The sequence below is a fragment of the Tachyglossus aculeatus genome, unplaced genomic scaffold (assembly GCF_015852505.1).
Source record: "Tachyglossus aculeatus isolate mTacAcu1 unplaced genomic scaffold, mTacAcu1.pri scaffold_97_arrow_ctg1, whole genome shotgun sequence".
Classification (NCBI taxonomy): domain Eukaryota; kingdom Metazoa; phylum Chordata; class Mammalia; order Monotremata; family Tachyglossidae; genus Tachyglossus; species Tachyglossus aculeatus.
This window is the reverse complement of record NW_024045100.1, coordinates 384817-456905: the sequence shown is the minus strand read 5'-3', so window position 1 is coordinate 456905 and position 72089 is coordinate 384817. Positions and strand designations below refer to the sequence as shown.

Here is a 72089-nt window from a genome sequence, read left to right as displayed (position 1 = left end):
ACCAGCAGGTCCAGTACTGAGTGGGAATCTGAGGGTGGCTTCAAGTAAGCATTGAAATTAGTCATGACAGATTGATGACGATGAGGTGAGGCAGGCAGGTGGAAAAGGCTTTGGCCCGGCGCTGGGTGACTGGCATCCTCGGCACCGACCAGAAGATATGCATATACGAGACGATGATGAGAATGATGCAGCCGACGCCTAACGCTAACGCGGCAGTGATGCTTACTTCGATGACGACGTGGTCCTCGGAGCAGTTGATCTTCAGGGGGGGAGGGGACGTCACAAAAAAACTGCTGGACGACCTTGGACCCGCGGAAGGACAGGGAGAAGTTCGAAGCCGAAAACAATACTCCAAAGAGGCTCCCACTGAGCCACGAGACGGCTGACATCTTCCCACAGGCCACCCTGTTTATGACGACCTCGTAGCGCAGGGGGAGGCAGATGGCAGCGTAGCGGTCATAGGACATCACCGTGAGGACAAAATATTCTGCAGCTGCAAAGAAAACCACCAAGAAGACTTGTGTGAAACAGCCAAGGAAGGAAATGGATCTACTGTCCGTCAGGGAGTTGTTGGTGGATTGGGGAATGGTGACGGAGATGCAGCAGAGGTCGAGGACAGACAGGTTTCTGAGGAAGAAGTACATGGGGGTGTGGAGGTGCAGATCGAGGGCGGTGACGGCGACGATAAAGAGATTCCCCTTCAAGGCCGCCAGGTAGACCAGGAGGAACAGCGCAGCATGGACCAGCTGCAGCTCTCGGATCTCCGAGAATCCCAGCAGGAGGAATTCCCTCACCGTGGAGACGTTGGGCATGTCCTGTAAGATGTCCTTGGGCATCATGATATGACCTGATTTCAGACAGGGATTAAAAACAGTCAGCGAGAAACTCACACGGCAAGATAATGCCCTTGTCCTGGGATGAACAAGCCTCTCTTTCGAGAAGCAGGAGAAGCAGAAGATTTATAGAAGCAGAGTGGCTCAATGGAAAGACCACGGGCTTGGGAGTCAGAGGTCATGGGTTCAAATCTCAGCTCCGCTAATTGTCAGCTCTGTGACTTGGGGTAAGTCACTTAACTTTTCTGTGCCTCAGTTACCTCATCTATAAAATGGGGATTAAGACTGTGAGCCCCACGTGGGACAGCCTGATCACCTTGTATTCTCCCCAGAGTTTAGAACAGAGCTTTGCACATAATAAGCGCTTAACAAATACCATTATTATTATAATGAACCTCAATCAATCCTTTAATCAATCAATGGTGTTTATTGAGTGCTTACTATGTGCAGAGCCCTGTACTAAGTACTTTGGAGAGTCCACTACAACAGAGTTGGTAGATACATTCCCTGCCCATAACCAGCTTGCAGTCTAAAAGGGGAACCTCACCTGGTCAACTCGTCCTGCCTCCTGTCTGAATTCAGGACAAAACGGATAACTTTCCACATTGATGATGCCTATTTTATTCTGAAATATCAGCAGAGATTGTGTCGAGTGTTCTGCACACAGTAAGCACTCAATATGTTCCGTTGATTGATTTGGGCTTTGAAAATCTAGAACGCAGCGGTTGTGTGATCACAAAACGATGCATTTGAGGAAGGCTGGTGTTGTACAATTCACTTTGTCAGACACTACTCGCACAAGCCATTTCTTTCTGCAACACAGCGCACTGCATCCAAAAGGGCTCATAGTGCAGAATGGTAGGTTGCAAATTCTCAGATAGCTTCCTAGCCAAGATACATTCCAGCAAAAACAAGGATTATGGAAAAAATGAGCTTATCAACAAACTCTTACTTTCTGGAATTTTTATGGTATTTGTTAAGCGCTTACTACTCATTCCTTCATTAAATAGTAGGTATTGAACGCTTACTGTGTGCACAGCACTGTACTAAGCGCTCGAGAAGTACAAGTTGGCAACATATAGAGATGGTCCCTACTCAACAACGGGCTCACAGTCTAGAAAGGGGAGACAGACAACAAAACAAAACATGAGGATAGGTGTGAAGTCGTCAGAACAAATAGAATTAAAGCTATATACACATCTTTAACAAAATAAATAAAATAGTAAATATGTACAAGTAAAATAAATACAATAATAAATCTGTACTAGCATATATACAGGTGCTGTGTGGAGGAGAAGGAGGTAGGGTGGGGAGGGGATGGGGATGAGGAGAGAAAAAAGGGGGCTCAGTCTAGGAAGGCCTCTTGGAGGAGGTGAGCTATCAGTAGGGCTTTGAAGGGAGAAGGAGAGCTAGCTTGGTGGATGTGTGGAAGGAGGGCAATCCAGGCCAGGGGGAGGATGTAGGCCGGGGGTCTACGGGGGGACAGGCGAGAACGAGGTACAGTGAGGAGGTTAGCGGCAGAGGAGCAGAGAATGCGGGCTGGGCTGTAGAAGGAGAGAAGGGAGGTGAGGTAGGAGGGGGCGAGGTGATGGAGAGCCTTGAAGCCGAGAATGAGGAGATTTTGTTTGATGCGTAGGTTGACAGGCAGCTACTGGAGATTTTTGAGGAGTGGAGTAACATGCCCAGAGCGTTTCTGCACAAAGTTAACCCGGGAAGCAGCGTGAAGTATAGACTGAATTGGGGAGAGACAGGAGGATGGGAGATCAGAGAGGAGGCTGATATAGTAGTCCAGTAGGGATAGGATGAAAGATTGAATCCGCAAGGTGGCTGTTTGGATGGAGAGGAAAGGGCGGATCTTGGCGATGTTGAGGAGGTGAGACCAACAGGTTTTGGTGACAAACTGGAAGTGAGGGGTGAACGAGAGAGCGGAGTCAAGGTTGACACCGAGGTTGTAGGCTTGTGAGATGTGAAGGATGGTAGTGCCGTTTACAGTGACGGGAAAGTCAGGGAGAGGACAGTGTTTGGGAGGGAATATAAGGAGTTGAGTCTTGGACATATTGAGTTTTAGATGGCGTACAGACAACCAGATGGCCATGTCCTGAAGGCAGGAGGAGACAAGAGCCTGAAGGGAGGGAGAGAGAGCAGGGCAGAGCTGTAGATTTGGGTGTCATCAGAGTAGAGATGATAGCTGAAGCCGTGGGAGCGAATGAGTTCACCAAGGGAGTGAGTGTAGATAGACAACAGAAGGGGACCAAGGACTGACCCTTGAGGAACCCCTATCATAAGGGGATGGGAACGGGAGGAGGAGCCCGCAAAGGAGATTGAGAATAAACGGCCGGAGAGATAAGAAGAGAACCAGGAGAGGACAGAGTCTGTGAAGCCAAGGTTGGCTAACGTGTTGAGGCGAAGGGGGTGGTCCACAGTATCGAAGGCAGATGAGAGGTTGAGGAGGTTTAGGATACAGTAGAAGCCGTTGGACCTGGCAAGAAGAAGGTCATTGAAAGGGTAGTTTCGGTGGAGTGTAGGGGACGGAGGCCAGATTGGAGGGGGTCAAGGAGAGAGTTGGCGTTGAGGAATTCGAGGCAGCGGGTGTAGACGACTCGTTCTAGGAGTTTGGAGAGGAATGGTAGGAGGGAGATAGGGTGATAACTAGAAGGGGAGGTGGGGTCAAGAGAGGGTTTTTTAGGATGGGGGACACGTGGGCATATTTGATGGCAGAGAGGAAGGAACCAGTGGAAAGTGAGCAGTTGAAGATGGAAGTTAAGAAGGGGAGGAGGGAAGAGGTGAGAGATTTCATAAAATGAGAGGGAATTTGGTCTGAAACACAGGTGGATGCAGTAGCAGTTGAGAGGAGGGAGGAGATCTCATCTGAATATAGTGCTTGGAAGGATGGGAGAGTAGCGCAGAGGGTTGAGAGCAGGGGAGTTGGAGAAGCAGGAGGAGTGACTTTGGGGAGCTCAGACCTGATGAAGTTAATTTTACTAACGAAGTAGTTGGCCAGATCGTTGGAGATGAGGGATGGAAGAGGGGGAGGAACAGGAGGCCTGAGAAGTGAGTTAAATATACGGAAGAGCTGACAGGGATGATGGGCCGGGCACTGTAATAAGCACAGTGGAAATAATCCCTGTCCCACAATGGGCTCACAGTCTTAATCTCCATTTTACTTATGCGGTAAGTGAGGCACAAAGAAGTAAAGTGACTTGCTCAGTGTCACATACCAGATAAGTGTCAGAACTGAGATTAGAACCCGGGTCCTCTTGACCTTCGGGCCCATGCTCTTTCCACTAATCAACACTGCTTTTAATTCAGAGAAATTGTAACTCTGACCCTGGTCATCCCAGTTCCCAGTTCCCTACTGAAATTTCCCTCACATTTCCCCTGCTCCTCTGAGGAGTCACCGGGCCTGTCGTGGGCTGGGGAGCACCGACCTCTGCTGCGAAAGAGGCTCACTCCATCTCGTCAGTTTTGGATGCAGGTGGTGGCGACAGGAGGATCTGGGCGAGGGGTGAGAGATGCCAGGATCTTCTCTCCCCTTCTCGGCTCTCCGGATGGCTGTATGGTTCCAGATGAATGTCAGGTTATTTCCTGGGTGATTCCCCGTGTGAGGACCGTCCCAGGGCTCCGCTGAGACAGCAGACAGTCTGGGAATCTCGGAAGGCCGGGTTCGTGGGCTCCCTGTGGTCCCAGCCCCTACAAGTTAATTAACTGCCCATTCCCGTGGGTTCCCACTCTGGGACCCCTTCCTATGACATCAACAGTCTAATCACAATTCCCTTTTTATGATTAATAATAACGTTCTGGTTAAGCTCTGAGGTTTGGGGCTTCATCCCATGCCAGGGCTTGGAACCATCTGAAATCTGCAGCACTCCATCCTAGGCATTCCCTTCTAGACTACAAGCTCATCGTGGACAGGGAATGTGTCTAACTCTGTTATATTGTTATATCGTACTCTCTCAAGCGCTTAGTACCAAGGTCTGCACATAGTTAGCGCTCAATAAACGTAATCGATCGTTTGATGTGCATTATTTTCCCCTACTGAATTCCTATCTGCATTCTGCAATCCTCCCAAGCTCACCATCACATTGTGCTTTGTTCCCAACTCCACCACTCAGACCCCTACCTCACCTTTCCCCTACTTGGAATCTCCTCTACCTTCATATCCACCAGACCACAGGGCTTCCCATTGTCAAAACTCCTTCCGGAAACTCTGTTAAATCCGTGGCATCTTCCCTGATTTTTTTCCCAAGGTCATACAGCAAACAAGTGGCAGAGCAGGATTGGAACCTAGGTTCACTGACTACCAGGACCTGATCATCTTAATTGGGTAGGACACTTCAAAAAATGATCTATTAAGCAATGGAGAAGGATAAGAACAGAGGCAATTAATTTAATCGTATTACTTGAGCGTTTACTGTGCGCAAAGCATTTATTCATTCATTCAATCGTATTTATTGAGCGCTTACTGTGTGCAGAGCACTGGACTAAGCGCTGGGGAAGTACAAGTTGGCAACATATAGAGATGGCCCCTACCCGAAAACGGGCTCACAGTCTAAACGTACTGTACTAAGCGCTTGGGAGAGTACACTACAACAACAAAAGATACATTCCCTGCCCACAACAAACTCACAGTCTAGAGTGAATGTGGTGGAGGGCTGATAAAATAGTGTAGTGGCTATATAATGAGAGCCTGGATTAGGGTGGAAATTATTTGGGTGAAGAGAGATTCTGGAAATTGTTAAAGAGGAAGAATAGGCAATATTTATCAGGAAATTGTCTTTCAGTTTCCACCCTGAATGAGGGTGGAGGAGGACCACAGGTTTTTGGGACAGAGAGAACCGTGCCATTTTCAGAGAGGGGAAAGTGAGATATGGGGACGGGCTTATGGTGGAAGGTGAGTAGCTTGGTTTTAAACCAGAAACAGCGTAGCCAATGGAAAGAGCCCAGCCCTGGGTGTCAGAGGACCTGGGGTCTTATCCGGGCTCTTCCAATTGTTGACTGTGTGACCTTGGGCAAGTCACTTCACTTCTCTGTGCCTTAGGTCTCCTGTTGTTCCTCCTATTTAGACTGTGGTCCTCTTGTGGGACAAGGACTGTGTACAACCTAATTAATTCGTATATACCCCAGCGTTTAAAAGCGTCTGACACATACTAAACGCTTAACAAATTCCTCTTAAGAGTCATGTAGGAGGTAGCTGGATATCCAATGGGAGGAATTTGGAGCCAAGAGAGGCGGGACTGGGAACGTAAATGAGGAATTCTACTGTGAGCCCCATGTGGGACGGGGACTGCATCCAACGTGTTTAATTTGTATCTACCCCAGCGGTTAGAACACTGTGTGACACATTATTGCAATTGTTAAGTGCTTACTATGTGCCAGACCCTTTACTAAGCATTGAGGTCGACACAAGATAATCATGTTGGGCACAGTCCCTGTCCCACATAGGGCTCACAGTCTTAATCCTAATTTTACAGATGAGGGAACTGAGGCACAGAGAAATTAAGTGTCTTGCCCAAGGTCACACAGTAGACAAACAGTGGAGCCTGGATTAAAACACAGGTCTTCTGACTCCCCGGCCTGGGCTTTTTCAAACAGTCAGTTAGTCATACTTATTGAGTGCTTACTGTGTGCAGAGCACTGTACTAAGTGCTAGGGAGAGTACAATATTCTATTTGGGAGCAGCATGCCTTAGTGGAAAGAGCTCCGTCTTGGGAGTAACAAGTTGTGAGTTATAATGCCAGCTCCGCCACTTATCAACGGTGGAACTTTGGGCAAGTCACTTAACTTCTTTTCGCCTCAGTTACCATATCTGTAAAATGAGGATTAAGACTGTGAGCCCCAGGTGGGAAAACCTGATTACCTTGCATCTACCCCAGCGCTTAGAACAGTGCTTTCATTCATTCATGTTTGGCACATAGTAAGCTCTTAATGGATACCATCATTACTATTATTACAACAGTACAATAGGCGCATTCCCTGCCCACAAAGAGCTTACATTCTAGAGAGACAATAAAGCCATGCTGCTTTTCAAGTAAGCATACTAAGTACTTAACAAATACTATTATTAATAGTAGGCACATAGAAATGATGGGTCAGTCAGTCTTTTTTATTGAGCACTTTACTGGATACAAAACACTGTACTGAGCGCTTCGGAAAGTGCAATGTAGCAGAGTCGGTAGATGGGTTCCCTGTCTGTAAGGTGCTTAGCTCGGGCTGCGGACCCTTTGTCCTGACGATTCTCCATCTGTCCATAGGAAGCTCCCTGCCTCTCCCAGCTGTGGTCCTTGTCTCCGCGGTGACCGAATCCTACTCAGGGCAGGAGGTAGAGAGAGAAGGAATCTGAGGCGCTCCATCCAACCCAACAGTTTCATCTTTCTGACAGTGCCGTCCTCGGGGTGATGCTCAAGTTCTCAGTGTGGATTTAGAGCAGATGTCAGAAGATAGGGCCAACCACCCGGCGGTGACAGGATTCCTGCTGTTGGAATTCTCAGGGGTCCAGGAGCTGCAGCTGGTCCACGCCGCGATGTTCCTCCTGGTCTATCTGGTGGTTCTGGGGTGGGGGGAAACTTGGCATCGTCGCCATCACCGTCCTCGACCAGCGCTTCCACACCCCCATGTACTTCTTCCTGGGGAACCTGGCCTTCATCGACACCTGATACGTCTCTATCACCGTCCCCAAATCCACCTTCAACTCCCTTTTGAACGTGAACTCCATCTCCCTGACAGCTTGTGCTGCCCAGCTTTCTCATGATTTTCTTGGAGGGAACGGAAATGGCCCTGCTGACTGTCATGTCCTATGACCACTTTGTGGCTATCTGCCAACCCCTGCTCTATAACACCATCACGCACCGCAGGGCCTGTGCCTTCCTGCTGGCTGCCTTCTGGCTCAGCAGTGGTCTGAACGCCACCCTCTAAACTACCAGCATCTTCTCCCTGTCCTTCTGTGGCCCCACCGTTGTCCACCAGGTCTTCTACGATGGCCCCCAGTTGCTGAGACTCGCCTGCTCCTCTAGCTAAGGCGCCAAAAACCTGAGTTTAGCGATAACCATCGGCTTATCCTTCTTCTGCTTCGTGCTCATCATGTTCTCATACCCAGGCATCTTCTGGACCATGCTGATGGTGCTGGCCACCGAGGGCCAGGCCAAGGCCTTCTCCACCTGCCTGTCCCACCTCTCTGTGGTCACCCTTTTCAACACTTCCGGCTCCTCTGCCTACGTGAAGCCAAGATACTACTCGCCCTCGGCCCTGGAATTGATTCTGTCCATAGTCTAATCTGTGGTGCCCCCCCCCCCCCCCGAACCCCCTCATATACAGCCTGAGGAACCGGAACATGAAGGCCGCGATGGAAAACCTTTTAGAAGCCACCCCAGGGACGTTTCCTTTAGATTGTCAGCTCCTTGGGAGCAGGCGTGCTGTCAACGGCCTATGCCTTGAAATAAAAATAAAAATAATGAATAATTACGCTATTTGTTAAGCGCTTACTGTGTGCCAATCATTGTCCTAATCGCTGAGTTAGATACAAGGTAATCAAGTTGCCCTACGTGGGGCTCACAGTATTAATCCCCATTTTGCAGATGAGATAACTGAGACACAGAGAAGTTACGTTCCTTGCCGAAGGTCACACAACAGACAAGTAGCGAAGTAGAAATTAGAACCTACATCCTCTGACTCCCAAGCCCATACCCTTTCCGCTAAGCTACACTACATCTCATGAATTTCATTCATTCAGTCATATTTATTGAGCATTTACTGTTTGAAAAGCACGGTACTAAACACTTGGAAAGTACAATTCGGCAACAAATAGAGACAATCCCTGCCCAACAACTGGCTTACATCAAGAGATTGACAGGGAGCCTTGTTGAACTTTGGACAAGTCACTTCACTTCTCCGTGCTTCAATTACCTCATCTGTAATATGCTAATGAAAATGGTGAGCCCCACAAGGGACATGGACTGTGTCCAACTGAACCATCTTGTATTTATCACAGCACTTGGTACCATGCCTGGCACATAGTAAGCACTTATAGATACCGATAAAAATATATTGACTTTAAAACTAACTTTTGCACTCTAAACAAACAGGGCATTACTGATCAGGGAACAGACGCTGAGATGTCTTTGTTTTCTGGCTGCTTTGTAAATTCTGACGAAAGGTGCAAATTCCAATACTGTGAGAAGAAGCGCAGTCTTGCATGTCTGCAGGCTTCATAGGGAATCAGGAAGGGAGTGGATTTATTCATGGGCTGGAAAAGCAGCAATCCATCATTTAGTTAATCTATTGTATTTATTGAGAGCTTACTGCACTCAACTAAGCACTTGGAAGAGTTCAGTATGACAGAGTTGATGGACATGTTTCCTTCCCACAAACAGGAGCCTCGTAGAAAGAATATAGCCCTGGGAGTCAGAATCAGTCAGTCAGATTTATTGAGTGCTCACTGTATGCAGAGCACTGTACTAAGCGCTTGGGAGAGTACAATATAACAGCAGACAGTTTCCCTGCCAGACCTGGGTCCTAATTCTGGCTCTACCACTTGTCTGCTGAGTGGTCTCAGGGAAGTCACAACTTCTCTATGCCTTGGTTTTCTCACTTGTAGAAAAGGTATTCAATGCCTCTCTTCCCTCCCCCTTAGACTGTGAGCTTCCTGTAAGGGGAGAGGGATGGTGTTTGACCTGATTACCGTTTATTTACCCAAATGCTCAGCACAGTGCTTGGCTTAAAGTAAGTGCTTAGCAAACACATTTATTATCTTTTCTGAAATCAAAACCCTTGTTGTCCTAGTCTGTCGCTTACCCATCTTCATGACCCAGGTGTAGCATGGTGTAGTGGATAGATCTCATGCCTGAGAGTCAGAAGGTCATGGGTTCTAATCCTGTCTCTGCCACTTGTCTGCTATGTGACCTTGGGCAAATCACATCACTTCTCTGTGCCTCTGTTACCTCATCTGTAAAGTGTGGATTAAGATTGTGAGCCCCACATGGGACAGGGACTGTTTCTAACCTGATTTGCTTGGATCCACCCCAGAACTTAGTAGAGTGCCTGGCACATAGTAAGCTCTTAACAAAAACCATTATTATTATTGTTATTATGACTCATAATCATTAACCTTTTGTTGACCTCCCACATTCCACAGCTTGTTAATGGGTCACACACTCTTGTAGGACAGAGGCAGAGATTTTTAAATGTTATATATTAAGTGCGTACTATGTGTCTAACACTCTTCTAAGAGCTTGGATAGATCCGAATCAATTAGGTTGGACACAATCGCTATCCCACATGGGGCTCACAGTCTAAATAGGGAGGGAGAACGGGAGAAACGAAGCACAGAGAATTGAAGTGACTTACTTGCCCAAGGTCACACAGCAGACAAGTGGCAGAGCTGGGATAAGAACTCAGGTCCTCTGTCTCCGAGGTCTGGTCTTATTCTACTAGGCTATGCTGCTTCTCATGGTAAAACCTCTTGAAAGGCAATGAGTATCAAATCCCCATTCACACAGAGTCATTTGGGGCTATCTATTAGGAAACAATTCTAGCCACTCACAGATTTATTTCAAAAGAACGCACTGAGTTAGGGCTGAGATCAAAATTTCAATTGTTTTCAATTTTCAGGATTGAAAACAGATTAAGTGTGCAAATGAGCTGCTATCTCTCCGTCATTGATACTTTAGTCCATTAATCAAATCACCTGTAAATTAGGCACATGAAATAATGGAACAGGTTCGTCCTATGAACAATATTATTATCATCATCATTAATAATAAAAATAGTAATATTTATTATTTACCAGCGCTTAGGACAGTGCTTGACACATAGTTAATCCTTAACAAATACCATTAAAAAAGTTATCCATCTAAACTCTGGGGTAGATACAAGATTGGAAACAGTCCCTGGCTCACACAGCGTTCACAAAATCTATCTTAACTCCATTTTACAGATGAAAAAACTGAGGCCCAGGAAGGGAAATTGACTTTCCTAAGGTCACACAGTAGACCAGAGACTTGAGCAAAGGTCTCCTGAATCTCATAGCCACTAGGCAACACTATCAATCAATCAATGAATCAGTGGTATTTATTGAGCGCTTACTGTGTGCAAAGCACTGAACTAATTACTTGGGAAAGTCCAATGGAACAGAATTCCTACTATTCTCTGACTTGGGTTTTTCTGCCCTTTCATTGAATCTCACCCCTAGTGGGTATTTCCAGGATATTCACCTAGATAGCTACATTTTTACCAAATTATGGGTTTACTTACTGTAATCAATCATTCATTCATGCAATCGTATTTATTGAGCGCTTACTGTGTGCAGAGTACTGTACTAAGCGCTTGGGAAGTACACGTTAGTAACATATAGAGATGGTCCCTACCCAACAACGGGCTCACAGTCTAAAAGGGAGAGACAGACAATAAAACAACACATATTAACAAAATAAAATAAATGGAATAGTAAATATGTACGAGTAAAATAAATAGAGTAATAAATCTGTACAAACATATATACAGGTGTTGTGGGGAGGGGAAAGAGGTAGGGCGGGGGATGGGAGGGGGAGGAGGGGGAGAGTAAGGAGGGGGCTCAGTCTGGGATGGCCTCCTGGAGGAGGTGAGCTCTCAGTAGGGCTTTGAAGGGAGGAAGAGAGCTAGCTTGGTGGATGTGCGGAGGGAGTGCATTCCAGGCCAGGGGGAGGACGTGGGCCGGGAGTCGACGGCGGTACAGGCGAGAACGAGGCACAATGAGGAGGTTAGCGGCAGAGAAGCGGAGGGTGCGGGCTGGGCTGTAGAAGGAAAGAAGGGAGGTGAGGTAGGAGGGGGCGAGGTGACGGAGAGCCTTGGAGCCGAGAGTGAGGAGTTTTTGCCTGATGCGTAGGTTAACTGGTAGCCACTGAAGATTTTTGAGGAGGGGAGTAACATGCCCAGAGCTTTTTTGCACAACGATAATCCGGGCAGCAGCGTGAAGTATAGATTGAAGTGGGGAGAGACAGGAGGATGGGAGATTAGAGAGGAGGCTGATGCAGTGATCCAGTCGGGATAGGATGAGAGATTGAACCAGCAGGGTAGTGGTTTGGATGGAGAGGAAAGGGCGGATCTTGGCGATGCTTCGGAGCAGGTTTTTGTGACGGATAGGATGTGAGGGGTGAATCAGAGAGCGGAGTCGAGGATGACACCAAGGTTGCGGGTTTGTGAGATGGGAAGGATGCTAGTGCAGTCAACAGTGATGGGAAAGTCAGGGAGAGGGCAGGGTTTGGGAGAGAAGATGAAGAGTTCAGTCCTGGACATATTGAGTTTTAGATAGTCGGCAGACATCTAGATGGAGATGTCTTGAAGACAGGAGGAGACACGAGCCTGAGGGAGGGAGCGAGAGCAGGGGCAGAGATGTAGATTTGGTGTCATCAGCATAGAGATTATAGTTGAAGCCGTGGGAGCGAATGCGTTCACCAAGGGAGTGAGTGTACATAGAGAACAGAAGAGGACCAAGAACTGACCCTTGAGGAACCCCTACAACAACTATCAATGATATTTATTAAGCACTTATTGTACGCAGAGCACTGTACTAAGCACTTGGGAAAGTACAATACAACAGAGATGGTAGAAACGTTCCTTGACCACAATGAGCTAAGAATCTTCAATGGAAGACAGGTAAAAAAATAGACTGTGGAAAGGGGAAATGGTAGAGGATTAAGAATATTTACAGTAAGCAAAGAGGGGCTGATATCAGTATCAATCAATCACTTATTCGTATTATTGAGCACTTTCTGTATGCAGAGCACTGTACGAAGCACTTGAGAGAGTACAATAAAACAGATCTGACCTTGGCTTCACAGACTCCGTCCTCTCCTGGTTCTCCTCTTATCTCTCCGGTCGTTCTTTCTCAGTCTCTTTTGCAGGCTCCTCCTCCCCCTCCCATCCTCTTACTGTGGGGGTTCCCCAAGGTTCAGTGCTTGGTCCCCTTCTGTTCTCAATATACACTCACTCCCTTGGTGACCTCATTTGCTCCCACGGCTTCAACTATCATCTCTATGCTGATGACACCCAGATCTACATCTCTGCCCCTGCTCTCTCCCCCTCCCTCCAGGCTCGCATCTCCTCCTGCCTTCAGGACATCTCCATCTGGATGTCCGCCCGCCACCTAAAGCTCAACATGTCAAAGACTGAGCTCCTTGTCTTCCCTCCCAAACCTTGTCCTCTCCCTGACTTTCCCATCTCTGTTGACGGCACTACCATCCTTCCCGTCTCACAAGCCCGCAACCTTGGTGTCATCCTCGACTCCGCTCTCTCATTTACCCCTCACATCCAAGCCGTCACCAAAACCTGCCGGTCTCAGCTCCGCAACATTGCCAAGATCCGCCCTTTCCTCTCCATCCAAACCGCTACCCTGCTCATTCAAGCTCTCATCCTATCCCGTCTGGACTACTGCACCAGCCTTCTCTCTGATCTCCCATCCTCGTGTCTCTCTCCACTTCAATCCATAATTCATGCTGCTGCCCGGATTATCTTTGTCCAGAAACGCTCTGGACATATTACTCCCCTCCTCAAAAACCTCCAATGGCTACCGATCAATCTGCGCATCAAGCAGAAACTCCTCACCCTGGGCTTCAAGGCTCTCCATCACCTTGCCCCCTCCTACCTCACCTCCCTTCTCTCCTTCTACTGCCCAGCCCGCACCCTCCGCTCCTCCACCACAAATCTCCTCACTGTACCTCGCTCTCGCCTGTCCCGCCATCGACCCCCGGCCCACGTCATCCCCCGGGCCTGGAATGCCCTCCCTCTGCCCATCCGCCAAGCTAGCTCTCTTCCTCCCTTCAAGGCCCTGCTGAGAGCTCACCTCCTCCAGGAGGCCTTCCCAGACTGAGCCCCTTCTTTCCTCTCCCCCTCGTCCCCCTCTCCATCCCCCCGTCTTACCTCCTTCCCTTCCCCACAGCACCTGTATATATGTATATATGGTTGTACATATTTATTACTCTATTTATTTATTTATTTATTTATTTTACTTGTACATTTCTATCCTACTTATTTTATTTTGTTGATATGTTTGGTTCTGTTCTCTGTCTCCCCCTTTTAGACTGTGAGCCCACTGTTGGGTAGAGACTGTCTCTATGTGATGCCAATTTGTACTTCCCAAGCGCTTAGTACAGTGCTCTGCACATAGTAAGCGCTCAATAAATACGATTGATTGATTGATTGATTGATTGAACTGGTAGCCATGTCTACTGACTAAAAAGGAGCTCACAGCCTAGAGGGGGATACAGGCATCAATCAGTCGATCAGTGGTATTTATTGAGTGCTTAGTGTGTGCACAGCATTGTACTAAGCACTTGGGAGAGTACAATAAAACAGATTTGGTAGACATATTCCCTGCCCACACCGAGCTTACAGTCCAAAGGGGGAGACAGATATTAATCTATCCATCAGTGGTATTTATTGAATCATTACTGTGTGCAAGCCACTATATTAAACACTTGGGAGAATACAATTTAACAGACACGTTTTCTGCCCACAAAGAGCTTGGAGTCTAGACGAGGAAGCAGGCATTAATCATAATGAAGGTGGGAAAGTTGATTAACACACATTCTGCAGCATAGAGTGTCTCATCAATGGATACATACATCTCTGAGTGTAATTCAGGATATGAAGCTTAGTATTCCTTGGATGTTTGCCCCTGGGGGTATTTCAGAGATTCAGCTTGGCCTAGTGGAGAGAACATGGGCCTGAGTGTCAGAGGACCTGGGATTTAATCCTAGCTCTGCCACCTACTGGCAGTGTGACTTTGGGCAGCTCACTTAGCTTCTCTGTGGCTCAGTTCCCTCGATACCTGTTCTTCCTCTTACTTAGACTGAGTGGGCAATGTGGGACCTGCTAATCTTGTATCTAACCTAGCACTTAGTTCATGGCTAGGCACATGGTAAGTGCTTAACAAATACCACAATTATTCACATTACCTGATTTTTGTCCAGATATCTATTTTACTTCGGTGGAGAGTTGTCTATTTTAGCTGCTACCATTCCCTCCCATCTCAAGAACTCTAAAACAATTTGATTCAAGATGTTAGCCCTTTTCTGAACTCTGGTCATTTCCCAGAATCCTCCTCACCGCCCCCTTTACGGCCTTGTTCCTCAGGGTTTAGATGAGTGGGTTGAGGGTGGGGGTGACCACGGTGTAGAAGAGGGTCAGAAACCTGTCTAACGTTCCAGTGAAGGAGTTGTTGGGCCGGATATAGACCATCATGATGGAACCGCAGAAGAGAGTAACCACCAGGAGGTGGGCCCCGCAGGTGCCCAGGACCTTCCTCCAGACCCAGGGTGATTTTATCCTCAGCACGGCCCGGGCGATGGACCCATAGGAGACCGTGATCAGGCTCAAGGACAGGAGAATCGTGACCAAAATGCCCACGAAGACCTGAATCTCATTGGTCCGGACGTCCACACATGCCAGCTTCAGCATGGCGGGCATCTCACAGAAGAAGTGGAGAAGTCGCCAGTGTCCACAGCGGGGCAGGCAGAAGATGACGGTGGCCTGAATCGTGGTGTTTAGCCTCGTGGCGAGGCTAAACCCACCAGGGCCCGGCAGAGTCGCTGGTGCATGACGGTGGTGTAGTGAAAGGGTCAGCAGACGTTGGTGTGATTGTCCAAGATCATGACGGCCAGAAGGACGCAATCTGTCGACCCCAGGGCCAGGAAGACGTAGAGCTGGAACTCACATCCGGCCACAGTGATGGTCTTGGAGGGCCCCCGGAGCTTCCACCGAAGCTGAGGAATGATGCTGGTGGTGAAGCAGAAGTTCAAGAGGGAGAGGTCAGACAGGAAGAAGTACATGGGCATATAAAGATGGAGATCCAGTCAGTTCGCTGAAATGATGGCGGTATTGCCCACCAGGATTAGGAGGTAGAAGATCAAGACAACCATGAAAAGTATCTTCTCTAACTAGGGCTGAGCAGAGAAAACCATCAAGACAAAATCCTCTCCAGACGTGTCATTTGGCATCATCCTCGTCCTTGTAGGAAAAGCGAGGGAGGCAGGGAGAGAGAAAGGATGACAGAAAAAGGAAGAGGGGAAGAGAGGAAGAAGGAGAGAAGAAATGAGAGTGAGGGAGAGAAAAAAGAGTGAGGGAGGCAGGGAGAGAGAGGATGACAGAAATAGGGAGTGGGAAAGAGGAAAAGGAGGGGAAAATGAGAGCAAGGGAGTAAAGGAAAGAGGGAGGAAAAGAAACGTGTGAGAGAAAGAATGAGAGTGAAAGAGAGAGGAAAAGTGAGAGAGAAAGCTAGAGAGAGAAAAAAGGAGTGAGTGAGAGAAAATGTGAGGAGAGAAAAAGGAATAGAAACAGTGAGGGAAAGAGCACGAGGGAGAGAAAAGGTGAGAGAGAGGAGAGAGATCATGAGGGGGAGAAAAATCGAGAGATCAAGGGAGAGTGAAAGGGAGAGAAAAAGAAAGAGCAAGGAAACCGAGGAAGTGGGAGAGAAAGGAGCAAGAGTAGAGCTAGAGGAAGAGAAAAATTAGAGGGAGAGTGAGGGGAAAAGCATACAGGAGAGAAAAAGCAAGAGAGAGAATGAGGGAAAGCAAGTTAGAGGAAGAAAAAGTTGGAGAGAGTGGGTAGAGAAAAGCAAAAAGGAGAGAAAGAGAACATAAGGGAGAGAAAAAGTGAGAGAGAAAGGGTAGTGAGAGAGAAAAAAGCAGGACGGAGTGAGAATGAGAAAAAAGTGTGAGACAGCAAGAGAGAGAAAAACAAGAGAGGGAGAAAGCAAGGGAAAAGAGCGACAGGGAAAGAAAACGTGGGAGTGAGGGAAAGAGTGAGAGGGAGAAAAATGTTCAAGAAAGAATGAGAGGGAGAGAGTGATAGAAGAAAATAGCAAGATGACAAGCGAAAAAATGAGAGCGAGCATGAGGGAAAGAGAGGGAAAGAGAAAAACATACGAAGGAGTGAAAGGGAGAGGAAAACAGGAGAGAGCAAGTGAGAAACAGAACTAGAGAAAAAGGAAGTCAGTAGTAGTAGTAGTAATACTAACAATAATAATAATGGTATATGTTAAGCGCTTAGTATGTGCCAAGCACTTTTCTAAACGTTGGGGGTAGATACAAGTTAATCAGGTTGTCCCACGTGGGGCTCACAGTCTTAATACCCTTTTTACAGATGATGTAACTGAGGCACAGAGAAGTTAAATGGCTTGCCCAATGTCACCCAGCAGTAGCATTGATCAAGCACCCTGTGCAGACTGTGAGCCCCACATGGGACAACCTGATCACCTTGTATCCCCCCAGCGCTTAGAACAGTGCTTTGCACATAGTAAGCGCTTAACAAATACCGTCATTATTATTATTATTATTATTTGGACTCAGAGATCATGGGTTCAGATACCCACTCTGCCAACTGTCAGCTGTGTGACTTTGGGCAAGTCACTTCACTTCTCTGGGCCTCAGTTACCTCATCTGTAAAATGGAGATTGAAACTGTGAGCCCCCAGTGGAACAACTTTATCACCTTGTAACCTCCCCAGCGCTTAGAACAGTGCTTTGCACATAGTAAGCGCTTAACAAATACCATCATCATCATTATCATCATCATCATCATTCAGTGACATTCTGATGTAGAATGAATGGTATTTATTTCACTCCTACTATGTGCAACGCAGTGTATTAAGGCTTGGGAGTGAAATAGTTTGGGTCCTTGGTCCCCAAAGAGCTCCGATTCTAAGACAATAATAATAATGATACTAATAATAATGGTATTTGTTAAGCACTTATTATAGGCCAAGCATTGTTCTATAAGCTGGGGTAGATGCAAGGTAATCAGGATGTCCCATGTGGGGCTCATATTCTTAATCCCCATTTCACAGATGAGGTACCTGAGGCACAGAGAAGGTAAGTGAGTTGACCAATGTCACACAGCTGACAAATAGTGAAGCTGGGATTAGAATCCATGACCTCTGACTCCCAAGCCCTGGCTCTTTCCACTGAGCCACACTGCTGTCCTGGGTCCCCTTCTGGAGACCTCGGCTCCAGAGAAAGGTGGAGGGATTTGGAGAGGGGTGAAAAAAGGGGAGGAATATGATCCCCTGAAGAAACGTGAAGTTCTTGGAATAACCTACTCAAGGGTTCTTCTCATCTCAGAAAGGGAAGCGTTTTCATTCCGCCTCTTCTTGAGCCATGATAAGAGTCAGTAGCTGACCCTGAAGCAGGGGGGATTGAAGGTAGATTCCTGGAAGAAATTTCTGGTCGTGTAGCACTGAAAAGGGAGAAGTAGGATATGGACTCTGCATCCCAATAGGTTCTAACTGAAATACAGAGAATCTCGATTTTCTGTCTGTTTCTCTAGGGCATTCATTCCCTTTCTGTCCCGATTTCTCATCCTCCTCTGTTCCCTTCCACTTTATCTGGGGATCAATATGTGTATCGAGTCTGTTATATTGGACTGTCCCAAGCACTTAATACAATGCTCTCTACAAAGTAAGTGCTCAATAAATACCACAAATGGATTAGCTTTACCTCGTTCATTCATTCATTCAATCGTATTTATTGAGCGTTTCTTTGTGCACTGTACTAAGTGCTTGGAAAGTATGATTAGGTCCCAGATGGAGACAATCCCTACCCAACAACGGGCTCACAGTCTAGAGGTGGGGAGACTGAACTCCTTGTCTTCCCTCCCAAACCCTGCCCTTTCCCTGACTTTCCCATCTCTGTTGACGGCACTACTATCCTTCCCATCGCACAAGCCCGCAACCTTGGTGTCATCCTCGACTCCGCTCTCTCATTCACCCCTCACATCCAAGCCGTCACCAAAACCTGCCGGTCTCACCTCCGCAACATTGCCAAGATCCGCCCTTTCCTCTCCATCCAAAATGTTACCCTACTCGTTCAAGCTCTCATCCTATCCCTTCTGGACTACTGTATCAGCCTTCTCTCTGATCTCCCATCCTCATGTCTCTCCCCACTTCAATCCATACTTCATGCTGCTGCCCGGATTGTCTTTGTCCAGAAACGCTCTGGGCATGTTACTCCCCTCCTCAAAAATGTCCAGTGGCTACCAATCAATCTGCGCATCAGGCAGAAGCTCCTCACCCTGGGCTTCAAGGCTGTCCATCACCTCGCCCCCTCCTACCTCACCTCCCTTCTCTCCTTCTACAGCCCAGCCAGCACCCTCCGGTCCTCTGCCGCTAATCTCCTCACCGTGCCTCGTTCTCGCCTGTCCCGCCATCGACCCCCGGCCCACGTCATCCCCCGGGCCTGGAATGCTCTCCCTCTGCCCATCCGCCAAGCTAGCTCTCTCCCTCCCTTCAAGGCCCTACTGAGAGCTCATCTCCTCCAGAAGGCTTCCCAGACTGAGCCCCTTCCTTCCTCTCCCCCTTGTCCCCCTCTCCATCCCCCCATCTTACCTCCTTCCCTTCCCCACAGCACCTGTATATATGTATATATGTTTGTACATGTTTATTACTCTATTTATTTATTTATTTTACTTGTACATATCTATTCTATTTATTTTATTTTGTTAGTATGTTTGGTTTTGTTCTCTGTCTCCCCCTTTTAGACTGTGAGTCCACTGTTGGGTAGGGACTGTCCCTATATGTTGCCAACTTATACTTCCCAAGCGCTTAGTACAGTGCTCTGCACACAGTAAGCGCTCAAGAAATATGATTGATTGCTTGATTGATTGAGACAGTCAACAAAACAAAGCAAGCAGGCAGCATTGGTAAGTGCTTACTATATGCCAAGCACTGTACTAAACGCTGGGGTAGACAAAAGATAATCAGGCCCCACATGAGGCTCACAGTCGAAGTAGGATGGAGAACATGTATTGAATCCCCATTTTGCAGATGAGGAAACGGAGGCATAGGGAAGTGGAGTGATTTTCCCTAGATTTACACAGCAGATGGCAGACAAGTACCTGAGCTAGGATTAGTACTTAGGTCCTTCTGACTCCAAGGCCTTGGCTCTATCCGCAGGCCCATGCTACTTCTCACCCCTCAGCTCTTCCTTAGAGCTTTCCACTCCTCAGCTTCCCAAGGTCAATGAGAACCTCAGCTCACACTCTTGGCTCCATTGACTCTCTCCTAAGCCACTCTTGGACTCTCATTTAGGAGTGGACCATCTTTGGCTGAGACAGGACTAGTAATTGTGGGCTAGTGATGGCCAAGGCTTTCTCCGCGATTTCTTCAGCATCTGGGATTTTGCAGGAAGTATGGAGTTTTGAGGCAGAGCCAGAGGCAATCCACACAGAATAGACTAGATCGAAAGCTTCTTGAGGGCAGGGATCCTGCCCTATATTGCACTTTCCCCTGCTCTGTGCAGAAGGAGTGCTCAATAAATACTCTGGATTAGTAGCACATATACCCAATTTCCATTTTCCTAAATACTATAGAGGCTACAGACTGGCCGGAGGGAGTGGTGGTGGTGGTGGGGGGCGGTTGTTTCATCCCTAATCACCAGTTCTGGTGCAAGGAAAAGGCAAACAGATTCCCACTCTGGTCTGGAGAAATGATTCCACTGGATGGGCTAAGTAGGATTCAGTGTTGGAGATTCCATTCTCAGCCTCGTGAGCAAGGAGGTAAGAAGGAAGCTTAGCTGGAAACAGCTGAGCTGGGAGGCAGAGACAGGATTATCCCCCAGCCCCTTTTTCCAAATCTCTCCAGAAGCGGGTGGCCGGTGAGAAGATGGTGAGGGGTCGGCCGATGTCTGAGGAAATTTAATTCCTCCCGTTGCCTCTGCTCTACATCTCGTCTTCTTCTCAGGGTCCTACTGTCCTTTCTGTAGGATCTCGGGAATTGAGAGATGCAATCAGGAGATAAGGACCAGAATGTCTCTCCAGCTGCTCTTCATATTGGGGGTTGGGAAAACCAATATTTCTGGAGAACAGGATCGCCAAAGAGAGACATATGTTGGCACAGATGGGGAGGGCCCACCTGGGATTCTCACTCTCTCCAGCTGTAACAATTATTCTGGCACAGAGGCGGCCAGAGAAGGGATTAATGGGAGAGAGACTTTGGGAAAGAGATGCCTTAGCTATCAGCTTCCGAGCACTTAGAAGCATTCTCAAATTCATTAATTCCGGCTCTGCCCCTCGTCCGCTGTGTGACTTTGGGCAAGTCACTTAACTTTTCTATGCATCAGTTACCTCATCTGTAAAATAGGGATTAAGACTGTGAGCCACACCTGGGAAAACCTGATTACTTTGTATGTACCCTAGTGCTTAGAACAGTGCTTGGCACATTGTAAGTGCTTAATAAATACTATTATTATTAGTATTATTATATACGAATGAATGAATGGGCGGAGAGCTTGACAAGGGTCTTCATCCTTGATCTTCATCCTTCATTCATTCATTCATTCAATCGTATTTATTGACTGTTTACTGTGTGCAGTGCACTGTATTAAGCGTTTGGAAAGTGCAATTCAGCAATAAAGAGAAACAGTCCCTGCCCACACAGAGCTTATAGTCTAGAATGGGGAAGACAGTAATCAAAACAATGAACAGGCACTAACATAAATAAATAAAATTAAAGATACACATCAAAACAAATATACAGGCATCAATATCAATGAATACAATTACATATATTTATATATAAACATAAATGTTGTGGGGTGCGGAGAAGGAGGGAGGGAGGTGAGGTGATGCAATCAGGAGGGGGAGCTGAGGAAAAAGGGGGCTTAGTCTGAGAAGGCCTTCATCTAGATCTTCTTGCAAGGTCCAGTGAACAGCTGGACCACCATCTTCCTGAATTATCCCCAACCCTTGCTCCCATCCGATCCCAATTCTTGTGACTGCAGGATCTCTTTCCCTCCTTGTCTCTCGTTTCGCCTGGAATTGGCAGAACTGAGCTTGATGTGTGGCGTTCGAGGTGCAATGGGAAGAGTTCAGGGTCTCTCATTTTGATTTATGACTTTGGTTTCTGCTGAGACAAAGGCCAGTCTGTTTACAGAGGCACACCTGACTGCTTCTGATTCTTTCTCCTGCTTCTTGTTGTTATCCATAATAATGATAATACTCATGGCATTTATTGAGGGCTTACTATGTGCAAAGCACTGTTCTAAGTGCTGGGGAGGTAATAAGGTGATCAGGTTGTCCCACGGGGGGCTCACAATCTTAATTCTCATTTTACAGATGAGGTAACTTAGGCACAGAGAAGTTAAGTGACTTGCCCAAAGTCACACAACTCACAATTGGCAGGGCCTGAATTTGAACCCATGACCTCTGACTCCGAAGCTCGGGCTCTTGCCATTGAGCCACGCTGCTTCTATTAAGCACTTACTATGTGCCAGACACTCTTGAAAGGGCTTGGATCAATGCAAACTAATCAGGTAAGACACAGCCCCTGTCCCACGTTGGGTTCACAGTCTTAATCCCCATTTTTCAGATGAGGTAACTGAGGCACAGGGAAGTGAAATGACTTGCCCCAGGTCACACATCAGGCAAGTGGTGGAGTCAGGATTAGAACTGAGGACCTTCTGATGCCGTATCCTGTGCACTTTCCACTTTTCACACTGCTACTAAGGTTAGTGTGCTTTGCTCTAGAATTACAGGTTTGGGTGGTTTAGTTCAGGGGTTCCTGCTTACATGGTTTGTGAGCTCGATGTGGGCAGGGGATGTTTCTACCAAGAGTATTGTATTGTCCAAGTGCTTAGTACAGTGTTCTGCACAGTAAGTGCTCACTAAACTTAGTAAGTGCTCACTAGATACTAAAATCCGTTAAATGGATTTTGTTTCAAAGTTCCACCTCTGAAATGGGAGTATATACCGTGTGGAACAGGGACTGGGTCCAGCCTGTCGAGTCAGTATCTACCCGAATGCTTACTTCAGTGCCTGGCATATACATTTTGATAGTTTGAGTGTTCAATTGCATGAGCCTTCCCTTGAAGAAGGTGACATGTTTCCTACAGGATTTTTCCACAAAGGTACCCGTCCCCTGGACGAACTTCATGTGTCCCTGTTTCTCAGATCCACCCTCCCACTCCCAGAACCCTTCTCAGTGCTGCCTTCATGTCCCGGTTCCTCAGGCTGTAGATGAGGGGATTCAGGGTTGGGCCACCACGGTGTAGAACACAGACGACAGCAGGTCCAGGGTGGAGGAGGAATCTGAGGGAGGCTTGAGGTGGGAGACAGTTCTCCTGGAGATGAATAAAATCACCACGGCGAGGTGTGGCAGGCAGTTGGAGAAGGCTTTGGCCCGGCCCTCGGTGGCCGGCATCCTCAGCATGGCTCGAAAGATGCGCACATACAAGTCAACGATGAAGACGAGACATGAGATGTTCAGAATGGTGGAGAAACCGTGACTCCAATTTCCTGGAGGTTCCCACTGGGGCCTGAAAGTTCCATCATTTGGGGACTGTCACAGAAAAAATGGCCGATCACGTTGGACCCGCTGAAGCTCATGGAGAAAGTGGTGGCTGTGTGCGTGGTGGCGCTCACAGTACCACCGAGCCACGAGGCGACCACCGTCTTCCCACAGGCCCCTCGGTCCATGATGACCTCGTAGCACAGGGGGCGGCAGATGGCGGAGTAGCGGTCGTAGGACATCGCCGTGAGGAGGAACAGCTCAGAAAAGGTGAACAGCAGGAGGCAAAACAATTGAAAGTAGCAGCCCAGGAAGGAGATTTCTGTAGGGTCGGTCAGAGAGTTGTGGATGGAGGTGGGAACGGTGACAGAGATGTCGCAGAGGTCTATGATGGACAGGTTCCTGAGGAAGAAGTACTTAGGGGTGTGGAGGTGCCGGTCGAGGGCGGTGACGGCGACGATGAGGAGACTCCCCCTCAGGGCCGTCAGGTAGACCAGGAGGAACAGTGTGGCGTCTACCAACTGCAGCTCCCGGACCTCCGAGAATCCCAGGAGGAGGAATCCCGTCACCGCTGTGAGATTGGCCTTTTCCTTCCCAGAGATAAAATACCCTAGCTGTGTAGGAGAAGATCGTTTTAAACCATTAAAAACGTGTCAAATCATCACACAATAAGCTCTTTGTACATACTTTTACTACTATTCCTACTTTCTTCTGATGGGCAAGATCACGGTGTGCTTAGTACAGTTCTCTGCACGTGGTCAGCACTGATTACAAGTTATGGATTGATGGCTTGATTAATCAATGGCTGCTTCCCTTTCTAGATTATAAAGTCCTTTTGAACAAGGAACTTGTCAACCAGCTCTGTTGTACTATACTCTCCCTAGTGCTTAGTACAGTGCTCTGCACATAGTAAGGGTTCAATAAATGCGATTAAGTGATAGCACTCATTAAATACTATTGATTGATGGATCAATTCACTGATGACACACAGCCAGTTTGAGGTTACCCAATTTTTATTAGACTGTAAATACCATAATAATATGTTCGATTCACCAGATTTGAATACTACCTGTGGTATTTGTTGAGCACATACTATATTCCAAGCACTGGAGTGGATAAAGTCCAGTCAAATCCGACACAGTTTCTGTCTCACACGGGGTTCACAGTCTAAGACAAAGGAAAACAGATATTTTACTGCCCATTTTACAGATGAGGAAACCGAGTCATAGAGAATTCAAGTGATTTGTCCAAGATCACACAGCAGACAAGTGACTCCCAGCCCTCTGCTCTTTCCACAAGTGGGCACCCTTTATCTCCACATCAATATTGATCAACCAGTGGTATTTATTGAGCTCTCACTGTGTACTATACTAAGCACTTGGAAGAGTACAACAGAATTGTTAGACACATTCTCTGACCACACTGAGCTTGTCTTCCATCCTACTTAAACTATGAGCCCTATGTGTGACCAGAACTGTGTCCAAGCAGCTAACTTGTATCTACTCCAGTGCTTAGAATAGTGTTTGACACTTGGGGAGCGCTTAATAAATAAAAAAATAAATAAAACATAAATAGACGAGCACACAGTCTAGAGATGCATGGTGGCTGTCTGGATCCTTTCAGGAAAAATACATTTTTTATGGTATATGTTAGGCACTTACTATGTGCCAGGTGCTATATTAAGCGCTGGGGTAGAGTCAAGCTAATCAAGTTGGACACAGTCCCTGTCCCACATGCGGCTTACAGTCTTAATCCCCATTTTAGAGTTGAGGTAACTGAGGCACAGAGAAACCAAGTGACTTGTCCAAGGCACACAGCAGACATGTTTCAGAGCCGGGTTTAGAACCCAGGTCCTTCTGGCTTCCAGGACTGAGCTCTTTCCACTAGGCCACACTGCTTCTCTGCTTTGGCTGCTAAACCCCACACGCAATGCTTTTCCTGATAACCTAACAACTGATAGAACAGCACATAGAGTTCTCACGGACCGGTCACCAACTGAGATGGTAGGGATTGAGATGACCAATCTCATCAGCCTCCTCTTCTCCGAACATTGGAACACCAAGAGCCAATCTCTGTTTTCACCTCCTCTCTGTTCGACAAGAGGCAGAAACAAGCCGAGCCATAGAGAGGGTGCGTTGTTTGATCCCTCTTCGGTTGGGAGGTGTTGCAGGGCATTGTTGTATCACTGTACGCCCCCCCCCGCTGTTACTAGTTGGGGTGCTAGCCCAGGGAGAGCCAAGAGCTCAGGGACAATGAAATCGCTAGAGACACTGCATTTCCTGCCAGGCCTTTGCTAATCTCCTGGCACACCTGGAGGGTTTTTTTTTTTTGGTTTGTTTTTATGGTATTTCAGTGCTTTCTATGTGTCAAACGCTATCCTAAGCGCAGTTTGGACAATCCACTTAACCGGTGGTCCAGGAATTCACGCTCAGTTACATAGCAGAAGTCGTAATTTATTCACTGAGCGCTTACTGTGTGCAGATCACTGTATTACGCGCTTAGTGCAGTGCTCTGCACATAGTAAGAGCTTAATACGACTGAATGAATAATAAATGATAGAAGAAAGGACACGGATGTAACACAGTCCCTGTCGCTTAGGCAGATTACGGCCTGAAAGTGGACAGGAATCACATCTACCACCTCTGTTGTATCGAGTGCTCCCAAGTGCTTAGTACAGTCCTCTGCATCATCATCACCATCATCAATGGTATTCATTGAGTGCCTACCATGTGCAGAGCACTGTACTCTCGTAATTCCTTAGTAGATACCATTGATTGATTGATAGTTGTCCTTCATCCTCGAAGAAGATTCCACATTGATAAGAATATAGTAAGTGCTTAACAAATGCCATGATAATGATATAGTGAGTGCTTAACAAATATCATAATAATAACGGTGATATAATAATTGCTTAACAAATGCCATAATAATAATAATGATATAGTGAGTGTTGAACAAATTCCGTAATAGTAAAGTATTAAGTACTTAACAAATCCCATAATAATAACATAGTGAGTGCATAACAAATGCCATAATAATAATATAGTGAGTGAACAATTTCTCAGGGCTTAGAACATTGCCAAGTGGCACGTAGTAAGCACTTAACAAAGACTATTATTATCTTTATTACTACTGATAATAATAACAAATCCCATAATAATGAGATAGTGTTTAACAAATACCACAGTAATAATAATAAGTGCTTAACAAATGTCATAATAATAATATTGTGAGTGCTAAACAAATAGCATAATAAAATATAGTAAGTTCTTAACAAATACCGCAATAATAATAATATATTGAGTGCCTAACAAATCCCATAAGATAGTGAGTGCTTAACAAATCCCATAATAATAATATAGTAAGTGCTTAACAGATGCCATAATAATAATATAGTGAGTGCTTAACAAATACCATAATAATAATATAGTAAGTGCTTAACAAATACCATAATAATAATATAGTGAGTGTTAACAAATCCCATAATAATAATATAATGGGTGCTTAACAAGTGCCATAATAAGAATATAGTAAGTGTTTAACAAATATCATAATAATAACAATATAGTAAGTGCTTAAGAAACGTCATAATGATAATAATATAGTGAGTGCTTAACAAATACCATAATAATAATATGTAAGTGCATAACAAATATTGTAATAATAGTATAGTGAGTGCTTAAAAGATCCCAAAGTAATAATATAGTGAGTGCTTAACAAATCCCATAATAAGATAGTGAGTGCTTAACATATATCATAATTATCATTCATTCATTCATTCAATCGTATTTATTGAGTGCTTACTGGGCGCAGAGCACTGTACTAAGCGCTTGGGAATTACAAGTTGGCAACATATAGAGACGGTCCCTACCGAACAGTGGTCTCACAGTCTAGAAGGGGTAGACAGAGAACAAAACAAAACATATTAACAAAATAAAATAAATAGAATAGATATGTACAAGTAAAATAAATAAATAAATAAATATCATCATCATCATTAATCGTATTTATTGAGGGCTTACTGTGTGCAGAGCACTGTACTAAGCGCTTGGGAAGTACAAGTTGGCAACATATAGAGACAGTCCCTACCCGCCAGTGGGCTCACAGTCTAAAAGGGGGAGACAGAGAACAAAACCAAATATACTAATGAAATAAAATAAATAGAATAGATATGTACAAGTAAAATAAATAAATAGAGTAATAAATACGTATAAACATATATATATATATATATATATATATATATATATATATATATATATATATATATATATATATATATATATATATATATATACAGGTGTTGTGGGGAAGGGAAGGAGGTAAGGTGGGGGGGATGGGGAGGGGGAGGAGGAGGAGAGGAATGAGGGGGCTCAGTCTGGGAAGGCCTCTTAGTGGAGGTGAGCTCTCAGTAGGGCCTTGATGGGAGGAAGAGAACTAGCTTGGTGGATATGCACAGGGAGCACTGTTTAAGCGCTGGGGAGGTTATAAGGTGATCAGGTTGTCCCACGGGGGTCTCACAGTCTTCATTCCCATTTTACAGATGAGGTAACTGAGGCACAGAGAAGTTAAGTGACTTGCCCAAAGGCACACAGCTGACAATTGGCGGGGCTGGGATTTGAACCCATGACATCTGACTCCATAGCCCGTGCTCTTTTCCACTGAGACACACTGCTTCTCAGCGCACTATAGGTAGATTAAATACCTAATTCCTGACCAGAAAATACCAAATGCCATCCATTTCCAAGAAAATAGTGAAGACCTTCCTAAGGAAACAACCCTGTAACAAGTAATTATTTGTTTTAAAAAAGAACGACTGTCTGTCCCTGCTCAGATACAAAAGGGCTCTACATAGATGAAGAAAAATGCTCATTAATAAACAGTTCTTAACAAGTGTTGAATTTGAATTGGAGACTCTGACTTAAAGGTTGTGTCCAGGAGTGGCTTCTAGATTGGAATCTTGTTGTGGCTTACCACCTCCGTTATATTATACTCTCCAAAGGGCTTAGTACAGTGCTCTGCACACAGTGAGTGCAGAATAAATACAAATGATTGATTGATTAATTCCTAAATGGAGTTGACCAAACATCACAGAGTCATCTCTAGGTTTTTGAGTAATGTCCAACCGTATTGATTTAACTGTAGTTTATTTATATTTGTCATTATTATTAATAATAATAATGCCATTTATTAAGCACTTAGTATGTGCAAAGCACTGTTCCAAGTGCTGGGGAAAATACAAAGTGATCAGGTTGTCCCACGTGGGGCTCACAGTCTTAATCTCCATTTTTTACAGATGATGTAACTGAGGCCCAGAGAAGTTAAGTGACTTGCCCAAAGTCACACAGTTGACAATTTGTGGAGCCGGGATTTGAACCCCTGAACTCTGACTCCAAAGCACTGGCTATTTCCACTGAGCCACGCTGCTTCCCCAATGGTATAATGGTATTAATGGTATAATGGTATTTATGAAGTACTTACTGTGTGCCAGGCACTCTTCTAAGCACTGGGGAGGATGCAAGCACATCGGGCTGGATATAGTCCCTTGTCCCACATGGGGCTCACAGTCTCAAGTCACATTTTGCAGATGAGGTAACTGAAGCACACAGAAGTGAAGTGACTTGCTCTAGGTCACCTAGCAGACAAGCTTAATATTTATTTATATTAATGTCTCTCTCCCCCTCCAGACTGTAAGCTAACTGTAGGCAGAGAATGCATTGGTTTAGTTTTGATCATATAGTAAGTGCTGAACAAATGCCATAATAATAAAATAGTAAGTGCTTATAAAATCCCATAATAATAATATAGTGAGTGTTTAACAAATGCCATAATGGTAATATAGTAAGAGCTTAACAAATCCCACAGTAAGATAATGAGTGCTCAACAAATGCCATAGTAATAACAATATAGTGGTGTGCTTAACAGATGTCATAATAATAATATATAGTAAGTTCTTAATATATACCATAATCATAGCAGAGTGCTAAACAAATATCATAACAGTCTAGTGAGTGCTTAACAAATACAACAGCAATGATTATAATATTAATCATGATTATAAATCTAGGCAGATAAATCTAGGTGGACCAATCTCTCCCTTGCGTTTTGCAATTTTTCTGCTTGTAGAGGTTGAACATAACGGCCCACTGGGAATTTTAGCCTCTGCAAGCAACCGAGATCTCCAGGGAATGGGAGAAGAGGAGAGTTGTCCTTTTTACAGGAGTTCATAAAACCGGCTCCTCTGTTTGTTCAGCACGTTGGTCTGAGAGTAATTGCCACCAATTTTGGGCTCAGATGGGAAGACGATTAGAGATCTAGAGTACTTTCTGGGGATCATAGGTGCGGTGGCTGAGACCCGGGTAAATGTGAGAGCTAAGGAGAGAATCCATCAATCAATGGGTGCTTACTGGGTACAGAACACTGCACTAAGCACTTCGGAGAGAGCACTAGTACAGATGGATAGACACGTTCTCTGCCCACTGCCCTTCTATTTGTTTTGTTTTGTTGTCAGTCTCCCCTTTCTATACTGTGAGCCAGTTGTTGGGGAGGGATGGTCTCTATCTGTTGCCGAATTGTACTTTCCAAGCGCTTAGGACAGTGCAGTGCTCTGCACACAGTAAGCGCTTAATAAATACTTTTGAATGAATGAATGAACAAGCTTACAGTATCGAATTAGAGGCAGACGTTAGTCAAACAATCAATGGTATTATCCAGCATTCACTGTGTACAGAGCACTGAACGAGCGGTTGGAAGAGTCCAAGATAACAGACTTGGTGGAAATGATCCCTGCCCCAGTGAGCTACACTGTACATGGGAGGCAGACATTCGTCAATCAATCAGTGTGGTATTTAGTGAGCGCTTCTGTGAGGAGCGCTGATTTAAGCAACTGGACTAGTATTATATAACGGAGTGGGTAATAATAATAATGATAAATCTCCCCCTTTTAGACTGGGAGCCCACTGCTGGGTAGGGACTGTCTCTATACGTTACCAACTTGTACTTCCCAAGCACTTAGTACAGTGTTCCGCACACAGTAAGCGCTCAATAAATACGATTGATGATGATGATGAGGATGGTATTTGTTAGGTGCTTACTATGTGCCAAGCACTGTTCTGTAGACACATTCCTGTCCACAACAACCTGACTGTCTAAGAAGAACCGTGAGGAAGGTGACCTTGATTTTCCTGATTTAAAAAAATGGGGTATTAAACTGAGGAAATTCAGAGAACTGAAGTGGCTTGCCCAAGGTCACACAGCGGGCAAGTGGCAGAGCCGGGATTATGCTCTTTCTGTTAGACCAAGATCAGGATACTGTTTACAGGACAGGGGATGACTAGGCTGGGTGTTCTCCCTCCCTCCCTCCAGGCTCGTATATCCTCCTTCCTTCAGGATATTTCCATTTGGATGTCCCCCCGCCACCTAAAGCTCAACATTTCCAAGACTGCGCTCCTTATCTTCCCTCCCAAACGCTGACCTCTGCCCGACTTTTCGTCAGTATGGACGTCACTACCATGCTTCCCATCTCACAAGCCTGCAACCGTGACACCACCCTCTCATTCATTCCACACATCCAATTCTTTACGAGAACATGCTGGCCTCACCTTTTGAACATCGCCAACATCCTCCCTTTCCTCTCCATCCAAACTGCTACCTTGCTGGTTCAAACCCTCATCCTATGCCGACTGGATTACTGCATTGGCCTCCTTTCTAATCTCCCATTTTACTGCCTCTCCCTGCTTCAGCCTATACTTCACTCTGCTGCCCAGATTATCTTTTTACAGAAATGCTCCCCTTCACACAAATCTCCAGTGGTTGCCTATTAACCTTCGCATGAAGCAAAAACTCCTTACTCCCGTCTTCAAAGCTCTCCATCACATTTCCCCTTCATACCTCACATCCCTTCTGTCCTTCTACAGCCCAGCCCACACACTCTGCTCCTCTGCCACCACCCTCCTCACTGGGCATCGTTCTTGCCTGTCTCACCGCCAACCCCTGGCCCACGTCCTGCCTCGGGCCTGGAATGCCATCCCTCCACACATACACCAAACTAGCTCTCTTCCCCTCTTCAAAGCCCTACTGATAGCGTACCTTTTTAGGGGGCCTTCCTCGACTGAGTCCCCCCTTTTTCCTCTGCTCCTCCTCCCCTGCTCATCGCCCCAACTCCCTCCCTCTCATCGACCCCCTTTTTCAATAAATACGATTGAATGAATGAATGTATGAATGAATGAAGTCTTAACCTGCCCTCCATCCTGCCGTGGCATGTGATATGGTGCCTTGCACTATATTCATTCATTTATATTAATGTCTGTCGCCCCATTTAGACTGCAAGCTCACTGTGGGCAGGGAACATGTCTGCTAATTCTGTTGTATCTTAATCTACCAAGTTTTGTTTTGTTGTCTGTCTCCCCCTTCTAGACTGTGAGCCCATTGTTGAGTACGGACCATCTCTATATATTGCAGACTTGTACTTCCCAAGGGCCTAAACTCTGCACACAATAAGCGCTCGATAAATACGATTGAATGAATGAATGAATTTAGTACAGTGTTCTGTAAATAACCAATAAATGCATTGATCGATTGACTGATTGTGAGAAGCAGTGTGGCTTAGTGGAAAGAGTGTATGCTTGGGAGTCAGAGGCTGTGGGTTCTAATCCAGGTTCTGACACTTATCAGTTATGTGACATTGGGCAAGTCACTTACTTCTCTGTGTCTCAGATATATCATCTGTAAAATGGGGATTAAGACTGTGAGCCCCACGTGGGACAATGTAATTACTTGGATTTACTCAGTGCTTAGAACAGTGCTTGGCACATAGTAAACGCTTAACAAATAGTATTATTATTAGTATTATTATATGCAATGGTACTGAAAATTGGAGGAGCTTGTGTTCAGCTGTAGTTGCAGCTTTCTTAGTTTTGCAGAAAAATTAAAGTTTCTCGGATTTTTCTCAAATATTTCCCTTCTAGGACAGCATTTTGCAATAGTCAATCCATCAATTAATCAATAGTATTGATTGAATATCTTTCATTTGTAGAATGACCCCGTCCCCTCCGGACTTGGGACGAAACCCCCCGGGCCCCTGGCAGTAGAGGGGAGCCCCCCCCGCCCCGAGTTCAATCGACATCAACGACGACCTGGGCCGCTCCAACGTCGACCCCCATCCCTTCCCCCAATCCCCCCGACTGTGTCACTGTCGCATCAGGCCTCGTGGCCGTGGCGATATCCCGACACCGACCCGGCCTGGACGGGGCGGCCCTCCGCTCTCCCGCCTCTCACCTCGGGTCGCACGAGGAGGTTTGCTCCGCTCCGCTCCTTCCCGGGCTCCGGTGGGCTTGGGATTCCAGCCAAACGAGTCCCCCTTTCCCACCGGAGAGAAAGAGACAAAATGGAAGAAAAGCCAAAAAAAAAAAAAGGAGAAATCAGCCTCAGGGGACCAGGGCCCAAATGGAAGAACGAAAAACACACAAAGAAAGGGGAATTGCACAAGAACCGACTCCGAGAGTGCGGCCGCCAAACTCCAAATGAGTTTAGGGTCGGGGGGTCTTCTTGGTCTCCCTACCCGGACCCCCAAAGTCCCCGCCCCGTTGATACCAGAGCTGGTCCTTCCCTGGCTCGCCTGCGAAACGCTGTGTGTGTGGAGGGGGCGTTGTGTGTTGTGCGTCTGGGTGTGGATCTGGGTCTACACCGCGGCAATCCCGGGCCCAGAACCCCTTCAGTTCCCGCCAACCGTGCACACCCTCCCCAGATTCGGGTGCAAACTCACTGGAAATAGCAATTCTCACCTTGGAAAATACCGAATGAGGGCCCTGGAAAAACCAAAAAAAAAAACCTCACTCTTCTTCCTGACTTTGCGCTAGCCAAGAGAGGGGGAAAAAATGCAATATCTTTTCGAAATGAGAGAACAGGGCTCAAATTCACATGATGGCTGCCCCTCTAAGGCTTTGAGAGAATCAAATTAAAGACACCATCCAGACACATCCCAAGCCATGAAATGGTGAGCCCCGGGTGATTTATTATTGTTTATTCCGTGCAAAAAGAACACGTCCAGGATTCAGGGTGGATTTTTCCCAAAACTCCTTAGTTATAGACAAATTCACCCAATCGTATTTATTGAGCGCTCACTGTACGAAGCACAGATTCATTCATTCATTCAATCGTATTTATTGAGTGCTTACCGTGCGCTGTACTAAGCGCTTGGGAAGTACAAGGTAGCAACATATAACAACAACGGTCCCTACTCAACAACGGGCTCACAGTCTAGATGAATGCGAAAGTTAAACGAGAAAGAGAACATGGCTTTAGAACTGGCTTCGCGGCTTATCTAGCCAGAGAAGCGTATCCCATCAGTTTGAAGTGAATTCCAAGGATGAAGAAGAAACTATCGGATTCAAAAATAACCAGCTGGCAAGTTTTATGAAGGGCTGGAATAAATTGGAGGGTTCGGATGCAGGTGGCATCCATGTCAGATTTATAAACTGTACTTTGTGGTGCTTTCCAAAATTAAAAAAATCACATTCACTCCCCACTTTCCAATGAACAGTACATACTGAATCTCATATTGATGCCCATTGACGAGAAATGGTCTAGAAGGTAACGAGAAGTGCAAAGTTAAAGTGCAAGCACTGATCGTTGCAGTGACATCGGGGGGGTCTCACCTTCCTGCAAAACACACAGTATGGTCACGATTTGGCTGTGCAAAATTGAAAGGCGAGAATTAAGAAGTTATTTCAAGCACACTTGCCTGTTTATTGATATTGTAGCTAGAGTTACGAGCAGCTCCATTATACTTTATCCAAGAAAAGGTTCCTTTAGTCTCCCTTTCAGGCTGCAAGAATCAGTATTTTAAAATAAATCAAACGAATGCTTAATAAGTGCTACACACCAAAGTAGTAAGTGAGTCACACTGGGATTTTTCCTTCGGGCAAAGCTTTCATTTCAATTCACATTTCTATTAATTTCATATACTGGGATTTAACTCAACAAAGAATATCAACTTTTCCACTTACAAGCTGAGTGGGTTTATATTTTTACCTATATGTAAGACTAAAGAACAGATTGTGTGTAACCTTCACTGCTAAAAGATGTCACGCTTAAATGCACCTTAAAACAGAAAATTATTACCTGTGAAAGGTTCACGGAGAGTTTTCTTTCAAATTATTAGTCACTTCACTTTTAATACATAGCTAACCTTTGCTTTCTCCATCTGCATGACATTGGCTTGACAATCAGAAACACTATCATTGATGTAATCGATGTTCGCAGTTGGTGATTCTGTCTCCTCATTAATGCTATGTACATTTTTATCGCCATCTCCATTCTCTTTGATGGCCTGCTCCCTTCTTTTTGAAAGTTTCTCTCTTCTTTCTGGGAGTTCTTCACGTTGCTATTTCCCACCCACCCCCAAAAAATAGTAAATAAAATTACAAAAGGAAAATGGCAATACAAAGACAATAGATGTTGATTTTTCTGAGGGATTCCACCAAACAAGATTTCAATGATTTCCCAAGCTAGGTTTTGAAATTGGAATAAAAGGGCTGGAATTATCCAAAATATAGATTTATTCCTTTTTCTGACAATAGTGTACTAAATCAGAGCATTCTTCGGGATTTTTAGAGCAAGGACAACAGTGAAATCTCTAATAAGCCATGCCTTTAGCAGCCTGCTCATATCAGTCTCCATACTGGAAGTTGTCATTCTCTGTGACCCTACGTTCAAGTCGTTGCCACTTCATCTGGGCAGTTTTTGACATGAGCGCTCGACGGGTCATTCCCCTTTTCAGGTATTTCTTCCTGTGATCATTTTTATGACATTTTTATCTGAAATTCTTTTAGAATGGATCATCCACGCAACAAATCTTTGAAATTGAGTGTCTCATTTGAGAACAACCCTCTCATGAAAATACTCTCACACAACCTAGGAAACATCTTACCTGGATCTACTGGCTGCAGTTGCTGGCAGTGCTTGCACTCTTGCAACAGGAATTCTCATTTTCTGTCAGGATCCAGCCTTAGTCGAATCAGGGTCTCCGGCAGCTACAGTGGAACTCGGGTCTTGAGCAGGAGAATCCGGGGCACTCGGCTTTCGACTAACCATTCCCGCTACTTTCTCAGACATGGGTCTTAATCAATCAATCAATCAATCGTATTTATTGAGCGCTTACTATGTGCAGAGCACTGTACTAAGCGCTTGGGAAGCACAAATTGGCATCACATAGAGACAGTCCCTACCCAACAGTGGGCTCACAGTCTAAAAGGGGGAGACAGAGAACAGAACCAAACATACCAACAAAATAAAATAAGTAGGATAGAAATGTACAAGTAAAATAAATAAATAAATAAATAAATAGAGTAATAAATATGTACAACCATATATACATATATACAGGTGCTGTGGGGAAGGGAAGGAGGTAAGACGGGGGGATGGAGAGGGGGACGAGGGGGAGAGGAAAGAAGGGGCTCAGTCTGGGAAGGCCTCCTGGAGGAGGTGAGCTCTCAGCAGGGCCTTGAAGGGAGGAAGAGAGCTAGCTTGGCGGATGGGCAGAGGGAGGGCATTCCAGGCCCGGGGGATGACGTGGGCCGGGGGTCGATGGCGGGACAGGCGAGAGCGAGGTACAGTGAGGAGATTAGTGGTGGAGGAGCGGAGGGTGCGGGCTGGGCTGTACAAGGAGAGAAGGGAGGTGAGGTAGGAGGGGGCGAGGTGATGGAGAGCCTTGAAGCCCAGGGTGAGGAGTTTCTGCCTGATGCGCAGATTGATCGGTAGCCATTGGAGGTTTTTGAGGAGGGGAGTAATATGCCCAGAGCGTTTCTGGACAAAGATAATCCGGGCAGCAGCATGAAGTATGGATTGAAGTGGAGAGAGACACGAGGATGGGAGATCAGAGAGAAGGCTAGTGCAGTAGTCCAGACGGGATAGGATGAGAGCTTGAATGAGCAGGGTAGCAGTTGGGATGGAGAGGAAAGGGCGGATCTTGGCAATGTTGCGGAGCTGAGACCGGCAGGTTTTGGTGACGGCTTGGATGTGAGGGGTGAATGAGAGAGCAGAGTCGAGGATGACACCAAGGTTGCGGGCTTGTGAGACGGGAAGGATGGTAGTGCCGTCAACAGAGATGGGAATGTCAGGGAGAGGACAAGGTTTGGGAGGGAAGACAAGGAGCTCAGTCTTCGACATGTTGAGCTTTAGGTGGCGGGCGGACATCCAGATGGAGATGTCCTGAAGGCTTACTTGCGGCCGAAGAGCTGTTACCTGAAACAGTGAGGAAAATGCATCATTCGCCTCCTCTTTGAAGTCATTCCATTTCTCTCCAAAGTCACAAAGATTTCCCGGAAGTAACTGGAGGTTCTGTTCCCCTACCTCTTCGGTTTTACGTCGAAGAAACCCCTTTTTGATTTCTTTTCTGAGCTTCCAAAAGCCTGAATTGATGCTGTAAATAATATCAAATAAATCAGGAGTGAAAACAAAGGAAAATCTAGTGTTTACTTTTTATGCTTATCCCTTAGACTGTAAGGTCATTGAGGGTAGAGCTTTTACCAACTCTGTTGCACTATACTCTCTCAAGCACATAATACACTGCAGATAATATGCACTAAATAAATACCACAGATTCGTTGATTGCCCATGTGTATCTTCTTTCTCTGTCACCTCCCCAACGCAACTATGTATATCTTGTTTATCCATTCAAGTGTCTATAGGATAGAGGTCCATTAGATTGTACACTCTTTTACAGCCGGGTATGTGTATCTGTGTTTCTGTGGTTGGTACTTCCCTAAGCGCTTAGTACAGTGTTTTGTACTCAGTTGATTGTATTTGTATTTATCGTATTTATTAAGGGCTTACTGTGTGCAGAGCACTGTACTAAGCGCTTGGGAAGTACAAGTTGGCAACATAGAGAGATGGTCCCTCCCCAACAGTGGGCTCACAGTCTAGAAGGGGGAGACAGAGAACCAAAAAAAATCTTAACAAAATAAAATAATTAGAATAAATATGTACAAATAAAATAAATGAAATAGAGTAATAAAATAGAGTCATAAAATAAATAAATAGCTTACTGTGTGCAGAGCACTGTACTGAGTGCTTGGAAGGTACAATTCGGCCATAGATAGAGACAATTCCTGCCCAACAATGGGCTCACAGTCTAGAAGTCGGGGAGAAAGACAACAAAACAAATAGACAGGCATCAATAGCATCGATATAAATAGAATTACAGATATATACACATCATTAATAAAATAAATAGAATAATAAATAGTGGAAGATGAAATAACATTGTAAAACCTGTCTTGTTAATTCAATCAGTAGTATTTATTGAGTGCTTACTCTGGGCAGAGCACAGTACTGAGCACTTGGGGGAATATAATAAAGAGAGTAGACACAACCTTTGCCCTCGAGAAGGGTAGAGCAGCACGGCCTACTGGAAAGAGCACGGGCTTGGAAGTCAGTTCTAATCCCGGCTCCACCACTTGTCTGTTGTGGAACTTTGGGTAAGTCACTTCACTTCTCTGGGCCACAGTGACCTCGTCTGTAAAAGGGGGACTAATACTGTGAGCCCTATGTTTGAAAACCCTATTGTTCCTGACCATTTAGATTGTTTAATAATAATGATAATTGTGGTTATTTAATTTAATAATTTAATTTAATAATTATGAGAAGCAGCGTGACATAGTGGAAAGAGCCCGGGCTTGAGAGTCAGAGGACATGGGTTCTAATCCCAGCTCGGCCTCTTGACTGTTTGTGTGACCTTGGGCAAGCCACTTCACTTCTCTGTGCCTCAGTTTCCTTATCTGCAAAATGGGGATGAAGGCTTTGAGCCCCATGTGGACAAACAGATCACTATGTATCTACCCCAACGTTTAGAACAGTGTTTTGCACATAGTAAATGCTTAACAAATACCATTATTATTATTATTTGTTAGGCATCTGTCATATAGTACACACTTAACAATTAGCCCAATTATTATTTACAAGTTGATGCTTGTAAATACCATCATTTGATTCACTACATCTTTTAATGTGCACGTTCAATTACTATCTGTGGGCTCTAGATAGAGAGGGAGATGGAGAAAGCAAAAATATTTACCTCTACCCAATCACTTATATACACAGGTAGATTTTAATTCATTTTGATTTACTCTTTAATTTACTTTATATATATATATATCTATATATAGATACATAAATATGTATTTACCTCCATATTTGAAAACCTGCCCATCTGTTTCATTGGGTTCCTGTTTTATTTTGGCTCTTTTGCAAAATACTTTGCAAAATATACTTTTTTGTAAAAACTCCGTCTTTGCTCCACAATAGTCTACAACCTCCTTGTTACTGCTGTGCTCTCCCAAGAATATATACAGAAGCTTTTTTTTTAAGATTATTTTATGGGGTGTAAGAATTCTTAAAGTGTTCTTAGGTAAAATAATCTGACTATGCTTAATTACCTGGTTGCTTCTGAACTGAACTTTTTTTTTTCCTTCATTGGGAATTGCTAACCAAAGAGTGGTAATCAAGGAGGGGAAATCATGAAGTAACACTTTTATTTAACATGTAAAGTAAGACCCATGTGGAGTCAAATTCAGAAGGTTTCTTTTTGTTTTTTTTTTTACCAAAAATAACCTCTTCTGGTCCCAGAGTAGCAAACTGGAATGAAGCCTACATCAGTAGGCTTGCTAATAAGAACTATGATACAATTATACAATTTGCTTCACTATCACTATTTATTTTCATTTCATTAATGGAATTTGGAATCGTCTACAGAAATGCATATTTTTAAGTGGTAGCTGCAGAAAATAATATATCTTATTGGGCCCGGATTTCAAAATTTTAACAATGTCATTCATTCATTCATTCATTCAATCATATTTATTGAGCGCTTACAGTGTGCCGAGCACTCTACTAAGTGCTTTGGGGAGTACAATATAACAAACAGACACACTCCCCTCCCACAACGAGCTCACGGTCTACAGGGGGAGACAGACATTTATAGAAACAAATAAATTACAGATATATATATACACTTCATGCTGCTGCCCAGATTGTCTTTGTCCAGAAACGCTCTGGGCATGTTACTCCCCTCCTCAAAAATCTCCAGTGGCTACCAATCAATCTGCGCATCAGGCAGAAACTCCTCACCCTGGGCTTCAAGGCTCTCCATCACCTCGCCCCCTCCTACCTCACCTCCCTTCTCTCCTTCTACAGCCGACCCCGCACCCTCCGCTCCTCTGCCACTAATCTCCTCACTGTACCTCGTTCTCGCCTGTCCCGCCATCGACCCCCGGCCCACGTCATCCCCCGGGCCTGGAATGCCCTCCTTCTGCCCATCCTCCAAGCTAGCTCTCTTCCTCCCTTCAAGGCCCTACTGAGAGCTCTCCTACTCCAGGAGGCCTTCCCAGACTAAGCCCCTTCCTTCCTTTCCCCCTCACCCCCCTCACCATCCCCCCATCTTACCTCCTTCCCTTCCCCACAGCACCTGTATATATTTATATATGTTTTTACATATTTGTTACTCTATTTATTTATTTATTTTACTTGTACATATCTATTCTATTTATTTTATTTTGTTAGTATGTTTGGTTTTGTTCTCTGTCTCCCCCTTTTAGACTGTGAGCCCACTGTTGGGTAGGGACTGTCTCTATATGTTGCCAACTTGTACTTCCCAAGCGCTCAGTACAGTGCTGTGCACACAGTAAGCGCTCAATAAATACGATTGATGATGATGATGATGATAAAGATATGCAGCAGATATGCTTCAGGGAAGCAGCATGGCTCAGTGGAAAGAGCACGGGCTTGGGAGTCAGAGGTCATAGGTTCAAATCCCGGCTCTGCCAATTGTCAGCTGTGTGACTTTGGGCAAGTCACTTAACTTCTCTCTGCCTCAGTTACCTCTTCTGTAAATGGAGATTAAGACTGTGAGCCCCCTTTGGGACAATCTGACCACCTTGTAACATCCCCGGCGCTTAGAACAGTGCTTTGCACATAGTAAGCACTTAATAAATGCCATTATTATTATTATTATTATTATGAACGTATGTGCTGAGGGGATGGGAGGAAGGATAATTCTATTTATTTATATTGGTGCCTGTTTACTCGTTTCGATGTCTGTCTCCCCCCTGCCCCACCGACTGTAAGCCCATTGTGGGCAGCGATTGTTTCTATTGCTGAACTGTATTTTCCAAGTGCTTAGTACAGTGCTCTGCATGCAGTAAGCGCTCAATAAATACGACTGGTTGAATGAACTAATGAATTAATGACGGAGGATGAAAGAAAGGAGCAAGTCAGTGATGTAGAAGGGAGTGGGAGAACAGGAGAGGAGGGCTTAATCAGTGAAGTTTTCTTGGAGGAGGTGATATGTGATTATCTCCTTTACTGGAAGATGTTAAAGAATTTGCTTGTTCTTGCAAACATTCTTTAGTATTGGCAGAGGCAGAATAGCAGGCACCAATAGTCTTAGCCAGGATGGTATGCATGCCTTGTGGGGTTTTTTAAAAAAAATTTTATTCTTATTCAATTGACAGAAGACCTTCTTGAGGTAGGTTTTGGAACCTATGATATCGCAAGAAGCTTCAAGATCATTCTAACTTGCGGCTGAGGCCTTGGGAAGTGTCCGAACACTTTCTCATATTGTTCTTCTAGTATCTCCCGGACTTTTAAATAATAGTAATAGTATTATAATTATTTAATTATTATTAGCAGTGCATGCAAACACTGGGGTAAACTACAAGAGAATCACACCGGAACAGTTCCTGTCCCACACCGGGTTCACAGTATAAGAGAAAGAGAGAACAGGGTTGTTGTTTTTTTAATCACCATTTTACATTCATTCAATTCATTCAATCGTATTTATTGAGTGCTTACTGTGTGCAGAGCACTGTACTAAGTGTTTGGGAAGTCCAAGTTGGTAACATATAGAGACGGTCCCTACCCAACAACGGGCTCACGGTCTAGAAGTGTACAGATAAGGAAACCAAGGCGCAGGGAAGTTAAGTGGACTTCCCAAATAATAATAATAATGAAAATAATATTGGCATTTATTAGTCACATGGGGCTCCAGACTCCCAGACGCATTCTCTCCCCAATAATCCACGATGCCGCCTTCTAGGTGGGAAGGTTCTCTATTGTAAATTCACCACTACCTCTGTTGGCAGTTCCAGACAGCTTCTTCCTATTACGATTCCCAGTTTTCAGTGGCAAGTGGCAACTGTGGCTGTGACAACTTGAAACCCACATAGAGAAAGTAGATCCTGACAAGTCCCAGAGGAGTCGACGAGAGGCCCGTCTGGGTGACGGGCTGAACTAAAGCCGCGATTTCAAAACCAATGAACAGCGTGGCTCAGTCACGGGCTCTGGAGTCAGAGGTCATGGGTTCAAATCCCAGCTCTGCCAATCGTCAGCTGTGTGACTTTGGACAAGTCACTTCCCTTCTCTGTGCCTCAGTGACCTCATCTGGAAAATGGGGAATAAGACTGTGAGCCCCGCGGGACAACCTGATCAGATGGTAACCTCCCCAGCTCTTAGAACAGTGTTTTCAACATAATAAGTGTTTACTAAAATGCCATTATATAAAAAGATCAGTTTCACTGCCTAAAATCAGATTGCAATCAATGAATCGATCAATGGTATTTACTGAGTGCCGTGTGCAGAGCCCTGTGTTAAACACTTGGGAGAGTAGAGTACAACAGAGTTGGTAGACACGTTCCCTACCCACAGGGACCTAACAATCTATAATCAACGTCGAAAACAGCATGACCTAGTGGAAAGAGCACGGGCCTTGGAGTCAGAGGACCTGGGTTCTAATCCCGGTTCTCCTACTTGTCTGCTGTACGACCTTGGACAAGTCACTTCACTTCTCCGTACCTCAGTTCTTACACCTGCAGGAAATGGGGATTCAAAAGACTACGAACCCATGTGAAGACTAAGACCCCACGCTGAGAGGCAGCATGGCTCAGTGGAAAGAGCCCGGGCTTTGGAGTCAGAGGTCATGGGTTCAAATAATAATAATAATGATGATGGCATTTATTAAGCACTTACTATATGCAAAGCACTGTTCTAAGCACTGGGGAGGTTACAAGGTGATCAGGTTGTCCCAAAGGGGGCTCATAGTCTTCATCCTCATTTTACAGATGAGGTAACTGAGGCACAGAGAAGTTAAGTGACTTGCCCAAAGTCACACAGCTAACAATTGGCAGAGGTGGGATTTGAACCCATGACCTCTGATTCCAAAGCCCGGGCTCTTTCCACTGAGCCACGCTGCTTCAAATCCCGGGTCCGCCACCTGTCAGTTGTGTGACTTTGGGCAAGCCAATGAAGTTCTCTGTGCCTCAGTCCCCTCTTCTGTAAAATGGCGATTAATACTGTGAGCCCCCCGTGGGACAACCTCATCACCTTGCAACCTCCCCGGCGCTTAGAACAGTGCTTTGCGCAGAGTAAGCGCTTAATAAATGTCATCATTATTATTATTATGTGGGACAAGGACCGTCTGATCTACCCCTGCGCTTAGAACAGTTTAGAACACACACAGTAAATGTTTAACAGATTCCATTAAAAGAAACAAAAAAAAATGTATGGGGGCATTACCTTTCATTTAATGTAACATTACTATTAATCATAAAAAATATAGATAATTCAGGAAATAATAATTATCCCATAACTCTTTCCCAGAAATTCCACAGATAATAATAATAATATCGTAATGATGGCATTTATTAAGTGCTTACTATGCGCAAAGCACCGTTCTAAGTGCTTGATTCCACTAACACAGTGATAGCAGTGTCCTAGAGTTAAAAATCCTCCAACTCACGTCTCGTTTCTGTTGGTCTTCATTAAGCTGCGCAATCTCTCGGTTTCTTCGAGATTCTGTCATCTTGTTCTTCTTTCATTTGTTTCATTAGGCGTACCTATAGAGGTAAGCAAGATGAGCTCATTAATACTACATTTCCACATTAAGGAACATGGGAAGTACAATAGATGGCCTATGATCTACCCTGACTCACGGCTTCTTCGCGCCCTCCCTCAGCCCTACAGCACTCGTTCATATTCATTCATTCATTCAATCGTATTTATTGAGCGCTCACTGTGTGCAGAGCACTGTACGAAGCGCCTGGAAAGTACAGGTTGGCAACGTATAGAGACGGCCCCTACCCAACAATAGGCTCACAGTCTAGAAACGGGCTCACGGTCTAGGAAAGGGCTCAGACTCATGTCCACAGTTGTCCGTTATTTATTTATATTAATGTCTATCTCCCCCTCTAAACTGTGAACTCATTCCCTGCCTGTGTTATACAATACTCTCCAAGGAGGTTAGTACAGTGCTCTTCACACTGTAGGCACTCAATAAATACGACTGATTGGCCGAGATTGTCTAGGTTTAGGGCTACTGCCTCTAAGTAGCCTTCTCCACCACTGACTTGCCTTTCTAGTCTCACCTCTGCCTTCCTGTTTTGGGAAACTGCCATGGCTCTCTAGACCTATTTTCCCCACTCTCCACCCTACAATGTGGACTAGGAGCCATAGGCAAGTGACTGATTGAAGATTCCCATCAGGGAGGTGAGAAAGGAGGAGTGCCTGCACACTTTTTACACTTAATGTACGTTAATGTGTTAAAACTATTCTGAAAATTTTACGAGCGCCTGCACACTTTTACGCTTAATGTACGTTAATGTGTTAAAATTACTCTGAAAATTTTACGATAGAAAATTGTATTCAATGACCTGAAGTTTTGTTTAACTTGGATCGTACATTTCCCACAAATAGCTGATCTAAAATCTGTTATTCTCTTGTGATTTTAATGTCCAACACAGGAAAATCTATCTTCCAATGTGACACAAAAGGTTTCCATCCTAGAAAGCTGTAAAATGTCTAACAAGGAACAGTGAATTTTTAACTCTACTGAATGACAGCCAATCTATGTGTAATCATAACATCAGGTCAAAGCATAGCATTTGCAATTAAAAATGGAGAACACTTTGCAATCTCCTAGCTTTGCTCTAAATGCCAAGTTTCCCAAACTCCAAATTTGGTGTTTCTTTCAAAGAAAATCTATACCTTTGCCTTTTTCATTTCTGTCGCATCCTGATGCAATTTCTTCAGCTGTCTTTCATATTGAGTTTGACTTTTCAGCACACGTGCATGCTCTTTCTGAGCAGTCTGGAGTCGCTGAAGTTCTTTACTCATGGTCTGCGGCTTCTTATATTCAGATTTAACTTTTTTGGCTTTCTCTTCTGAACAAGATTCCACCAGGCCTTAATGACAAAAGGAAATTTTCTTCTATTAATTTTTACGTAACTTTAGAATTCACGATGAGAGATCATTCAATGACCTCACAACTACTTCCGATAGCCTGAGAACATTCGCTATTCCTTGCATGCTTTATTGTCATTTTGACCGTTGCTATGTTAGATTTCCCAAAGAAAAGCCAAGACATGATTTTACGTGGCCTAAATTTAATGGGTGAATAGAATATTCTCAATATTGAAAACATCAATGATGGTCAAATCAAGAAGACTGAACTGACCACTCACTGTGTGCAGAGCACTCTACTAAGTGCTTGGGATAATACAATACAAATATAGTTGGTAGATATCTTCCCTGCCCACAAAGACTTTATAGTCTAGAGGGGGAGACAGACATTAAAATAAATTGGCAGATCTGTACATAAGTGCTGTGGGGCTGAGGTTGGGGTGATTATCAAGTATTTAAGGGTTACAGATCCAAGTGAACAGGCAAACATCAAGCATATTAAGGGGTACAGATCCAAGAGCATAAGCAAAGCAGAAGGGAGAAGGTGTAGGGGAAATGAGGGATTAGCTGAGGAAGATCTCTTGGAAATGTGACTTTAATAAAGTTTTGAAGGTGGTGAGTTGGGTGGTCTGTCACATCTGAAGGAAAAGGGGAGTTCCAGACCAGAGAGAGGACGTGGGCAAAGGACTCAGCGGTGAGAACAATGAGAATGACGTACATTGAGTAGGTTGGCATTAGAAGAACAAACTGTGCAGATTGGTTGTAGTACGAAATTCAGAAAAGATAGGGTAGGAGGGGACAGGTTGATTCAGTTCCCTAAACCCAATGGTAATGAGTTTCTTTTCGATGTGGAGGCTTGTGGAATTTAAGCGCTTACTATGTGCCAGGCACTGTACTAAGTGGTGGGGTGGATGTGAGCAAATTGGGTTGGGCGCAGTCCCTGTCTCACATGGGGCTCACAAACTTAATCCCCATTTTAAAGATGAGGTAACAGAGGCACAGAGAAATTAATAGGCTTTCCCAAGGTCACACGGAGGACAATAGGAAGATCCGGGGTTAGAAAGTAGGTCCTTCTGACTTCTGGGTCTGTTCCCTACTCACTAGACCATGTTAACCTCAGGGGTGGTGAGGAGCAGGGAGACATGAACAGAACTTTTTTTTATTAATAGTATCTAAAAAAACACTGTAGGAGTTTACAATTCTGAAATAAACAGCAAATCAACTCATGATCTAGATAGGACACTTGTTCTAATGCTCATTTCACGTAGGTCTTACTTGAATTTTTCTTCCCTTAAAAAAATGGAAATGGGAAAATAAAATCACACATAAAGGTAACTACATTAAATTCCAGTTCTTACCTAAATTCTGAAGCACTTGATCTCTTTCAATCAATCAATCAATCATATTTATTGAGCGCTTACTATGTGCAGAGCACTGTACTAAGCATTTGGGAAGTACAAATTGGCAACATATAGAGACAGTCCCTACCCAACAGTGGGCTCACAGTCTAAAAGGGGGAGACAGAAAACAAAACCGAACATACTAACAAAATAAAATAGAATAGATATGTACAAATAAAATAAATAAATAAATAAATAGAGTAATAAATATGTACAAACATATATACAGGTACCATGGGGAAGGGAAGGAGGTAAGAAGGGGAGGATGGAGAGGGGGATGAGGGGGAGAGGAAGGAAGGGGTTCAGTCTGGGAAGGCCTCTTGGAGGAGGTGAGCTCTCAGTAGGGCCTTGAAGGGAGGAAGAGAGCTAGCTTGGCGGATGGGCAGAGGGAGGGCAGTCCAGGCCCGGGGGATGACGTGGGCCGGGGGTCGATGGCGGGACAGGCGAGAACGAGGTACGGTGAGGAGATTAGCGGCAGAGGAGCAGAGGGTGCGGGCTGGGCTGGAGAAGGAGAGAAGGGAGGTGAGGTATGAGGGGGCGAGGTGATGGACAGCCTTGAAGCCCAGGGTGAGGAGTTTCTACCTCATGCGCAGATTGATTGGTAGCCACTGGAGATTTTTGAGGAGGGGAGTAATATGCCCAGAGCGTTTCTGGACGAAGATAATCCGGGCTTTTGAGCCGAGTATCCCGAATTTTATGCTGCAGCATCATTACTTTCTCTTCGGACTGCTTCTTCGGGGTCTGCAGCCTTCACAAACTGTTTTCGAGTCCATCGATCAGCTTTGGCTTTATCGCAATTTCACAAGTAATGTTGGCTAAGTCTGCCTGGTAATTAGCTATTACAAAAGAAAAGAAAAGAAAATCAATAGGCATATGTCAAAAAGGTGTTCCTGAAAGGAAGAGAGGCAAATAAGAGAACAAAAAAATGACCATTTCTAATTCACTCAGGGTGTAACGTGAGAGTTATTTGGGCACACCACACAGAGCTTGAAGATACTGACTGCTCTCAGGGCCTGAGACATCAGATACCAACCGTCTTAAGGATGAAAAGGAAGAACATATTGATTAAATGGAATAACGTGCCAAACAAAACATTGGCATCTGTGAAGCTCAGGAAACCCTGCGGGCTTATTTGGAACAGCAGATTTATAATATCCTTCTAGGGGATAGAGACAAGAAGGCCCTGAAGATCCTGGTGTCGACACTGAAGATACAGCTTCTGAAAACTGGAAAATGCTGCAAATCTTCAGCATTCTGTTCCCTTAGATTGTCATAGATATGAATCATCTATTGAAAACCAAGTGGGAAGGAAGAGGGGCTGGCCAGATAAACAGTGAAGAAAACAAGGCCATGTGCATGTAGACTCATGGCAGCCCTGACAACCACTGACAATTAGAGACAGCAGATATTAGGGACCAGGGAGAGCAGACTGCCCACTTAGAACATTAATTCATTCATTCATATTTACTGAGCACTTCCTGTGCGCAAAGCAGTGTACTAAGCGCTTGGGAGAGTACAATATAACAATAAACAGACACACGCCCTGCCCACAACAAGCACACGGATCCCGGGGCTGAGTTCCAGCTGGTTCTGGTTTACTTCTGACAGATGACGCTTTTTTAATAATAATAATGATCATGATGGTATTTGTTAAGCGTTTATTATGTGCAAGTCACTGTTCTAAGCGCTCGGGGGGTTACAAGGTTAACAGTTTGTACTGTACTCTCCCAAGCGCTTAGTACAGTGCTCTGCATAAAGTAAGTGCTCAATAAATATAATTGACTGACTGATCTTTTCTTCTCTGGATCAGAATGGTTTTCTTGAACTTTCTCCCTCAAGAGCACACAATCTTCACATACCCAGAATAGAAATATCTAAAGTGCCAGATATTTTTAACCATGATACACATTTTTACTCCAGATAATTAGGTAAAGTCTATTAAAACCTTTAATTTCTAGATCATTTAGCATTCTATGGGGTCTCTTTCTGTCGGGCCATAAATACAGAAAGCAATGAGATTAGAATCAGTGCTGGATTAAGGTTTGGAATAACAAAAATGCATTCTTATGGGGAGAAGCAACGTTCTTAGATTATCCTCCCTCATTTTCATTCAGTTGTACTTCCCAAGCGCTCAGTACAGTGCTCTGCACACAGTAAGCACTCAATAAATAGAATTGATTGATTGATTGATTCAATCGTATTTATTGAGCGTTTACTGTGTGCAGAGCACTGTACTAAGTGCTTGGGAAGTACAAGTTGGCAACATACAGAGACGGTCCCTGCCCAACAGCGGGCTCACAGTCTAGAAGGGGGAGACAGACAACAAAACAAAACATATTAACAAAATAAAATAGAATAAATATGTAAAAGCAAAATAAATAAATAGAGTAATAAATACGTACAAACATATATACATATATACAGGTGCTGTGGGGAGGGGAAGGAGGTAAGATGGCAGGGGGGTCACTTCACTGACCCCAGATACCACAAGGTCCCACTGAGTAATCATCATCATCAATCGTATTTATTGAGCACTTACTGTGTGCAGAGCACTGTACTAAGCGCTTGGGAAGTACAAGTTGGCAACATATAGAGGCAGTCCCTACCCAACAGTGGGCTCACAGTCTACAAGGGGGAGACAGAGAACAAAACCAAATATACTAACAAAATAAAATAAATAGAATAGATATGTACAAGTAAAATAAATGAATAAATAGAGTAATAAATATGTACAAACATATATACATATATACAGGTGCTGTGGGGAAGGGAAGGAGGTAAGATGGGGGATAGAGAGGGGGACGAGGGGGAGAGGAAGGAAGGGTCTCAGTCTGGAAAGGCCTCCTGGAGTAGGTGAGCTCTCAGTAGGGCCTTGAAGGGAGGAAGAGAGCTAGCTTGGCGGATGGGCAGAGGGAGGGCATTCCAGGCCCGGGGGATGATGTGGGCCGGGGTTCGACGGCGGTACAGGTGAGAACGAGGTACGGTGAGGAGATTAGCGGCAGAGGAGTGGAGGGTGCGGGCTGGGCTGTAGAAGGAGAGAAGGGAGGTGAGGTAGGAGGGGACGAGGTGATGGAGAGCCTTGAAGCCCAGGGCAAGGAGTTTCTGCCTGATGCACAGATTGATTGGTAGCCACTGGAGATTTTTGAGGAGGGGAGTAACATGCCCAGAGCGTTTCTGGAGTAATAATAATTATAACTTTGGCACAGATCTCAACATTGTGGTGGGTGGGTATGTGTGCTGCTACAGGATGGGGGGAAGAGTAGAGATACATCTAAGTGCTTAGAGGGTAAAGATTCAAGGTGGAGAGATGAGGGTTTAATCAGGGAAGGTCTCCTGAAAAAGATGTGACTTGGGAAGGGATTTGAAGATGGGAAGAATGCAGGTCTGTTCTAGACTGTGAGCACGTTGTTGGGTAGGGACCGTCCTTATATGTTGCCAACTTGGACTTTCCAAGCGTTTAGTACACTGCTCTGCACACAGTCAGCGCTCAATAAGTACGATTGAATGAATGAATGAACATGACCGGCCATCCCAGAGAGTGAGGAAAAAGGTTACGACAGGAATCTTTCCAGGAGGGCTCCAAACTACCCCGTCTTGGGTTTAAGAAAGAGTCCCTGGGGTTGCCTAGAAGATAAAGATAGAGAGTGCAGCATGGCCTAGTGGATAGAGCCCAAGCCTGGGAGTCTGTAGGTCACGGATTCTAATCCTGGATCCACCACTTGTCTGCTGCGTGACCTTGGGCAACTCACTTCACTTCTCCGTGCCTCATTTAACATCTGTAAAATGTGGATTGATACTGTGAGCCCCACATGGGGCAGGGATTGTGTCCAACTCGATTTGCTTGTATCCACCACAGAGCTTAGTACAGTGCCTGGCTCAGAGTAACAAATACCATTATTATTATTATTATTATTATTATTATTATTATTATTATTATTATTATTATTATTATTAATCATCATCATCATCATCATCATCAATGGAAGGGTCCTGGGCTGGAGCAAGATTTCCAGAACAGCCCTGTCCCCAACAAAGATGTTCCAGGGGGACTGTCCCAAAGAGACATTCTGGGATTGTCCCACAATTCTGAGACAGTGACTGCAGAAATTCCAGAATACTGCGGAAGCAGCATAACTTAGTGGAAAGAGCACGGGTTCTGGAGTCAGAAGTCATGGGTTCAAATCCCGGCTCCACCACTTGTCAGCTGTGTGACTTTGGGCAAGTCACTTAACTTCTCTGGGCCTCAGTTCCCTCATGTGGAAAATGGGGGTTAAGGCTGTGAGCCCACCGTGGAACAACCTCATCACCTTGTAACCCCCCCCAGCACTTAGAGAAGCAGCGTGGTTCCGTGGAAAGGGCACGGGTTCTGGAGTCAGAGGTCATGGGTTCGAATCCCAGCTCCGCCACTTGTCAGCTGTGTGACTTTGGGCAAGTCACTTAACTTCTCTGGGCCTCAGTTCCCTCATCTGTAAAATGGGGGTTAAGACTGTGAGTCCCCCATGGAACAACCTCATCACCTTGTAACCTCCCCAGCGCTTAGAGAAGCAGCGTGGCTCCGTGGAAAGGGCACGGGCTCTGGAGTCAGAGGTCATGGGTTCGAATACCAGCTCCCCCACTTGTCAGCTGTGTGACTTTGGGCAAGTCACTTAACTTCTCTGGACCTCAGTTCCCTCATCTGTAAAATGGGGGTTAAAACTGTGAGCCCCCCCGTGGGACAACCTCATCACCTTGTAATTTCCCCAGCGCTTAGAACAGTGCTTTGCACATAGTAAGCGCTTAATAAATGCTATCATTATTAATAAATGCTATCATTAATCAATCAATCAATCGTATTTATTGACTGCTTACTGTGTGCAGTGCACTGTACTAAGCGCTTGGGAAGTACAAGCTGGCAACAAATAGAGACAGTCCCTACCCAACAGTGGGCTCACAGTCTAGAAGGGGGAGACAGAGAACAAAACCAAACATACTAACAAAATAAAATAAATAGAATAGATAGGTACAAGTTAAATAAATAGAGTAATAAATATGTACAAACATATATACATATATACAGGTGCTGTGGGGAAGGGAAGGAGGTAAGATGCGGGGGATGGAGAGGGGGATGAGGGGGAGAGGAAAGAAGGGGTTCAATCTGGGAAGGCCTCCTGGAGATGAGCTCTCAGTAGGGCCTTGAAGGGAGGAAGAGAGCTAGCTTGGCGGATGGGCAGAGGGAGGGCATTCCAGGCCCGGGGGAGGACGTGCGCCGGGGGTCGATGGCGGGACATCCCGGCTGAGTAGGTGCGAATGAGGTTGTCGTTAATGTAACTTGGTGATAACAAGGGCCTTTTTCCCGGGGTGGGTGGGGGGGAGAATCAGTCAGGACCGAACCGGGAAGGGGGGTTGGGGGGGCACTATAAGGAAGGTCGCTTAAGTGGGGGGGGGGGGGGGGATTAATCCTACCTCTGCCACTTGTCTGCCATGTGACCTTGGGAAAGCCACTTCACTTCTCTGCACTTCAGTTACCTCATCTGTAAAATGGGGATTAAAAGTGCGAGCCCCACGTGAGACAACCTGATTATCCTGTATCCACCCCAGCACTTAGAACGGTGCTTGACACATAGCGCTTAACAAATACCATAATTATTATTATTATTACTATCCACTTCACCACGGTGTGGGGCCATCTCAGTGGTCAATACAGTGCAGGACAGAAAGTGATCCCAGGCTGGACCAGAATTCCAGCAGCCACAGTGGAGCAAGTCCTCCTCCCCAAAGAGATGAATTCATGGTCCATCCCCAGATTAGCTTCAGACACTGGTTGCAGAGAGATCTTTTGCGGGGGGTCAGGGGAGGGGGAGAAGGTGGATGGCGGGAAAAACCCCTTCTGTGCGACCCTAAAACTGATTCAACAATGAGCAACATAAAGTATTAACCTTCAGTTTATGGCTGAATTGATGTAAAAAATTCTACCCATTGGAAATCTGAAGTATTGTTATTTTAATAATAATAATAATAATAATGATAATAATAATAATAATAATAATGTGGTATTTGTTAAGCGCTGGAATGAGCACGGGCTTTGGAGTCAGAGGTCATGGGTTCAAATCCCGACTCCGCCACATGTCTGTTGTGTGACCTTGGGCAAGGCACTTAACTTCTCTGAGCCTCAGCTACCTCATCTGTAAAATGGGGATTAAGACGGTGAGCCCCACGTGGAACAACTTGATCACCTTGTATTCCCCCTCAGCGCTTAGAACAGTGCCCTGCACATAGTCAGTGCTTAACAAATGCCATTATTGCTATTATTGCTATTGTTATTATTATTATTATTATTATTATTATTATTATGTGCAAAGCACTGTTCTAAGCGCTGTGGAGGATACAAGGTGATCAGGCTGTCCCATGTGGGGCTCACAATTTTAATCCCCATTTTACAGAGGAGGTAACTGTGGCCCAGAGATGTGAAGTGACTTGCCCGAAGTCACACAGCTGACAGCTGGTGGAGCCGGGATTTGAACCCCTGACCTCTGGCTCCAAAGCCCGGGCTCTTTCCACTGAGCCACGCTGCTTCTCTAATGTCACTAAGGAACTTGGAAATAGTTAACTTTCATTCATTCATTCATTCAATCGTATTTATTGAGCACTTACTGTGTACAGAGCACTGTACTAAGCACGCATTTACTGTGTACAAAGCACTGTACTAAGCGCTTGGGAAGTACAAGTCGGCAGCATACACAGACGGCCCCTACCCAACAACGGGCTCGCAGTCTAGAAGGGGGAGACAGACAATAAAACAAAACATGTGGACAGGTGTCAAGATGTCAGAACAAATAGAATTAAAGCTAAACTTTATGATGGGATTTATAAAAAGCTTACTCCTAAAGGTAAACAATTCTGCGATTTATAAAAAGCTTACTCCTCAGGGAAAATAATTCTGAAACTAATGAAATTAACAGTATACATTCAAACACAAATAACTCTCTCAATGAATCCTTGAAACCAGGCCCTTGGAAATAGATGAAGGAAGAGTTTCACTTTCATACCTGTTTTCCCCCAGGGGGTCCTTGTTAGTTTGGAATCCTGATAGGGTACATGAGTGGCCTCTTTACTCTTATCTCCCAGGGTACTTAATACATTGCCAAGTGCCAACTGAAAGAAATGAAAAATGTTATTACCAAAACAATCTTAGGGAAAAAAATCATTCCAATTATACACAATTTATAATTTTAAAAAATTTAAATTTTGTATTGAAAGTCAATTTTACTGGATTTGGTTAATTTGAGATTATCGTTTACCAGTTTTAAGATGAAATCCTGATGCATACTGCTGTATAATTTGTCCAATTTAGATTTGACCTGAGGATTCTTGGATTATTGTTGCTTCAATATGGATAACCTCTAGCACCCTTGGACTTCTGGTGTGTCATTTGGTACCCTCAAATAATTGGATGAGTTTTTCTTGATTTAACAAAACAATGAATAAGTGCTAAGCCTCTGATATTGCAAAAGTATTCGCCCACGGAAAAAAAACCAACACACGGACTCTAACACAAAACATATGCTAAATTTACTTTGGTGAGTTATTTCTTTATAAATATTAAACAACATCTAGAGATTAAATGCATCTCAGCTCCATTCTATGCCAGAATGACATGAACTCTAACAAGAAATACCACTAGATATCATGGTTTGTAAATAATTTTCAAAAGCAATTTAGCAATCAATCAATCAATCAATCGTATTTATTGAGCGCTTACTATGTGCAGAGCACTGTACTAAGCGCTTGGGAAGTACAAATTGGCAACACATAGAGACAGTCCCTACCCAACAGTGGGCTCACAGTCTAAAAGGGGGAGACAGAGAACAGAACCAAACATACCAACAAAATAAAATAAATAGGATAGAAATGTACAAGTAAAATAAATAAATAAATAAATAAATAGAGTAATAAATATGTACAACCATATATACATATATACAGGTGCTGTGGGGAAGGGAAGGAGGTAAGATGGGGGGATGGAGAGGGGGACGAGGGGGAGAGGAAGGAAGGGGCTCAGTCTGGGAAGGCCTCCTGGAGGAGGTGAGCTCTCAGCAGGGCCTTGAAGGGAGGAAGAGAGCTAGCTTGGCGGAGGGGCAGAGGGAGGGCATTCCAGGCCCGGGGGATGACGTGGGCCGGGGGTCGATGGCGGGACAGGCGAGAATGAAGTACAGTGAGGAGATTAGCGGTGGAGGAGCGGAGGGTGCGGGCTGGGCAGTAGAAGGAGAGAAGGGAGGTGAGGTAGGAGGGGGCGAGGTGATGGAGAACCTTGAAGCCGAGGGTGAGGAGTTTCTGCCTGATGCGCAGATTGACTGGTAGCCACTGGAGATTTTTGAGGAGGGGAGTAATATGCCCAGAGCGTTTCTGGACAAAGATAATCCGGGCAGCAGCATGAAGTATGGATTGAAGTGGAGAGAGACACGAGGATGGGAGATCAGAGAGAAGGCTGGTACAGTAGTCCAGACGGCATAGGATGAGAGCTTGAATGAGCAAGGTAGCAGTTTGGATGGAGAGGAAAGGGTGGATCTTGGCAATGTTGCGGAGCTGAGACCGGCAGGTTTTGGTGACGGCTTGGATGTGAGGGGTGAATGAGAGAGCGGAGTAGAGGATGACACCAAGGTTGCGGGCTTGTGAGACGGGAAGGATGGTAGTGCCGTCAACAGAGATGGGAAAGTCAGGGAGAGGACAAGGTTTGGGAGGGAAGACAAGGAGCTCAGTCTTCGACATGTTGAGCTTTAGGTGGCGGGCGGACATCCAGATGGAGATGTCCTGAAGGCAGGAGGAGATGCGAGCCTGGAGAGAGGGGGAGAGAGCAGGGGCAGAGATGTAGATCTGGGTGTCATCAGCGTAGAGATGATAGTTGAAGCCGTGGGAGCGAATGAGGTCACCAAGGGAGTTCTAATGTCACTGTCTACCTTGATCGACACATTAGTTACTACAAATACATTTTTATTAGTCCTATTTCATAGCAATGTATCCTTAATTATTTGGTTTACTTCTCAAATTATGATACATACATCTATTTTTAGAGAAGCAGCATGGCTCAGTGGAAAGAGCCCGGGCTTGGAAGTCAGAGGTCATGGGTTCAAATCCCGGATCCACCAATTTTCAGCTGTGTGACTTTGGGCAAGTCACTTGGGAATGGGGATGAAGACTGTCAGCCCCACATGGGACAACCTGATCACCTTGTAACCTCCACAGCGCTTAGAACAGTGCTTTGCACATAGTAAGTGCTTAATAAATGCCATTATATTTATATATTTATATTTATTTTACCTCATTTGTAAAATGGAGATTAAGAGGGTAAACCCCCTGTGGGACAACCGTATCACCTTGTAACCTCCCCAGTGCTTAGAACAGTGCTTTGCACATAGTAAGCGCTTACTAAATGCCATTATTATTATTATTTTTAAGTGAAAGACTAGAAAAACTCGAATATGAATATGTCAAATAGCTATTATGTGCTAACATTTTGATATGTACTAGAATTTTAAAATAGTTTCTATATTTACTTGGTCATTAGTAAAAGCAAATAGTTTAAGCTTATTAAATATATAACTAAGATGAACGATAGGTTATGTTTTATCAAATCCAAAAAGCCCAATTATAGTTCAGAACAATCCAGGAATTGGTTACACAGAGAAGTATAATCATAGCAAAATCAATGCATTTCTAATTTACTGCCTATGAAGTTAGTCACCACAGCCACATGAATCTGCACATTTTTTCCCTCTTTAAACATCTTCTACAGACGAGATGGAGTGAAAAGAAAAGCTTGCACGTACTGAGAGCCTAGTAAAACAATTTTTGATCTTACAAGTCCACAGTTGATAGAAATTCCTTCTTTGTTGCTCTCTCCAGTAGCTCCTGTTCATTTTAATCTCTCTGATCCTGGCAGTGCAACAAAGTGGAATTTGGCAGTAAGGGTTTCAAATTCATTCATCGGAGGTGAATCAGATATGATCTTGTTATCAGTCAAGAATTTTCCTGCAATCGAGAAAATAAAAATCCAAAAGACTTCATGAAAACATCATTTCTCCTATCCACCTGCTGTTCTGGGTTACCTATGCACTTGGATATCTGTTCTTCCTCCTACTTGCGGGGCCTGACGATCTTGCATCTACTCCAGCGTTTAATACAATACTTGTCACAATGCTGCTGCTGCTGCTAATAATAATAATAATGATAATAATAATAATAATGGCATTTAAGCACTTACTACGTGCCAGGCACCGTTCTAAGTGTTGGAGTAGATGCAAGCAAATAGGGTTGGACACCGAGACAGTCGCACATAGGGCTCATAGTCTAAATTCCCATTTTACAGTTGAGGTACTGAGACATAGAAGTTAAGTGACTTGCCCAGGGTCACAGAGCAGGAAAGTGGCAGAGCCAGGATTAGAATCCAGGTCTTTCAGTCTCCCAGGTCTGTGCTCTATCCATTAGGTGACACTGCTTCTCAAAGTGCTTAACGATTACCACAGCTATTATCATTATCATCCTTATTATAATTGCTATTATTATTATTATCATTATTAAAACCTCACCCCTTCTGGATTGGAGGCTGGGTAGAAGATTGGAGTCCCTGGGCAGGAATCACCATACTATTGGCCCTTCAGGAGGCTCAAAGGCCATCCGCTGCCCAGATTGACCTCCCCACTTCTGCCAGGATCCCAGGGAGTGAAATCCCCTCACCTTCACAGGACCAGAGTTATAGATGTGCAACCACGGTCTCTTTCCTGGAGTAATCCGATAACCTGGACCTCCCACCGGGAAGTGGATAAATGTGGCCACATTTGTAGTATTTTATATTAACTTGTTTCCACTGTTTCAAGGATAACCTTCCACGGTATTCTTATATATGCTGCCATCCCAAGAAAAATGTCTTGCATCAGCCTTTCTTGCCCCTCCTCCAAATATTGCTATTCAATCTGAAGCTCTCTCCTTTCCCAGAGATGAGGTGGAGTCATTTCATGAGGAGAGGACCTCCATTTCAAGAAAAATGTCTTGCATCAGCCTTTCTTGCCCCTCCTCCAAATATTTCCGTTCAATATGAAGCTCTCTCCTTTCCCAGAGATGAGGTGGAGTCCTTTCAGGAGGAGAGAACCTCTATCAGTAACTATCTCCAATCAGACATGGACTGTCTCCTACCAGATGGAGAAATCCTCAATGGGCTCCTGAGACACCTTCACCACCCACCCCCCTCCAATTAAAGTGGGTATTATAATCTGGATGGAGATAATCTCTGGTTACAAGGAGACCCTTTCAGTGTGGAGAGAGGGGACATAATCTAATCAGAACATTTTGTCTTGTTGTCTGTCATCCCCTTCTAGACCGTGAGCCCGTTACTGGGTAGGGACTGTCTCTATATTTTGCCAACTTGTACTTCCCAAGCGCTTAGTACAGTGCTCTGCACACAGCCAGCGTACAATAAATACGATTGAATGAATGAATAAATGAATGAACATCACCTGCCTGGACAGAGCACGCTAGTCTTATCGTGATCAGAACCAGATTGTCCAGGGTGTGATGGTGAGTTTTTGATAATAATAAAAATAATAATAATAATGATGGCATTTATTAAGTGCTTACTATGTGCAAAGCACTGTTCTAAGCGCTGGGGAGGATACAAAGTGATTAGGTTGTCCCACGTGGGGCTCAAAGACTTAATCCCCATTTTACAGATGAGGGAACTGAGGCACAGAGAAGTCAAGTTACTTGCCCAAAGTCACACAGCTGACAAGTGGGGGAGTGGATTTGAACCCACTACCTTTGACTCCAAAGCCCGGGCTCTTTCCACTGAGCCACGCTGCTTCTCATAAGCAGCTCTGCTTCTTTTGACAATGCAGTTCATCGACAGAGAAACGTAATATCCTTGAAATTGAGAATTCCTGTTTATCGAAGACTAGGCATGGGTTGCTTGACAATCTGCCATTGTGTGGCTAAAATATACTAGTTTCAACAACAGTGAATATTCTTTCATTCATTCATTCATTAAATCATATTTATTGAGCGCTTACCGTGTACAGAGCACTCACTGTACTAAGTGCTTAGGAAGTACAAGTCGGCAGCATATAGAGATGGTCCCGACCCAACAACGGGCTCACAATCTAGAAAGGGGAGACAGACAACAAAACGAAACATTATTAATTTGATAAATATGAATTTCCTATGTTCTAGTCACCATTCCAAAATTCAATAAAAAGGAGGCATTCTGGTGTCAAGTAAATTCTAAATGAGTTTCTTTTTCTGAAAGACGTCTACTATACAAATGTATTTGTATAGTATACACCTCACTCACACTCCTTTCCTCTGTAAATCCGTATTACTCCCTCACAAAGATCTCCGCTCTCTGGTCCCCACCCATCTTTCGGAGCACCTCACACCCCACCTCGCCGCCCTCTCCTCTCTACCCAGTCTTGATGATCAGATTACTGCTCTCAACTCTACCCTTTCGACTCAGCTAGACTCACTCGATCCCCTTTCCCTTCACCGCTCTCGCACCACTAACCCACAGCCCTGGATCACTGCCACTGTCCGCCGCCTTCGCTCTTATGCTCGAGCTGCCGAACGCTGCTGGTGAAAGTCTAAACACCATGCCAACCTCGTTCACTTCAAGTTTATCCTTTCCTGCCTTAACTCAGCCCTCTCTTCTGCCAGACAAAACTATTTCTCCTCCCTTATTGACACCCAGGCCCATCACCCCCGCCAGCTCTTCTGTACACTCAACTCCCTTCTCAGGCCCCCGGTTCCTCCCCCTCCTCCTTCCCTCACCCCCAACGATCTGGCCTCCTACTTCATTAACAAAATTAAATCCATCAGGTCCGACCTCCCGAAAGTCTCTTCCCCGCTTTCTCCATCCCCCCGGCTCTCAGCACTCTCTGCTACTCTCCCATCCTTCCCAGCAGTGTCCCCAGAGGAGCTCTCCTCCCTCCTCTCAAGTGCTACTCCGGCCACCTGTGCTTCTGACCCCATTCCCTCTCATCTCATGAAATTTCTCTCTCCATCCCTTCTCCCCTCCTTAACTTCCATCTTCAACCGCTCACTCTCCACTGGTTCCTTCCCGTCTGCCTTCAAACATGCCCATGTCTCTCCCATCCTAAAAAAACCCTCTCTTGACCCCACCTCACCTTCTAGTTATCGTCCCATATCCCTCCTACCATTCCTTTCCAAACTCCTTGAACGAGTTGTCTGCACTCGCTGCCTAGAATTCCTCAATAACAACTCTCTCCTCGACGCCCTCCAGTCTGGCTTCCATCCGCTACATTCCATGGAAACTGCCCTCTCAAAGGTCACCAATGACCTCCTGCTTGCCAAATCCAACGGCTCATACTCTATCCTAATCCTCCTCGACCTCTCAGCTGCCTTTGACACTGTGGACCACCCCCTTCTTCTCAACACGCTATCTGACCTTGGCTTCACAGACTCCGTCCTCTCCTGGTTCTCCTCTTACCTCTCCGGTCGTTCTTTCTCAGTCTCTTTTGCAGGCTCCTCCTCCCTCTCCCATTATCTCACTGTGGGGGTTCCCCAAAGTTCAGTGCTTGGTCCCCTTCTCTTCTCGATCTACACGCACTCCCTTGGTGACCTCATTCGCTTCCACGTTTTCAACTATCATCTCTACTCTGATGACACCCAGATCTACATCTCTGCCCCTGCTCTCTCCCCCTCTCTCCAGGCTCGCATCTCCTCCTGCCTTCAGGACATCTCCATTTGGATGTCTGCCCGCCACCTAAAGCTCAACATGTCGAAGACTGAACTCCTTGTCTTCCCTCCCAAACCTTGCCCTCTCCCTGACTTTCCCATCTCTGTTGACGGCACTACCATCCTTCCCGTCTCACAAGCCCGCAACCTTGGTGTCATCCTCGACTCCGCTCTCTCATTCACCCCTCACATCCAAGCCGTCACCAAAACCTGCCGGTCTCAGCTCCACAACATTGCCAAGATCCACCCTTTCCTCTCCATCCCAACCGCTACCCTGCTCATTCAAGCTCTCATCCTATCCCGTCTGGACTACTGCATCAGCCTTCTCTCTGATCTCCCATCCTCGTTTCTCTCTCCACTTCAATCCATACTTCATACTGCTGCCCGGATTATCTTTGTCCAGAAACGCTCTGAGCATATCACTCCCCTCCTCAAAAATCTCCAGTGGCTACCAATCAATCTGCGCATCAGGCAGAAACTCCTCACCCTGGGCTTCAAGGCTCTCCATCACCTCGCCCCCTCCTACCTCACCTCCCTTCTCTCCTTGTACAGCCCAGTCCACACCCTCCGCTCCTCCACCGCTGATCTCCTCACCGTACCTCGCTCTCGCCTGTCCCGCCATCGACCCCCGGCCCACGTCATCCCCCGGGCCTGGAATGCCCTCCCTCTGCCCATCCGCCAAGCTAGCTCTCTTCCTCCCTTCAAGGCCCTACTGAGAGCTCACCTCCTCCAGGAGGCCTTCCCAGACTGAGCCCCTTCCTTCCTCTCCCCCTCGTCCCCCTTTCCATCCCCCCATCTTACCTCCTTCCCTTCCCCACAGCACCTGTATATATGTTTGTACATATTTTCTTTACTCTATTTATTTATTTATTTATTTTATTTGTACATATCTATTCTATTTATTTTATTTTATTAGTATGTTTGGTTTTGTTCTCTGTCTCCCCCTTGTAGACTGTGAGCCCATTGTTGGGTAGGGACTGTCTCTATATGTTGCCAATTTGTACTTCCCAAGCGCTTAGTATAGTGCTCTGCACATAGTAAGCACTCAATAAATACGATTGATGATGATGATGATGATGATGATTTTATCATCCACAATATTTTTAAAAAGTCAGACTGCTCTTTCAGTCAGAACACAAATGTTAAAATTAAATCGACTTTGAAAACAGCTACCTGATTGTGTTCAATATTAACGTTGGTATAGATGTAGAACATATATATAATAGTAATAATAATGCACTGAAAAAAAATAAACCTCTACATAAAAATAGTTTAAAAGTCTAAAGGGAAAAAAATCACCACTTTCAAGATGCTGGAATTTGAATGATTGAGCAAAATTGTCTTTAATAATTCCATAAGTAAAACAAGTTAGTCAAGATGTGTTCAGATGAAAACAAGTGAAAATTATTTAACATTACCTCTAAGAACTGGGAATTCACTTTGAGATCTGGAAACGGGAACCCATTCTTAATAATGGCTTGTTTCTGGATACACTTAGAAAGATGTTTAAAAGCCCATGAGATAATACCCTGCTCTTTGTCAGTGATATGGACATCAAATCCTGTACCCATGGTGTAGGTTTTGCCAGTACCTGTCTAAATAACAAATAGAGAGATGAACTGCTCATCTTATTTTTTAAAAAAAGCAACCACCATGGACATGGTAAAGAAAAAAACAAGAGGCTATGAAAAGCCATTTCTGTTAAAAGCTCATTCTCTCTCATGGCTCAGTGAAAAGAGACCGGGCTTTGGAGTCAGAGGTCATAGGTTCAAATCCCAGCTCCACCACTTGTCAGCTGTGTGACTTTGGGCAAGTCACTTTACTTCTCTAGGCCTCAGTTCCCTCATCTGTAAAATGGGGATTATGACTGTGAGCCCCCCATGGGACAATCTGATCACCTTGTAATCTTCCCAGCGCTTAGAACAGTGATTTGCACATAGTAAGCACTTAATAAATGCCATTATTATTATTATTATTATCATTATTCAGATGTCACAAATGAAAAGAAATGTGTCTGTCTGGCTTTATCTCCGCCGCTTAAATCAAGCCAAGGAGCTCCTTGACTCCAAAAGCTTCCAGTTGTGAAAGCAAGACATAATAGCTAGCATTCTCCATTCTCCCACCAGTTCTCCAGGAAAGAAAGCAAATTACTGTGGTAAAAACTTTGTCAAACACAGGTAAGCCTGGGACCTGATCCTCCACTACTCTCCCATTAACATAAAAAGAAAGGGAGCCAGTGCCCTCTCCTCTACCTGATTCATCACCCCTGTGGTGGGGAATGATACCGTTCTAACGTTTAATATTTTTACGTGCATTTCTTAATGTTTAAGATCTTGAGCCACTCAACCTATTGAAAGAAACCCCAGAACTTCTGCTCCAAACTCCCTTAGGAGCCTTGGCTGTAAACACCCATGGGAATGGCTTTGACCACTTGCGAGAGAGAAAGAGAAAGACAGAGACAGAGACAGAGAGAGTGTTTATGTACGCACGCCCACACACACATGACTGAATGTGTAGAATTAAGCTTGTATACTCAACTGAATATCCATTGCAGATTGTCTGCACATGACGATAGGCTATTGTACACTCTGACGTCTATGCTATCTGCAATAGCTGTTATTGATATTGCATTTTGGTATCCTGATCATATCAAAAAGTTTAAATATTGGTAGTTATCACTTTCCCCACAAAATATTTATTCATTCATTCAATAGTACTGATTGAGTGCTTACCATGTGCAGAACATGGTACTAGGCATTTGGGAGAGTAAAATAAGCACACACATTCCCTGTCCACAAATAGTTTATATTCTAGATGGGTAGACAGGCATTAATAAATAAATAGATTACAGATATGTACATAAGTGCTGTGGGACTGGGAGGAGGGAATGAGTAAATGGAGAAAGTCAGGGCAAGGCAGAAGGGAGTGGGAGAAGAGGAAAGGAGGGCTCAGGTAAGGAAGGTCTCTTGGAGGAGATATGCCTTCAGTAAGGCTTTGAGGTGCGGGAGAGTCATTGTCAGATTTGGGGAAGGAGGGCATTTCAGGACGGGGTAGGATGTCGGGGAGGGGTCAGTAGCAAGATAGACGAGATCGAGATACAGTAAGAAGTTTGGCATTAGATGAGCCAAGTGTGCAGCTGGGTTGTAATAAGAGAGTAGCGAGATGAGGTAGGAGGGGGCAAGGTGATGGAGTGCGTCTAAGCCAATGTTGAGGAGTTTTTGTTTGATATGGAGTTGTACACATGTACAAATACGGCATCCTTCACTTTTCTCTTGGGCGAGCTGAGGTTGGATTCTATGAAAAATAAACACGATAGCAAGTTCAACATTTAAACATAATAGCAATAGATGTTTAAAATAAACCTTAAAAATTCGATGATAAAATAACAATTCCCTCATCACAATAATGCTCTAGAAAAGTCCAATTTATAAGCATGCACACAAAATCAATCCCTCTCAAGGCACTCAAGCCACTCAACTAAGGTAGAATTTCTCGGAAATCGATTGTGGTTGAGACCTTTCTCTCTAAGATGGAGCAGCTTGTTGGCTCGGGGCAGAAGGATGAGAAATCTACCTGTCTGGAACTCCAACTCTATTTTTCAATATAACTATTTTTGTCCAAGAACCAGCCAGCCTGCGTATCTTCAGAAGGCTAGAGCTTGCCTCACCCCGGCTCCTGAAACCGAAAACTGGGAAGATAGGTGAGAAAAAAGGTATCTTTCCTTGCTTTCCAAGGACCATGTTCTGAAGCTTCCCTTCAATCTGATGAGGGAGAACGCCGGTTCGGAAGGATAGGTAGCCCATGCCTATTTGTAAATATTCTTACATCTGCCCACCCATTCGAGTGTAATGGGCAGGAAACGTGTCTTGTAATAATAATTACAGTAGATGTATTTTACTATTATTGCCTTATGCGGTCGAGTCATGTTCCACCCACAGCGACGTCGCAGACACATCTCTCCCACCTCCATCAGTAATCATTCTAGTAGTGTATCCGTGGAGTTTTCTTGGGAAAAATATGGAAAACTTGAGTCTCTGCCCTCGCCTCTCTACCACATCGCTATTGCCCAGCACAGGTGAGGTTTGACTGGTAGCAGATTGCCTTCCACTCACTAGCCACTGGCCAAGCTGGGAATAGACTGGGAATGCCTCGGCTTGACTTTCCCTCCTGCAGCTGTGACTGGCAGAGTACTGGAAACTCTCCAGGGGCGACACTGAGAGGAAGAAGCAGTGTGGCCTTGTGGAAAGAGCACGGGTTTAGGAGTCAAATGACCTGAGTTCTAATCCAGCTCTACCAGTTGAGTGCCGTGTGATCTTGGGCAAGTCACTTGCTGGCCTTAGTTTCCTCATCTGTAAAATGGAGACTCATTCTGTTCTCCCACCTACTTAGACCGTGAGCCCTACGGTGGTCTACATATGCCCCAGTTAACTTATATTTACCCCAGGACTTGGAATAGTGCTTGAAACATTGTAAACGCTTAACAAGTAAAATTGATAGAGAAGCAATGTGGCTCCGTCGAAAGAGGACGGGCTTTGGAGTCGGAGGTCATGGATTCACATCCCGGCTGTGTGACTTTGGGCCAGTCACTTCACTTCTCTGGGCCTCAGTTCCCTCACCTGTAAAATGGGGATGAAGACTGTGAGCCCCCCGTGGGACAACCTGATCACCTTGTGACCTCCCCAGTGCTTAGAACAGTGCTTTGCACATAGTAAGTGCTTAATAAATGCCATTGTTATTATTATTATAGGTGCTTGACAAATGCCATAATTAATATTATTATTCAGAAAATTAGACACAGTCCCTGTCCCACATGGAACTGAGTGAAGACCCACACACCGGTGCCGCTCATGTTCAAATCCCTACTGAGAGCTCACCTCCTCCAGGAGGCCTTCCTAGACTTAGCCCACTTTTTCCTCTCCTCCTCCCCATCCCCCCCGCCCTACCTCCTTCCCTTTCCCACAGCACCTGTATATATGTTTGTACAGATTTATTACCCTATTTATTTTACTTTTACATATTTACTATTCTATTGATTTCGTTAATGATGTGCATAGAGCTTTATTTCTATGTATTGTGATGACTTGAAACCTGTCCACATGTTTTGTCTTGTTGTCTGTCTCCCCCTCCTAGACTGTGAGCCCATTGTTGGGTAGGAATCACATTTATGTGTTGCCGACTTGTACTTCCCAAGCGCTTAGTACAGTGCTCTGCACACAGTAAGCACTCAATAAATACAATTGATTGAATGAATGAATGAATGAACTCACAGGGTAAGAGGGAGGAAGAACAGATAGACATACCATCACTATTTTACAGGTGAGAAAACTGAAGCACACAGTGAAGTGACTTGTCCCAGGTCACATCATATATGTTGCCAACTTGTACTTCCCTAGCGCTTAGTACAGTGTTCTGCACACAGTAAGCGCTCGATAAATACGATTGAATGAATGAATGAACATCAGGCAGGAGGTGAACCCCAAGGTTGAATGGTATCCTGTCACAGGTAGGGGCTGAGATAATAACAATAATAATAATAATAATAATAATAATAATAATAAAACAATAATAGTATTTCTTAAGCACTTACTATGCGCCGAGCACTGTTAACTCTGTTATACTTTCCTAAGAGCTTAGTGTAGTGCTTTGTACCCAGTAGACAACCAAAAAATACCTTTACTACCACCACTACTTCTTTTTTACTACTACTATCACCACCACACCACTACCAGTACTACCAGTAGAAGCCGCATGGCTTAATGGAAATAGCCCGGGCTTGGGAGTCACAGGTCGTGGGTTCCAATCCCGGCTCTGCCACTCATCAGCCATGTGACTCTGGGCAAGTCACTTCACTTCTCTTCCCCTCAGTTACCTAATCTGTAAAAGGGGGATTAAGACTGTGAGCCCCGTGTGGGACAACCTGATTACCTTGTATCTACTCCGGCGCTTAGGACAGTGCTTGGCACACAGTAAGCACTTAACAAATACAGTGATTATTAATATTATTCATTCATTCAATCGTATTTATTGAGTGCTTACTGTGAGCAGAGCACTGGACTAAGCGCTTGGGAAGTACAAATCAGCAACAGATAGAGACAATCCCCAACCAACAATGGGCTCACAGACTAGAAGGAGGCAGACAGACAATAAAACCGAACCAGGACATAGGTGTCAATACACATTATTAGTACGACTGCTATTACTAGTAGGGACCGTCTCTATATGTTGCCAACTTGTACTTCACAAGCGCTTAGTACAGTGCTCTGCACATAGTAAGCGCTCAATAAATACGATTGAATGAATGAATGAATACTAGTACTCCTGAAGCAGCATGACCTAGTGGTTAGAACATGGGCCTGGGGAATCCTAAGAACCCGGGTTCTAATCTGCTGTTGGATTTCTAGTGGGTCACACGCTCTTGGGTCGCATCCAGCGATGACTTCCTTCATTCGTTCATTCGATCACATTTATTGAGCACTTACTGTGAGCAGAGCACTGTACTAAGCGATTGGAAAGTACAATTCGGCAATGTATAGCGACAGTCCCTACTCAACAACGGGCTCATGGTCTAGAAGGGGTTGACAGACAGCAAAACAAAAGAAGTAGACACATGTCAATACCACCAAAACAAACAGAATTATAGATATATACACATCATTCATAAATTAAATAGGGTAATAAATATGTACAAATAAACACAAGGGCTGTGGGAAGGGGAAGGGGGTAGGACAGAGGGAGGGAATGGGGAGATGGGGAGGGGAGGAGGAGCCTAGGAGAAGTGGGGGGCTCAGTTTGGGAAGGCCTCCTGGAGGAGGTGAGCTCTCAGTAGGGCTTTGAAGGGAGGAAGAGAGCTAGTTTGGCAGATGTGTGGAGGGAGGGTAGTCCGGGCCAGGGGGAGGACGTGGGTCGGGGGTCGATGGCGGGATGGGCGAGAACGAGGCCCAGTGAGGAGGTGAGCGGCAGAGGAGTGGAGGGTGCGGGCTGGGCTGGAAATGGAGAGAAGGGAGGTGAGGTAGGAGGGGGCAAGGTGATGGACAGCCTTCTGTTTTTTCATCGGCACTGAAAGAATCACTTTTTTCACCAAGCGGGCGTTTGAGGAGAAAGAAAGATGAGGTTACTCAGGTAGGGTCAGGGGAATTTTCTGGGGACTGAAACAAAGGGAATATAAATAAGGAAGGAAGAAGTTTTATTTGAATGTTAAAAAAAAGGGTAATAAAGCGTATTCTGAAGAAATACGGAAAATGGCACAACAGCCTGACATAAACCTATAGCTTGACTGTTTTAAAATAGAGATATCAGGAAAAACATAACACCAAAAGATACTCATTCATTCATTCAATCGTATTTATTGAGCGCTTACTGTGTGCAGAGCACTGTACTAAGCGCTTGGAAAGTACAATTCGGCAACAGATAGAGACAATCCCTTCCCAACAATGGGCTCACAGTCTAGAAGGGGGAGACAGACAACAAAACAAAACAAGTAGACAGGCATCAATACCACCAGAATAAATAGAATTATAGAAATATAAACATCATTAATTAATTCATTCAATCGTATTTATTGAGCGCTTACTGTGTGCAGGGCACTGTACTAAGCGATTGGGAAGTACAATTCGGCAACAGATAGAGACAATCCCTTCCCAACAACGGGCTCACAGTCTAGAAAGGGGAGACAGACAACAAAACAAAACAAGCAGACGGGCATCAATACCATCAGAAAAAAACAGATGAACTGTGACTAACCTTGTTACCTTTTATCTATAGCTACTTTGTATCTATATTAGCTCCTAGTATAGTGCCTGGGAGAGAAGATAGCCGGTCCCTGACTCTGGCAGCCCTGGGGATTCCAGAGGGCAGATGGGGATCAGCACTGCAGGTGGCAAAAGCAGAGCCAGCAAAACAACAATAGTGTTAATTATAATAACAATAATAATAATGGCATTTATTAAGCACTTACTATGTACAAAGCACTGTTCTAAGCGCTGGGGAGGTTACAAGGTGATCAGGTTGTCTCACAGGGGGTTTCACAGTCTTCACCCCCATTTTACAGAGGAGGGAACTGAGGTCCAGAGAATTGAAGTGACTTGCCCAAAGTCACACAGCTGACAAGCAGCAGAGACGAGATTTGAACCCATGACCTCCTACTCCAAAGCCCGGGCTCTTCCCAGTGAGCCACGCTGCTACATAGTGTTGATGTAAAAGGAATTGCGGGAGTGAATTTGTCATTACAACAGTGCTTGGCACATAGTAAACGCTTAACAAATACCATCACTATTATTATTATTATCTCAGCCCCTACCAATGACAGGATACCATTCAACCATCAGCAGTGATATCCTCAAACCTCAATGTGTGGGTATTTCTCTCTCTCTCTCTCTCTCTCTCTCTCTCTCTTTCTCTCTCTCTCTCATATGTATATAAATATATATATATAAATTATTGTATAATTACAATTATATATAACATATATATTAATATATTATATATAATTGTAATTATACAATAATTTATGTATATTTATGTCATCACCAATCGCATTTATTAAGTGCTTACTGTGTGCAGAGCACTGTACTAAGCGCTTGGGAAGTACAAGTTGGCAACATATAGAGACAGTCCCTACCCAACAGTGGGCTCACAGTCTAAAAGGGGGAGACAGAGAACAAAACCAAACATACTAGCAAAATAAAATAAATAGAATAGATATGTACAAATAAATAAATAAATAAATAAATAAATAAATAGAGTAATAAATATGTACAAACATATATACATATACACAGGTGCTGTGGGGAAGGAAAGGAGGTAAGATGGGGGATGGAGAGGGGGACGAGGGGGAGAGGAAGGAAGGGGCTCAGTCTGGGAAGGTCTCCTGGAGGAGGTGAGCTCTCAGTAGGGCCTTGAAGGGAGGAAGAGAGCTAGCTTGGCGGATAGGCAGAGGGAGGGCATTCCAGGCCCGGGGGATGACGTGGGCCGGGGGTCGACGGCGGGACAGGCGAGAAGGAGGTACGGTGAGGAGATTAGCGGCAGAGGAGCGGAGGGTGCGGGGTGGGCTGTAGAAGGAGAGAAGGGAGGTGAGGTAGGAGGGGGCGAGGTGATGTAGATCCTTGAAGCCGAGGGTGCAGAGTTTCTGCCTGATGCGCAGATTGATTGGTAGCAACTGGAGATTTCTGAGGAGGGGTGTAACATGCCCAGAGCGTTTCTGGACAAAGACAATCCGGGCAGCAGCATGAAGTATGGATTGAAGTGGGGAGAGACACGAGGATGGGAGATCAGAGAAAAGGCTGATGCAGTAGTCCAGACGGGATAGGATGAGAGCTTGAACAAGCAGGGTAGCGGTATGGATGGAGAGGAAAGGGCGGATCTTGGCAATGTTGCGGAGCTGAGACCGGCAGGTTTTGGTGACGGCTTGGATGTGAGGGGTGAATGAGAGACCGGAGTCGAGGATGACACCAAGGTTGCGGGCTTGTGAGACGGGAAGGATGGTAGTGCCGTCAACAGTGATGGGAAAGTCAGGGAGAAGGCAGGGTTTTGGAGGGAAGACAAGGAGTTCAGTCTTGGTATTTATATACTTCTCTCTCTCTCTCTCTCTCTCTCTCTCTCTCTCTCTCTCTCTATATATATATATATACAGGCACAAATATATATATATATATATGTATATATATACATATATATGTACACGCACAAATGTATGTACCCCCCACACACATATGTATATACATACATATCTAATTATAGGATAACCAGCTTTAGAATACCAGTATCATGCTGCATGACTTTATATGCTTATATTTCCCACAGAGACTGAGTAGGTCACTTAAGAAAGATAACTAAATGACAGGTGCCATTAAAACCTTTCAGGTAAGTTGCAAAACTAAAAAAGTCATTCATCAGAACTACCAGGAGAAAAACTTAAAATTTTACATTGTAAAACAATTTGGAGATTGTAAACTGACAAAATTCCTTAAATAGTCTGGGAAGAAAAAGGTAGAGAAGAAGTATTTGGACTGCACAATTCCAAATATTTTGAAAAGTCTTAAACATAATAATAATAATGATGGTATTTTTTTAGCACCTACTGTGTGCAAAGCACTGTTCTAAGCGCTGGGGGGATACAAGGTGATCAGGTTGTCCCATGTTGGGCTCACAATCTCAATCCCCATTTTATAGATGAGGTAACTGAGGGACAGAGATGTGAAATGACTTGCCCAAAGTCACCCAGCTGACTATTGGCAGAGCCAGGATTTGAACCCATGACCTCGTACTCCAAAGCCCGTGCTCGTTCCACTAAACCACGCTTCTTCTCTAATTATACCAGTATATCTCACATTTTCACAACGTCTCCACAATTCTATAATCTGTACTAATGTAAACAGGACTGTCACTTATACCAGACCAACAATTGTCAATCATACTTATTGAGTGCATACTATGTGCAGAGCACTGTACTAAGCACTTGGGAGGGCATGATATAACAATCTAACATACTTCACTTTTATCAGACCAACAAATGTCAATCATATTTATTGAGTGCTTACTACATGCAGGCCACTGTACTAAGCATTTGGGATGGTACGATATAACAATCGAACGTACTTCACTTATACCAGACCAACAATTACTGAGTGCTTTACTATGTGCAGAGCACTGTACTAAGCATTTGGGAGGGTACGATATAACAATCTAGCATCCTTCACTTATACCAGACCAACAAATGTCAATCATAATTATTGAGTGCTTACTACTTGCACAGCACTGTACTAAGCACTTGGGAGGGTACGATATAACAATCTAACATACTTCACTTATACCAGACCAACAACTGTCAATCATATTTATTGAGTGCTTGCTACGTGCAAACCACTGTACTAAGCACTTGGGAGGGTACAATATAACAATCTAACATACTTCACTTATACCAGACCAACAATTGTCAATCATATTTATTGAGTGCTTACTGTGTGCAGACCACTGTACTAAGCACTTGGGAGGGTACTATATAACAATCTAACATACTTCACTTAGACCAACAATTGTCAATCATATTTATTGAGTGCTTAGTACATGCAGAGCACCGTACATACTAAGCACTTGGGAGGGTAAGACATAACAATCTAACATACTTCAATTATACCAGAACAACAATTATTGAGTGCTTTACTATGTGCATAGCACCGTATTAAGCACTTGGGAGGGTACGCTATAACAATATAACATACTTCACTTATACCAGACCAACAATTGTCAATCATATTTATTGAGTGCTTTACTACATGCAGAGCACTGTACTAAGCACTTGGGAAGGTACGATATAACAATCTAACATACCTCACTTAGACCAGACCAACAAATGTCAATCATATTTATTGGGTGCTTACTATGGGCAGACCACTGTACTAAGCACTTGGGAGGGTACGATATAGCAATCTAACATACTTCACTTATACCAGACCAACAATTACTGAGTGCTTTACTATGTGCAGAGCACTGTACTAAGCACTTGGGAGGGTACGATATAACAATCTAACATCACTTATACCAGACCAACAATTGTCAATCATATTTATTGAGTACTTGCTACATGCAGACCACTGTACTAAGCACTTGGGACGGTACGATATAACAATCTAATGTACTTTACTTATACCAGACCAACAATTGTCAATCATATTTACTGAGTGCTTTACTATGTGCAGAGCCACTGTACAGCACTTGGGAGGGTACGATATAAAAATCTAGAATACTTCACTTATATTAGACCAACAACTGTCAATCATATTTATTGAGTATTTTACTATGTGCAGAGCACTGTATTAAGCACTTGGGAGGGTACGTTATAACAATCTAACATACTTCACTTATACCAGACCAACAACTGTCAATCATATTTATTGAGTGCTTACTACATGCAGACCACTGTACTAAGCACTTGGGAGGGTACGATATAACCATTTAACATACTTCACTTATACCAGACCGACAATTGTCAGTCATATTTATTGAGTGCTTTACTACGTGCAGAGTATTGTACTAAGCACTTGGGAGGGTACGATTTAACAATCTAACATACCTCACTTATACCAGACCAACAAATGTCAATCATATTTATTGAGTGCTTACTACGTGCAGAGCACCATACTAAGCACTTGGGAGGGTATGATATAACAATCTAACATACTTCAATTATACCAGACCAAAAATTATTGAGTGCTTTACTACGTGCAAAGCACCGTACTAAGCACTTGGGAGGGTACAATATAACAATCTAACATACTTCACTTATACCAGACCAACAATTGTCAACCATATTTATTAAGTGCTTACTACATGCAGAGCACTGAACTAAGCACTTGGGAGGGTACGCTATAACAACCTAACATACTTCACTTATACCAGACCAACAAATGTCAATCATATTTATTGAGTGCTTACTACATGCAGAGCACTGAACTGAACACTTGGGAGGGTACGATATAACAATCCAACATACTTCACTTATATCAGACCGACAAATGTCAATCATATTTATTGAGTGCTTTACTACGTGCAGAGCACTGTACTAAGCACTTGGGAGGGTACGATATAACAATCTAACATACTTCACTTATACCAGACCAACAAATGTCAACCATATCTCTCCCTCACCGAGACCACTCCCCCTCACCCCCTA

General features: G+C 44.6%; 1 protein-coding gene and 1 pseudogene across 1 annotated transcript; both read right to left on the bottom strand.

Moving 5' to 3' along the window:
- Positions 1–14939: 14939 nt before the first annotated feature.
- On the bottom strand, positions 14940–15631 carry LOC119924351 (olfactory receptor 2G3-like). Its single transcript, XM_038743216.1, has 2 exons — positions 15517–15631; positions 14940–15391 (listed from the first exon to the last, which is right to left on the bottom strand). Exons 1-2 carry the CDS (start codon positions 15629–15631, stop codon positions 14940–14942), a joined length of 567 nt encoding a protein of 188 aa, XP_038599144.1.
- Positions 15632–35072: 19441 nt separating this feature from the next.
- On the bottom strand, positions 35073–60993 carry LOC119924350 (annotated as a pseudogene).
- Between the last annotated feature and the right edge of the window lie 11096 nt (positions 60994–72089).

Bases quoted from the DNA above. Each gene is read 5' to 3' on its own strand.
- LOC119924351 (XM_038743216.1), bottom strand. From the start codon at position 15,631: ATGTACTTCTTCCTGTCTGACCTCTCCCTCTTGAACTTCTGCTTCACC. The intron at 15,392-15,516 runs GTGAGTTCCAGC...GTCATGCACCAG, and splicing joins GACCATCACTGTGGCCGGAT to CGACTCTGCCGGGCCCTGGT.